Genomic DNA, 72,089 nt, shown 5'->3' on the forward strand with positions numbered 1-72,089 from the left:
TAATTGGTAATGTATTTTTTTATTTATACGTTGTCAAACATGATTATTTAAAACATATGTCTTTAACAGTAGTGTATATGAACGAATAACCACCTCGTAGCTCAGAGTAGTTCTATCTTAGCCGCTCGCTTATCATTAAAAATCAATTCCCTATGGAGAAACGAATGGATTTTTATTTCCAGACCATTGCACTCTATAACGATGTGTTTGGAACGTATGTAATTTTCTATTGTGTTATTTTTCTGTCAGTTTGTTAGTACTGTATATTTTACCCGTCCGCCTGCACCTTGTGTTGATGGATTCCGTGTTGCTAAAGTAAAGACATTTTCTTGAATAAATAATTCAGAGCTCATTGACTATGTAAATCTGCTCATGCGAAAAGAGACAAGAAACGAAGAGTACGATACAATCTGGTACAAATAACCTTAATGTGCATTTGCCTGCCTTTAATAAATGCACTCAACACTGTAAACTACCGGGGCGACCTCACCTGTCAGAGCAGACGGTATTCCCTGTTCAAAATGAGCAGTAACTTTAGGCAAAAGATGTTAATCAATTTATCAATTTGCTTTGGCAGCTGTGCCACCAGCTAACATGTCGTGCATCGTTGCGGCTGACATTTCTGTGCTGAAAAGATTATGTTCATAGTGGGAAGAATGCAGTGGGCTGAGATTGGTTTTAACATCCTCTGTTTTTCTCCAGAGGCAGACAGATTGCATACTTTATCAGGTGACTTTTCCTCTTGGTGGGAGCTTAGAGTGACATCTTTATCTGTTGTTTCCCAAGGTTAGAAACGAGCGATGAAAGGTTTCTTTTTCTACCCCAAGGCCTGGGCTTAGAGAGCTATGAGTCCAGATACAAATTTCTCAGACTGAGTTACGATTTTAAAAACAGAAACTTAAACAGGCTGGGGAAATTACAGCAACTTCATTCTTAACTTCCTTTAATTTAGGCCTGTTTAAAGGCAAACGATGCACGCTTGATCATACTTTTGAGCACGAGCACGCTGTTTCTCGGTGCACGTACAATCTGCACGTATATATTTTGACATATTGGTAGTTTACAATATTCATAATCCATGCATTATAGGTTACTCCAACGCAAAATGAAGATTGTGTCATTAATCACTTACCCCTATGTCGTTCCAAACCTATAAAAGCTTTTTTTGTTTGTCTTCAGAACATAATTTCAGATATTCTGGATGACAACAGGAAGGCTTTGACTGTCCCATAGACCGCCAAGTAATGAAGTAACAAACGCTGTTCTGTGTCAGCCGCAATGCAAGGATACATCTTCTGGTGTATTGAATGTGTGTTGATACGCTGTGATTTGACTGAAAACAGTACACGCTTTATGTTGCACAGTGATGTATTGTAACAGTGAAGGCATACAGTAAAAAGTTTCATGCTGAGTCTATTTTTTGCTCTAAACTTTAGAAGAAAAATGAAGACATAATTATCAATGCGTTTCTAAATGGCCAGTGATCATATCTAAAAGCTTGGTGGCAATTTCCTTAAAAACATAAATATACTATCTTCTGACAAGTAAAATTTTATTATTACTTATGCACATATGCACACTGATAATCTAAAAATGGTCAAATATTGGTTTATTAATCCTCCAGTCTTTTTTTTTCTTTTAACAGGCTTTTAGGAAGCACACATGCAGTACACACACAAACACACACACACACACACACACACACACACACACACACACACACACACACACACACAAATGCTTTGTTTTCAATAAATCTGACTGAATCAAGGAGATATAAACAGTGCACTCAACGAATAAAAGTTTGCTTTTGCTTCTTGTAAAATTGATTTAAGCAGTTTAATAATTGATGTTTTTATTAAAGGAATATTCAATTTAGTAACCCTTTTTTTTTCTCAAAGGAGCTCTGTTGTACATTCCTCTGATTCATTTTTTTTTCTCCCTCCACTAAAAAAACACAAAGTGAATGTGAATGTATTAGTGACTTGAGTGTAAACCCAGGGCAGCAAGACCCCATGTGGATAAATATTAATCTTTAACATGAAATAAGGTAGAACAGCCTGTGTTTACTGCCGACCAGATCCCAGCAGGAAAATAGACCTTGGCTCTAACTGAATGAACTGGAAAAGCAAAAGACTTCTTAGATTTCTCTTCGCCCACAACCAGAGCAAAGACTGCAGGATAAAAGAAAGCATTAAATTCCTGTGAGATCAGGATCGATTTATAGAACCGCTCTGTTTACAGTGTTTTTCTAAGAGCATTTATGATCACTGGATATAGATACCAGATTGTCTTTACAGTGTGCAATAAATAATAGACGGAATGACCTGTGATCTTCATTAGCCACATGAACATCACCGAGCTTTCTAGCGCACCTTTACTGAAACATAAAATGTCTCATGACGGAAATAGCTTAATGCTAAACCAATTTTATAGGTATTCATTGCCAGGAACCGATGCCTTAAATATGCAAGCAGCTTGTGAATCATAGCCAATCCTTCCTCTGTTGACCCTGAGGACAAGACAGACTACAGCTCAGCATGAGGTGGCTTTCATCTAATCTTCTGGCTGTTGATCTGAAGGCCTGTAGGGAGCAGTGTTGCAGTGAGACTCTGTCTCTCTGCCAGAGATCAAACTTCCCAAATCAGAATGTGCCTAAAAAAACGCCCATAGCCTATTCTGCCTTCAGGAATAACTCCCATTACCTATGTCTCCTGAGGCAGTGTAAAAAAATAAAGTTGGAAATCCTGCAACATTCCTCCCAATCAAGCAAGCATGGATAGTCATCAATATTTTTGGACTGCATTTCCCAGAAGAGAAAAGTTGTACATTTTAAATTACATTTTATGTATGTTAGTGTGGTATCAAAGCTGATATTCTGTACTTGAGGTAAAAGCCAAAAAAAAAAAAAACAGAAATTCTTCATGACAGGTTGAGTCTATTTTGCATCTCTTGAGTGTCTCACCCACCTGCATGGAAATTCCTCTCAAGAGAAGAGACTTTCAGCATTTAAATGTAGAAGCAGATAATGTCTGTTATTTCGAAGACAGTTTGCCCCTCCAGACCTACTGAAAGCAGCAGCAGAGCCAGTCAAGCTAGACGTTTAAGACAAGGTCTACAGGCCATTAATTAAACACTGAACTGAAAAAACTAGCCTGGTTTCACTTGATAGGCAGGGATGTCAATGCACTTTCATAAAAATAATTTTGGTGGCAGATAATTTTAATTTTTCAATTTAATGTCTGCATTCTTAAATAAATTAACATATACATTAATCGACTACATTAAAACACACTGAATGGGAATGGGAGAATGGGCAGTTACCCTAAACTAAAAGATACATTTATTATAAAGAACAAAGAATAAATGATTTTTGATGGTGTGTTATGATATTTTAGTCTTATAAAACCAAAGATTACTCTGGCTTTCAGCTTCAGACACTCAGAGTGGATGAGATGTGCAATCTACACTCATGCCTCATGAAAGCAGAAAGTGTTTTCCGTGATCTTTTATCTGTGCATTTGATGTCTTATCACATGCACACGCATTTTAATGTTGTTTGCTGTGAAAAGTGCAGCCCGTGTGATGGGGATCTATCATCCAAATCTGTTTTATGCATTGCTCAAAATTGATTTAAGCAAGAAGCACCATCCATGATTTTATACACTGCAGGTTCAGACCATGAAAAGTGGCCATAGAGGAGAGCCAATTTCTGCTTGTTATATGATATGTTTTTTGCAGTGAGCGAAGTTGCTTTGAATGTGTGGGCTGTATATGTCAGTCAATACTTAGAAATTTCTGAGCCATGTTACTGTATATATATATATATATATATATATATATATATATATATATATATATATAATATATATATAATTTTAATAGAGTAAATCTAGCTTCTCGTTCACACACTACCAGTCAACATTTGTTATAATACCTCAGAAATCAAAATTACAACGAAACAGTAATATTGTGAAATCATTAAAAATTCATATTTGCTGCTTAAGAAACATTTATTTATTAGTTCATCATTCACTAATTACTTATAAATGTAAATGACTTTGAAAATGAATGAACAAAACTTGTTAGCAAAATTGTTAGCATATCACTTATAAATAAATCGCTTATGGATTTTTGTAAATGTTTAGTTCATCATTAACTAATCGCTTATGAATGCCTTGCAGCTGAAACATTATTATAAAGTGTTACCCAGTATCATGTTCTTATGGAGCGACAGCATGGAATCAATACTGGAAGACAATTCCCATTCACGAGCTGAATTCAGCATTACCCAAAGACCTCCTCAGAGATGCATAGGTGAATGTGTACTGAGAATTGACTTTTTGCTCACCTCCCAAAATAATGCATTAAAATAGACCTGCATGACCTCCGTGACAGCCCTGGCTCCCACTAAACATTAAAGTGGCCAGCCAGCTCTCTGCCCTCTCTCATCATAGACTGCTTAAACACGCTAACATCTTCAGCCGCAGTCACCAGCCCGCACATACAGCTGCTCTCTTAAGTAAATAGGGCAAAGGCATATGCATGCACATACGCTCAGACTCTGAACTTGCTTGACCCAAAGGAAGCTACTTTGGAGCTGCAGGAACTTAAGATGCCCGTCACATTCTCTCTTTAGAGATAGATATGGCAGGACCTTAATGCAGTTAAATTAATATTTAAAACACTGGCTGAAATAGAAACAAAATTAATGTCGGGAATTAATCATAAGGACACTGGATTCTTTTAGAGGATTTCAAATATGATAATGTATGGAAAGAGTACGCTAAAGACTTTTGGCTAGTTGTAATTTGTTAGATTTAAAAAAAGGAAAAAACTGCTTGATTAATGGGTTCAAAGTACTTATGCTTGATATGGAAGTTTGGGCAGTGTTTATGAGTTCAAGTTATATTCCAACTTTTAATTTGTTGGCAGTGCAATAAGTATACAGACTTGCATGCCTCCTTGATGGGGAGAAAAAATGCTTAAATTTTAATTTGTGACCAAGGCAAGTACTGGACTTAGATCTTGGATGAAAGTATCCACATTTCTTTGAACCCACAGAGAGATTTACAGCTAGAGAGATCCTTCTGAAAGTTCAAATCTATTTTAAAAGGATGAAAATTAAACGGGACTTGATTTGAGAGGATCAACAAGCTTAATGCTGTGTAACCAGACTTCTTTGCCTTTTTTGACAACTAAGATCTTTCACCAAGGAAAAAAACGTACAAGCAGACAACTGCATGTCACCTCAAGAGACCTCAGTGTTGACTAAATTCCTATGCTCTTGTCCTTTAAGCATCTGGTCACATAGCGTGGACGGAACTTGCCGTCTTCAGCAGAGAGGACACCCAGTGTAGTCCTTCACATAGGCTGTCACTTCTTTTCTGTGTCTTGCGTTCCCAGGCCCACAGGGTAGCTGAGCACTTCTTAGACCTGTCTGTGGCTGTCACTAAACTTAGAGCCACCTGAGCATTATGGTCAGGAATATTTCATGAGCCCCTCCAACTTCACATCAATGATGCAGCATTGTGGCCATGACTTAATCTCAACAGTTTGAGACTTCACTAAGTCAGCCGTAAGCAAAAGACGGCAGAGTTAGCTTTCTTAAAGAGGTAGTTTACATAAAATTAATCTTATGTCATTATTTACTCCAACATCACGTCATTCCAAACCTGTGTGGACTTTTGAAGTGAAACACAAGATGAAGATATTTATAAGAATATTGGAAACCAAACTTTGTATGGATAAAATGGAGACCCTTTTGTTTTTCAAAATATATTCTATTATGTTTCACCAAAGAAACAAAATAAGTAATGCTTACAGGTTTGCAATGACATGAGTGCGAGTAAATTACAACTCCCTTTAAAACTGATACACATTTTGGGTGTTAAAAAGCATGAAAAAATATTACAAAATAACACTCAGTAGACAAAGACAAATAAATAATATATTAACCAACGGTGCAATATAAATGAGTTTTAAGCAATAATAATAAAAATTAGCGAAAGTGATGAAAATTCGCATGACTCAGCTTTGTATCTCTGATTTTTCACACATAAATTTGTCTCACTAATGATATCTTTCAAAGTAAAGCAAAAAAAAAAAAAAAAAACTGTCAAGCTCTATAAAGAAATCTTAAATGCACTGTATTTTTATCCATATATTTCCCTCACCTTACATCTCCACACATCAGTACTATATGAGAACTAATTTAAATTCACTAAGAACATCGTGGAGTAAAAGTTTTGAGAAGCCACATTCTGCCATACATCAAAGCAATTGGCATGAGTTTTTTCTCTTGTATGCATAAATACACATTTTTCTGTGTTTACAGTGTGCGCTTTCTGCTTTCCGCAACCCATCAACCTTAAATTCCACCCTTCTCTGAAACTATCTGCAACTTCATGAAGTTATCAAGCCGGGCACTGACGCTTGAGTTCAGCAGGCAGGGTCGTAAAGTGTTCACGGCTGTGACAAACCACCAGCGTGGTAAGATTCACAAACTTCTATCCTATATGATACCGCTGTGCTATTCAAGTTACTACATATTCCTCTCTGCTGAGTGAAACCCATTACCTTCCCATATACCCCAATAAAAGTTAAATAGAATTTCTTAAAACTATGAATTCATGAATATGAGCAAAAGTCTGGAGATTAGAGAGTCACTGCAGTTAAAATCCACTGCAACAGCCTGTGAAAAATTCAACACTGCATCAATAGAATAAACAATGATGCAGTACGGAAAAGGATTGATTGAAGTTGATTTCTGGTCCTGGCCCGCGGCTGAGGGTCTTTCATCAGGTTCAACCTTTGGGAAGGAGTGAATCGATGGTGCGGCGAGGCAGGGCAGAAGCCTGGCCCTATGGGAGAACTCCGACTAGATAAGGCCATTGCCAGCTGATGCAGTATTAAATGCAGCAGAGCTAAAAGCTGAATCAGCCACTTTGAGAAGTTTGCATCAAAACTTCTGTTTTCCCCTGTCAATCACATTACATCTTGCAGTCAAAGAGAGAGAGAGAGTCCTTTAGTCGCTAGTTTAAAAGGAAAGTGCTCCTAAAAATGTAAATTCTGCCATCATTTTCTAACTCTGATGTTGTTCCAAACCTGTATGACTTTCTTCAAAAAGAAGATATTCTGAAAAATGTCTTAGTGTTATTTTAGTCCAGCCCATTTTCATTGTCAGTCAAGTAGATGCTTCGGTTGTTCAAAAGACCTTCTTTTGTGTTCTGTATAAAAAGTCAAACAGGTTTGGATCAACATGAGGGGGAGGAAATGATGAGAATCAATTATAGCATTTGTTTTTTTTTGTTTTTTTTTCCAAAGTGAAAACAGGACATTCCGTAAGAATAATTTTTATGAAAGTAGGCAAAAGCTTTTTATCAATTTATCACAACAACATTAGTTTTTGTTTTTTGCTGTTATGACTACAATGCAGATAGAGCTTCATCTTTTGAACTGCCTTGAACCTCTGCTTCCCATAATAACGTAACTCTAATTTTGGACTGCTCCATGCAAAACCTGATTTTGCTGAGTTCGACTTGTTCCTGGATCAACATCTTTATTGACCCTGGAACAACATTGTGATTAACCAATCAGATTTGAAGAACCAGTTTATAGTTTTGTGAAGGTAAGGCTTACAATAAGTGTTTTGTGCTTGTACAGCAGTGTCATTCATCTATCATTCAGTCTGATTTTAGGCATTATTCATTGGTAAGGTTAGGTTTAGGTATAGATATATGACTATAAGACTAATTTTTTGGATTAAAATATTGTTCCAGGTTCAACAAAATATGTTTGAAACACATCCAACTCAGCAAAATCAGGACGTGCCTGCTCCCAGTGTCAGGTTAAAAGTTTAACTGTGAATTCCAATACTTGCTTCTACGGTGTTTTAAAGGGTTAATTAACCCAACAATTTAAACTAGCACGTGTTTTACTCACCCTTAAGCCATCCTATGTGTCTTAGCCTTTCTTCTTTGAGACAAATCCAATTAGAGTTATATTAAACATTTTCCTGGCACTTCTAATCTGAATCATTTGCAGTGGGTGGGTCCAAAGCATGTTAAATGAAGTGAGCACACATACGTAATAAAACCTACCTGGTCTTATTGTGTAGAATATACCTGGGTGCACCCTTTAGTGAGACACCAAATAAAATCATTAAGCACATATCACTGCAGTTTCCAAAAGAAATTAACACTAGTGATGTTCGAAAGCATCAGTTTTCATATATCTCAGCATATTAATATTAATTTGAAGTCATAATGTGAAGTAATCGTTCGAAAATTACACAAAACTTTTAATTAATCAAACTATTAATCGAAACTGTCTTTTACTACTTTTCACACAAATGTATAGAGTTTCGATTAATAAAGGGTAATTTTCTAACGATTACTTGAAGAATATCACATTATGACTTCAAATCAATATTGATATGTTAAGATTCTTTTGAACGTCAGCATCACACATGTTAAGCTTCATATCTATGGTTTTTCTTCTCTGTACATCTACGGAGATATACTTGAAAGCTCTGGTTCGAATCCTGTGTAACTACGGTTCAACAAGACAAGTTGAAATGGCACGGTTGCGTCAACAAATGCATTTTTATATCTGTTTTGTATTCATTAAAACTATCGGTAGGTTTAGGATTGGATTTGGTGTGGGGCATATTTCCAACAAGCATTAACCCTTTAAAATCACTGTCCCAACTACACAAATCAAACCAGCTTGCATAACCCCTGTCCTTCAGTAAATTGCCTTATTTTCTGTGGGTGATGAAGTGCCTTGAATTGAAGATAGTCCACCGTTGTCCTTGATTTGAACTTTCTACGATTCGTGATCTTGTTCTGAACTTCTGCCGTGCGTGGTCATGCATCTCTGATCATGTTTCTGTCCATTTGACAGCATATAAAACTTGAATTCAGAACTTGTAAAAAAAAAAAAAAAAAAATGCAAGTTCAGCAAAGTTCTGGGATGACAGATAATCATTTGATGTATTCAGAAAGATCTGTGGGGTTGGATTTGGACATCGGGATTGAGATATACAGAAAATACTAAATCACAAAGCATGTCATTACAAACATCACAGCTCTCCATTCGTTTAGTTCGGCTGCCAAGCTGAATTATAATCTTAACAGAGGGTGAATATACCGGAAAGGCATGACAGAAGGAGTGACTCACAATTGATTCATTTCTGCAGCTGTTCAGAGAAATTCGTCTCATCTTTTCCCCTTTATTCTGGACATCCATGTCTTGATGTTTTGAATGCCTCGCAACTGTGAAAAAGAGGAAAGTGGCAGCATTTATTAGCCTGAAGTTTTATTTATATTCTGCCTCTAGGACGACGTTCATGAGATCATTGGAGCAAGACATTAAAGGATTTCATTCTTTATTAATGCTAAGGCTGACAATTCAAAGCTTCCACCCAAAACTTCACCCTTTGGTACTTATGGAAATCTGCACTGTACCCAGAGAAAAATCCAGGTTACAGACAGTTTTTTTTTTCTTTCAAAATAACTTGTTTGTGGTAATGTATTTGTAAATGGAACAAACAGGCCTAATGGGAAGAACCTGAAAGCTTGCAAGCACAATTGTAGCGCTCAGTGATCTACTTTTTCAACTTAGCTGGAGAAATGAAATTGCTAGTAGTAGATAAATGGCCGGGCATTTCACTCCGAATTTTCTCATCTATGTGCACTGAAGAAAACTTTCATATGCAGTAACTTTTCACCAAAATAATAGAAAACGGTGAATAGTGCGGCATAAGCAAAAACGCTTGGATTAGACTAACATGAGGTCGGTCTTGTGAATAGACAGAACTTAAAAACAAACTAAGAAAAGAGCAAAGCAGGAGAAATACTGTCGGAGGTGGAAAAAAAAATATGTGTTGTAGTAAATTGAAAACAAAATATGTTAAAGCTCATTTAAAATCTCAATCAACTTTGGTCTCAGTTATGTGTACAGTAATGTGTTCTAATGCAGCACGATACAAATCAAAGTACTGTAAATGTCAGCACTGTATTTAATTGCTGTTTATTTGAAAGTCACATTTTAATACAATAAAAAACATGTTTAATATAATGTTTATGCTATTAAGCATAATTTCTAATAGCTGATTATTATCTTAACTATGAATATATATATTTATATATATATATATATATATATATATATATATATATTAAGATGATGTAAAAAAACCTCTCGATTGCCTTCGGGTCAGGCTGCAACCACAATTGGTCAATCAGCCTGTTATGGGCAATGAGCCAGGCTGTTTGTTATGTTATGCTCCTGCTGCTACCAAATATAAATAATTCATTCAAGCTTTTACAATTCCAATATTCCCCTAGGGAGGTATAATTCCAAGATAGAGTCATATTTTAATAACAACGGGAAAATGATTACGTTGCCTTTTATTTGTAGCGGCAGGCTTTGCACCTCTTTTAAAGGCCTGGAGTTTTCAGTCACATTCATGCTGTTGCTATTTGATCACAAAGTCCATGCTTTAATCATTAGTTAAAAAAAGATTATTAAAGTATGGTAAAAGTATAGCACAGGGTCCTCACAATTTTATAATAAATAATTTTCTTTGTATTTTTGTCTACTTTATAGTATAAATGCATCATGAAAACAAAATACAGTTATTTGAGAAGCAAAACGACGCAGGGACTTTGTTGCCTATTAAATCTAAAGAAATGAATAGCTTTTTGTTGTAAAGCAAGGAAAATGTTTATTTGAATTTTCTCTTACCATTCATGCTTTAGTCATTAACCTCATTATGGCCTTCTAGATCAGTTCATTTAGAGATATCAAAATATTTACTTAAAAACTAGACACATAAAAGTTAAGAACCTTATAATTATTATTGTTTTTGAAGTGCACAACATTTATCACAAAGCCACATGCAGACTGCAGGTAATCATCATGCTTTTATTCAACAGTTCCACAAACTAAAAGTGAATAATTATTAATTTCAGATACATTTTGGCCCAGTTTATTTATTTTTTCCTCAACCAACAAATAATTACCAGGATCAAAGGGTTCTTGTTGTCCAACACCATATTTTTAGGCCAATTAGAATAAGATATTACTGTTATTTATGACAAAACCGCTTGTTTTCAACTCTTTTTTAAAGGAAATGTTGACATGTTAAACTAATTAACCAAAATTTCTATTTGTGATTCTAGAAGTTTCAAGAACTGTATGTCTTCACTGAAAACAACAATTAATGAGGGAATAGAAAGAAACATGATTTCAGTCTTTTTTTATTTATTATTATTATTATTATTATTATTATTATTGTTTTCTTTATAGCAGCAAGTTTAGTTTTTTTTTATGGCAGTAAGCTTTAGGAGCTCATATTAGTAAATCTCTATGTATATATGTATAAAGCTCAATCTATGAAAAATCCATAAAGCTTATAAAAACAAGTCTCTGAGAACCCGACACGTTGCATTTGTGGAGACTCCAGGAAGGTTGCAATTCTGAAAAAAGGTTGGTGCTGGAGACTAAATGGTTGCTCATGCTTTCTCTCCTAATTCTTGACATGAATTCTTTCATAGTGTCTGTCTTCTCCATCTGTCTTTTTTTCTGACTCCGCTGATCCAACGAGCATTTCAATCTTTAACTTTGCTAATTCTGTTATTGCATTAGTATTGCATCCTTCTCATGGGCATTTAATATTTTTTAACTTTAAGCCTTTGAGTTCTCTCTTTCTTGGCTTATTTTCTTGGAGAAAGCAAACATGCCTAATAATTCAGAACACCTGAATATAAGGAGTTTTTGACTTTGAATTATATATGATTAAATACAATATTAATATTAGTTATTAAGATTGATGAGGTTTGGGATTGGTAAAATGTTCCTGGAAAAAAATATGATCAGAATTTCAACTTGCCTAATAATTCAGAATGCACTATGTAGATAATAATATATTAATTTAACATCTTTTTCATCCTCCTTCTCCCCTGTAAGTTTGCTGAGGCCCCTATTGGTTCTGGCCCTCTGGGACTGTATAATGAAATAAGGAAATGTAACAGAACATCTGCTTTCTCCTTCTGTTGAGTATAAATATCAAAATATGTCTTTCACTTCATTAGGAGAAACCACGTCTCATCAAAGCTTTCCTTTTTCTCATGCAGGCCACCACAAATGTGATTTAGGGTCAGGTTTCTCGACACTCGCGAATGAACATGTCAGTAAACATCAAGCATCTGCTTTTACTCTATGAGCTTCTCTTCAGCCCAAAGTCCTTCACTCTCAATGCATATTTCATGCTCTTGGATCCTTGGGCTGAAGGGTGAAGGAACCGAAGGACGAATTTGCTGAGGGAAGCTAAGAGCGAACCGTGAAGCAGTCAAGCACAACTGTGCAATAAAGCGCTTTCTGATTTTTAATTACGCCAAGAAATAGAAGATCATTATAGCCCTTTGTTAGCCTCGTGGGCTATAGACCACATTCATTATTTTAATGCAGGCCATTATTCCATCTGTTACACCTGCTTTTGCATTCCGCTAAAGTGAGGATAAACAAAAAGTTTGCCGCAACTCTCTGGAAATATCCGTTCAAAACATTATTACAATTAAAGCAATGTTTGTAATGGAGACATGAATTATTCAGACTGTGAATCGGTCTCAACTGTGTCCAGTAGGCACAATCAATAAGAGTTCGCCTGCCTTCTCCCTGGCAAAGTCTATTATGCCATCTAATGCGGCTAAGTGCTTTCTGAGCAGAGAAGCAATTTCCTGTTAATATCTCAAGGGAGAAAAGTCATGTGCAAGAATCAAAACACCCAGGCGCGTTTGTACGTAGACGCACACTGCCCAAAGGATCTCGGATGAAGTGACGGTCTGATACTCTAAACTAACTCATTTGTCATACGGAGAGCTTGAGTGAGCTTCGCTGAGACTTACAGCAGAATCAAACCCTTCATTAATACGCTGTTTGTCTGGCACGCTGGCTGTTTTGTCCCAGCTTTCCACTTCAGTGGGCACATTGACGACATTCTTTGAGTCACCCTCATCTGGAAGCTTTGAGCCTTGTTATACTACATTTTGTATGTTACTTTCTCCTGCTCTAAGGCTGAGACAAAAACAGACTCAAGCTCTTTACTTAAGCCATGCATTCAATGCTTTACACTTTGATCTTTAAATAATGCTTGTTAAACACCGCTGCTTTATTGCTCCCCCTGCAGCTACAAATCATTTCATAAGTGATTTTCAAACAAAGTGTAAAATAATAAAATCATCAACTGAGTTTAAAGAGATAGTTCAACCGAAGGAAAATTATTCACTCCGACATCATTCCAAACCTATATGATATGGAAACACAGTTCCGTGAATATTTCAGAATTGCAGTGTACACTCAGAATTGTGCAGAGGCGGATAGTTAATTTAGTATTAAATGATATTTGATATGAAACGTAGTGCAGTAAAAGTACAATGTTTTGCTTTGGAATGTTGTGAAGTTGTGAAGGAGTCTTTGTTACTTTTGAGACATATTCTCACAATTCAGAGGAGAAAAAGTCAGAATTGTAACATACAGACTTGCAATTATGAGAAAAAGTTATTATTATTCTTTTTATTATGGAAGCATCTGAAACACATTCTGGAAAAAATGAATTGTGAGATTAGACATAATTCAGAGAAAAGTCTACAAAATGAACAACAAAATGTATTTTTGTGAATTTTTGGGGAAATGTGAAAATGTACAATTATTTGTATTATTATTATTATACAAATTATACACTCAGAACTGTGAGATGTACAATCAGAATCTTATTTCCTATCCTATAATTTAAATATCTCATATTTCAGAGTTTATATTTTGCAGTTCTGTCTTTTATATATACTTTGCATATTGCAATTCTGTTTCACTTGAATTTTGAAAAAAAAAAAGTCTGAACCTTGGGATAAAAAGTTACAATTAATTATTTTATTCCGTTTCAATAGAATGACTTTGATTGTTCTGTGGAACACAAAAGGAAAAGTTATGAATAATCTTCACGCTGCTCCAAGAAGAGGCAAAAAGAACAGCAATCAGCATAATAGTAGTCCATATGACTTGTTATTTGAAACATGATGGTTTAAGAGCAATACACGGATAAGAGGAACATCAAAATCCTGCCTCATTCATTTTGTAGTCTACTGAATAAAGCAAATCATACTGATGGGTAAATGACGACAGAATTGTCATTTTTAGGTCTGCTAAGCCTTTAATAGAATAACTAATCCTGACCTTTCTGGCACATCTAACTAAACACTAAGTTGAGCCTTAATATGCCCAGAGCAAAGCAATTATTTCAAGTGTGATAAATTGATTCTTATAATCTGTTCTGTTTTACCTTATGTTGTGCCTTTGATAACACAGACTACATATATTAAATCCAGCTGACAAAACTCTACTTTTTTTTTTTTTACATGAATTACCCCCAAAAAATGTTCTATCCAATTTGTCTTTGTGGTAAATGAACAGTATTTTAAATTATGAGCGAGCTGAGTGACATTTAATAACTTTAGTCCAGCTTTAATTCTTATTATCTGTGGGATGTGATGAGGTTTAACAGCTTCTATTAGAGGCTGCATAGAGACCCTGAGTTATAGCTCAATTATAGCAGCATTTAAACCTGCTTCAAGAGAACTGCACAGCATTACCAGATCACAGTTGAGAAGCTCTCATCATAATGAGAGCAATCAATGAAAATTGATCACAAAGTTTAGTTTACTACCTGTTTAGCATTAAATAAGGATTCATGTGATACCTACCAATACGTACAGGTTTCTCAATAAAATCATTCTGATGAATATCTCCGTTTTATGTTGGCAAATGCACCATTTTAGCAATCAATTCTGAATATATTGGCCTAATATTAAATCTCATGCTCACATTGTCTGAAGTGTCCGAAACGACCTTATTTGTGTGTGCAATCATTTTCAGCACTGCTATTGCTCTACTTAGAATGAGGAAACACTAAATGAACTCTAAACAGTCTTTAATGGTACAATCACTGGAACACAGACACAAAGAAGAAACTTGAAAGCTGACCCAGGACACTAGAAACACGGTTTTAAGTAGGGCAAACAATGAGGACTTAACTAGATAATTAACAGACCTGGAACTCAATGAAACGCTAATGACAAAATGAGAACAGGAACAGGAAAACCAAATATGGGCGCACACGTGGGAGAGCAAAACACTGGGTAAGGGAACACAAGTCTGACACTTTACACTATGGATCAAAGGATACAGTCCCCGTTATATGTCATGTTAGAACTAGCAACAACATCCTGGGCCTGGGAGTTTTTGGAGCAACAGTGAGGCAGCTCATAGTGATGGAAGCTTTCAAAACATTTATGGATCTTTTGTTTTGAATCAGTGTTTCAGAGTTTGTTTCATACATTTTAGGGTTTGTCGATAATTGTAATTTTCATGCATGTATGATTCAAGAAAATAACAATGATATTCAATTGCTTGTGATTAACCCGTGCATCATAACACACAAACAAGTATTACACATTAATACAATTTTGCAGATTTTACTGGATCTTGATATTTAATGTTATTTTATTTTTGTAAATTACATTCAATTTTTATGCTTTTTGCAATTGATTTATAAAACATGCACTAATAACCAATTTAGCTCAACTGACTCTGGGTTCAAAAAACTGTATTGCCTGTTCATTTTCCTTGTCAATTAATACCCTTACAAAAATGATTCATGATTAATGATTTGTGGTTTCTCAGTAAATAATTCAACCGCTTGTTCATAATTCACTCTCAGTGAATCAGCATTTTAAAAGAAAAGAGAGTCACTGATGTAACACTAATCTGCTGAAAAAAACCCATCCACTAACACAGAGACTGACAGCCTTTCTGTTGCTCTTTCACTCACACATCACCCTTTCCATTTATATTTGAAATGAAATATTTAATACAAAACAGAGGTGCTTCACTACCTATCCAACTGTGTCTGCCTTTGTTCTCCAAAGCAATATGGAGAGCTACACAATGAGAATACCAGTGTCACCTCATGTGGGAGGTTAAAGTCACCTTTTAATACCACCCACTTCATTCCCCCAACAGCTTGAGGCTCTTCTTGTCAACCTATCAGCCCCATATGTGACCTGCCAGCCTTACCAGGCCCCCTGCTGCCCACCCCTGCTTCCTGCTCAGAGAACAGAGAACTCCTGCTGTGGAGTACCCTCATGATTTACACCAAAAGAGCTCTTATTTTCCTTCTCCTGCACATTATTTATAGAAATTTGGTTAATTATTGGGTGGGCCCAGAAAAATCTGACTACAAATGAGCATAAAATTTCTTCCAGCATGTATAATTAAGGGTAATCAGCTTTAAAAAAAATAATAATTGGCTGTGTAAATTAATTTGAATCCAAAAATCATCACCACATATCTAACGTCTGCCATTTTAGTCACAATTAAACCAAAGCTAATCTGAATCGTCCCTTCTTTTAAAATCCTTTTATTTACACCAACATATGCGATAATAAATAACATTTAAAATTGAACAGTATGTCCTGAACGCTGCTTAAATGTGTTTGAAGGACATTATGCATGAGGCCATCATTGGATATGATGACCACTTACTGTAAGTAATTTGTTTAAAAAGCACTCACGCAAACCTACCTTTGACACTTTTCTTTGACAGAAAGCTTGTACGTTATTAAGCATTACATAATGTCTTCATTTGAATTCCTACTGTCTAATGGACCCCGAAAAGGTTTATTTTTTCAGCTAATGAATCTCTGTAGTATCCATGAGCTCTTTATGACATGATTCGCATGATTTGATACCACTTAATAAAAGCAAAAATGAAAAATGTCTCAAGCCAGTGAAATAATTTTTTTACATTGCAGCAGGCAGTAATTACCTGATGACAGTCCAGAATTTAGTTTCATTTGATGGACTGCTTACTGCAAATTGCACTGGAGCCTTTTTGCATTTATGTGTACTTGAGAGCAAATTACATCATAATATTCTCATAATATGACTTGCATTTGTGAAATCTTTATTAGTGAAGTCATATCAAAAGTATGCAGGTCTATAAACAATTACATTATTTATATGTATTTGTGACTTTTTGAAGTATGAAGAAAAATACACATATAGAGAAGCGAAGTTATTTTTCTACAGTGGTAAAAAGTTAAAAACATGAAACATTTAAAAGTATGAAATATTAACAACATTTGAGCTATTTGTAATTTATGGTTTAGTTGTCTTTAACATCATTATTCATCTATGTGAACCAGCTTTATGTTAGCATTTATATTTATATGCTATTACAGCATTCAGTAATATTTTAATTTAATAACTTTTATATTTTTAGTTTTAATTTTAATAGTAGTTTAGGATTTAGTCATTTCATGTGATTTTGACAGTTTTATTAGTTTATTCTAGATCTTTATTTTTTCAGTTGTAATTTTAGCACTTTCTTTTAAACTTTCAAAGTATTTTTTTCTAGTGTCTAATATTTATATTTTATATATTTAAGTTTTTATATATAAATTTATATGAAACATATCAATATTTGTTGACCTCTGAGCTGTTCAATTATTTTAAGCTGCACCTGAGAGACTTTCTTAAACTTTCTTAAGTTTTCTCTTTTATTGTTATTGTTCTTATAACCTGATCATTTCTGTGCTTTCTCTCCCAAGCAGACAATGAGCAGGGCTTAGGCGTCATCATTGCACTCATTACATAGTCCCTGGGCTTGAAGCTTTCATTGCATGCTGAATTGTTGCTAAATGAGAGTGGAAATCAATATCAGGACCCAACAAACAAGCGAGACTGATGCAACAGTCTGATGATACTCCGGGAGAAACCAGTTTGAGCTGTCTTTCAATTGTACGTTAAGTGATCAGAAAGCAGCTTGACATATTGAGGTTGCTTTTTCAACGAAATCTGTAACTTTTGACCCCGAAGTCTCTCTGTTTTTAAGAGTATTGAACATCTTTCAGCTCGTAGGTTTAGTGTTTGGCAACTTAGATAACAGCAAAATCTAGTGAAAATGTCTCCTGTAATTCATTTAGCATGGGACACATCAGTAGATTTTCATATGTTGCGTGTTTTACTTCTTACAGACACAGGGCAAAAGGCAGTTAAACAGCAAATGGCTGGAAAGGCTGGAGCTGTCCATTCAGAACCACCACCGGTTCAGCCAAACAAATCAGCACCAAGGACAGCTCCACATCCGCTGCCAATCAACCTACTGAACCAGAAACACATGTGTCCCACACCACCGTATCCCTGTTATCACTGGTCACAGAAGGTTGGCCCTCCTTTAGAAAACTCAATTCTCAGTGGCACAATGCTGTTTTGAAAGAAAACTTTCCTTTTTTTCGTATGCACACTTCTTTCAGGTTATTCTCCTGGTATATCTCGCTTTGAAGTTTTTTCATATGCATTGACCCTTGTGTACACCTTGGTATCTGGCCTTTCATAGAGCCCATTACCTTCCACAGCTTGAGAGCAATTTCTAAGGAAACTATAGCTTTTAGCAAAACTGCCGATGTGTATATGACTATGACAGAGATGCACGCTGAGAGTTTGATTTCTTTCCTCTTTTTAATGTTTTCTCAGATATTCTACTAACGCTACAAGTTTCAAGCATTTCAGATTTTAAAATCCTAAAGAAAGACACAATAAAGGAGGGTACAGTAAAAGTTGGCATATACATACACATATACACACACACATATACATATATATATATATATATATATATATATATATATATATATATATATATATATATATATATATATAAACTGAAAATGTCTTCTATTTTGTACAATGTCTGAGCAGGGCATCCTCAGAACATTGTGTTTCTCCAGCCAGGTGAGACAGTGACCTTTCCTTTTCTTCTCTTTTTTCTCAGTTGATTTTAAGGGTCAATTGATTTTAAAGGTGAGATGGTATCTAACATCATATGCACTGTCATGTAGTCCATTTTTATGTATAGACAGGAAAGTGCAACCATGGCTAAAACAGTCTTTAAAGCACACTAATAACCTTGAACTAATGAAATGTGAATGGAGAGGCTTTCATATTGGTAATAATGTCACCATGGTGTGTATTTTCTCAGTTATGCCACATTTAATTTATTTCAAACTGAGATGGAAAGAGAGAGAGTGGTCAGAAAGTGTTTTTTTTTTTTTGGGGTGGGGTCTATTGCTTACTTTTCTTTGGTCTTTTGCATTACAGGGTTGATTTAGCATGGCCCCAGAGGATTAGCAAACCATTACACATGACTCTGAAACCAACCTCATAGCCTGAGGCTGATAATGGCTTGTTTTAACGCTGTATGTACCTGAATGATTCCTTCAGCTGTGCATAGCTACTGACCTGGGGGATTTCTTTTAGACAGACATGGCAGATGCATTTTAGCCCAATCATTTTTGAGTGCAGGATCAGTGTTGCCATAGGGGATAGAAACAAAAATCAATATTATGTGAATGAGACCGATGACAAGACAGAACAGATGGTAATGTCACTGATGTCCAAAACCCACAACAACTTTATACATACTGTGAACTATGCTGTGATTTTATAATGTTAATTATTCTGATGACAAAGCTACATTTTCAGCATCATTATCAGTCTTCAGTGTCACAGTCTTTCAGAAATCATTCTAATATGCTAATTTAATACATTAATTAATAATTTATTATTATTAATGTTAAGATTGTACTGTTTGAGTTTTATTATTCTAACTATAATTTAAATACATTTTTAAGGATTCTTTGATGAATAGAAACAAAAAATTGTTTAGTTATAACAGGCCCCAACAAAAATTAAGATCTTTCAAAAAACAGAAATCCAGCCAGGTAAAAGGGTGGTGCTGGGGCAGAGGTTTATGAAAAACAGATCGGCCCGCTGCTTTGGTCCGTCTGTTAGCCCAGGCCAAGGCCACCCTAGCTCTCATTCAGGTGCGTCGACACCAGATTAAAGCGTAGACAGTCAGGACCGCAGCTTTGGGTTCCTGTGTAGGAAACAAAGGAGGTTGATAACCTTCAGAACACTGAAATGGGGACATACCTGTGGCAGAGTCCAGAAGGGAATTGTGGGAATACTCTACCCATGACAGCTGATGGAACCAGGAGCTTGGATTGTGGGATGCCAGGCAGCAGAGAGTACATTCCAAATCCTGTTTTGCCTGCTCTGACTGCCTGTTGGTCTAGGGATGAAATCCTGATGAGGTCCGATCTGCTGACAGAACTCCCTCCAAAACCGGGAGGCAAACTGGGGACCCCTATCAGAGACCACGTCGAATAGAAGGCCATGAATCCGGAAACATGAAACTTAGCAAAGTGTCCTCCACATGTCCCAGGAGAGAGAATATCTCTTTGGGTAAATTGGTTTTAACTGATTGTTCCTCCTCTGGGACTTTGAACAGACTGGAGAAAGCGTCAGGCTTGATATTTTTAGTCCCTGGTCCCCCAAAGCCAGCCTGAATGCCAACAACTCCCGATTACCTATGTCATAATTCCATTCAAGGGGACTCAAGCAGGGAGAAGAAGTCATAGGGATGCACTTTCCCATCCTGGCGTGATCGCTGTGAGAGGGCCACACATACTCCGACCTCAAAGGCATCCACCCCAACAATGAATTGACCTTCAGAGTTTGGAATAGACAAGACAGGAGCAGAGATAAAATGTGACTTGAGCCTCCTGTGCGTCCACATTCGATTTGAATGGTACGTTTTGAGAAGCGAGTGCTGTTAAAGTTGCAGCAACCTGACTGAAGCTGACTTGGGTTCCTCAGAGGCATATGTGCGTGGCTGCAGGGCAAACACCACAGAACACTGGGACAAGATGGTTCAGCAAGAGTTGGGGTCAAGAGTGGTAAGCTCAGGTACTTGTTTGGCCAGAAACTCAACCTCTCTTGCAGTATGGGTCAATCTAGTTTCAAACTGGCCCAAAAGAACTCTTCTGGGTGACTGCGGTGTTGTGTCCATAATGGCCAGATCGTTCTGTCAGGGGCACAACACGAACACAGATGCAGGCTTTAGTAAAAAAATATATTTATTTATAACAGGCCAATGGCACCATAACAGCAGATCAGACAGAACTAGATGGAGCGGCTTAGAATTTGCGGACTGGCGAGAACAACGATCTGGCACAGGACGGCACACAAGAGGGGAATAAATAGAGTGAGAGATGACAAGATATTGAATTCAGGTGAGCGAAGAAAGTCAAACAATAATGAGCAGACGGGAGGTAACGAGAGGGGGGAGGCACACCACAGTGAAGCACATGGCGAACAATCAAAACAAACACCATGTGCTCTCCACGCACAGACAGATACAAAACACCACAAAAGAATGGCAGGGTAATCTAACCGAGGACATATCAGGAAGAAACATGAAGAAATACTCTATCCATACATAAAAATGTCCAGCTGAAAAGAACAAAGAGGGAACACATGCAAACTATTGATGTCTGAGAAGAGCTATTCAGTTACAATGGCAAGAGAATTTGCAGAAAGAATGGGGGGATCATTAGTCACAATTATGAAACGTTTATAAATGCTGCCATGCGAACTGATAAAGCACACAAGCTCTTAAATGAGCTGTAAGCCATATATCACACCCCACTCAACCTTTTTCGACATTCGAAAGTACCTAATGTACCATCCTGTGCATGCTTGACTTGCCTGCAAAGCAATGTTTATGTAAGTCTTACAAATGGCCGTAATCCCACCTTTTAAAGCAGTGAAAGGCCGGTATAATGAGTTAATGGAGGAACTGTATGGGGTTCATTTCAGGAGGAAGATTGCATTCATACCAGCGCTTCTGGCCGCTGTCACAGAGGTGGTCCCATTCCAGCGGGTCTAATAGAGGGCTTATCTGATCCCGGTGAGCCTCTGATCCACACTTTTCGACAGCACAAAGTGCAGCGTATCTCTAGAGGATTAAACGGCAACTGCAGAAATGCCCTCTCGCTCAAAACTCCCACCTAATGTGTGTGTAGATGTGCCTGTGTGTGTGTTTGAGAAGGCAGGAGGGAGATCAGAGCTTGCACACCTCCACCATGATGGGGGTGGATCAATGCGATCTTAAACAAAGTATCTCACACACACTCGCAGTTGTGCATGCCTAGCACCCATCACTGCTTTTATACCCCGCATGGCGCCTTTATACACCACAGAACTCATCTAAAATTTACGAAAGGTGTGTGCGTGCGTGCATGCAAAGAGTTTGAGATGTCACCTCACAGGGATCTTGCTCCACGGTAGGCAAGCTGTCTTTGTAGAGATGAGAATTAAAGAATTATAAATCCAGCTGAATTGCATCACAGTCAGAGAGGAATCGTGAAACATTTTTTTTGTGTCACAGCTTTGTGTGAATGTTGCGAAGCGACTCATGAAAGAAGCTACCAGGCTATCCTCAGGCCTGAGGAACGATAACTTTTTTAAATGTATTTATTTTTTGATATATATGTTTTAGAAAAATGTCAGAGCTACAATAGATAAGCAATTATAATCAATGACTTTTTAAATATATTTTGCATATCTGATGAAAAGTCACTTATGTGACACACAATGCAGTTTTTTATTGGTTTGCCAGTCATATGCTGTATCATTTATGTGCAAAATTTTACTTAGCATTTAGCACCGGTTTTTAAATTGTATGTTTGGATCCATAGTGCTTGTGCTTTAACACAGCTGTTATGCTGTGCTGAAAACCATACACCTAATTTGTTGTTCCCATTTAAAAATAACTTGCCTTTTAAAAACTGCTTGCAAACTGTCATTACGCTGTATTATAGACAATTCTTGGGCTCAAACTTCACTTTTTTGGCCTCATTGATGTGAGCTTATGCAGCTAATTTATTTTACATTTGCAGATGCTAATTAAAAAACTAGCATTTTTTGGGAACAGGTCAAAATGCCCTCATTAAACATAGTTAAGAGCATTAACAAAAAACAAGGATCTAAAAAAAAATATAACATGAACAGGAAAACACAAAAGGAAAAATGTTAAATGCTTAATAATTAGCATTACGGTAGATAGCAAGGAATCTATTCATAATGTTTTTTTTTTTCATGTTATCTTTATCTTAAATCAATATTTTCCACAGATAATAAATATGCATTTAATATCCAAATAGGGAGTATTGAAGCTGTTAAAACCAAGCTGTAATGTATTATTCTGCATGTTCCTTTCAGTCGGTCACTCCGAGTCACGTCGGATGACCGACGAATTGGATCTCGCTTCGAGACCAATCTACTTCGAGTGTATCTAAACAAGCCAATTGAAGATTGGCATGCGCTAATCGCATCCAGCTGCCGCTGATCACAGCGCGTGTATAAATAAGCAGCGGGTGCAGCGCATATTCAGCTTTTCGCTTCGAGCCGAGCGTGACTGTTCCGCTCAAAGACGATCTACGAGTGTTGGAGTACGGTGTTTCAGCGGAGGTCGTTTTCCTGCGTCGAGTGGATTGCCACAATCAGGCTGCACTACCCCCCTGTTTGTGCGCAAAACGGCTATCCCCTGTTGCCTCAGCACTAAAGAGCATTCGCGGGTGCGTCTTTTTAAAGACGACGTTACGTCTGGCAAACTCGACGCGTCTTGGAAGATAGCGTGGGTCTTGCTTCAGACTACGTACACCCGTGTGTTTCTGGATGCGGTTGTTACCTGGTGTTAGGTGATGGTCACAATCGTTGCCTCGTGTGCCTGGGCTTAGCACGCTGAGGTGGCGGTTGTGGATGAATCATTTCCTCGCGGGGAGATGGTCATCTCGGAGTGATGGGCGGGCTCTGTCGCCTTGAAAAAAGGAGGCGGAGCTTGTGTTTGCTCGACTTGGTTCTCATTCTGGCTGCAGACTGGTGGGCTCCATTTCGTTGTGACACAAAGCTTAAACTCTGCAACCAGTGGAGCTGCAAAGGGGCAGTCTGGACCCTCACGTGGGGTATCAGCTGTACCCTCTTGGGCTCCCCCTGATGATCAGAAGTCAATCGCTGCATCGGAAGGTGAGCCAGATATTTCTGGAAGTGAAGATCCGGTTGCTCTGCGTCTACCAGGCGTTGAATGTACTGGATACAGATCTAGAAATGGTGGCTATGCTTGCCCAGGCCGGTGAGGTGATCGATCAAGTGGAAACCTCCACTGCTTCCCGGCCCTCGAGGCTGGGCGATTGGTATTTAAGGGTGGCTCGCGCTGGTTCTCAGGGCCCCACCCTGGTACCTTTCTTCCCGGAAGTGCATGAGGAGCTTACTGGGATGTGGAAAGCACCTTTCACTGCCAGAAACTGCCCCAGTGGCTCCTCCTCCTTCACCACCCTTGACAGCGGCACAGCCAGGGAGTTACGGTGATCACCCCCCCAGTGGAGCGGTCAGTTGGGATGCAGCTGTGTCCCAATGCCGTTTCCGCTTAGTGCGGTGATCCTGTGCTCCCTCCGGCCTGCAGGTACTCGTCGGCTCTGAACGGCAGTGTCTTGTGCGACCTGTGGACATGCTGCGTCTGCAGTACACGCTGGCGTTGTTGCAGGTTCATCAGGCCAAGGCACTGAAGGATCTGCACAGGGGTGGTCATGACCCGGAAGTTCTGAAAGAACTCTGTATCGTGATGGATCTCGCGCCACGAGCGACGAAGGTCACAACGCGGTCTCTGGGTTGTGCGATGGCCACTACGGTGGTCCAGAAACGCCATCTGTGGCTGAGTCTGGTCGACATGCGCGAGGTAGACAAGACACGTTCCTTGAATGCCCCCATGTCCCAGACCGGCCACTTCGGCGACGCAGTGGAGAACTTTGCCCAGCAGTTCTCCGCTGCCCAGAAGCAACTGAGGTAAGAAACATCCTGCCTCGGCGTGCAGCTGCTGCCTTCACCCAGCCGCCGGCGGCCCACCTCAGCCAGCTCGTCGCCGAGGGTGCCCCTGCTGCCGCCACCGCTCCCGTGCAGCCAACGCAGCAGCCCCGTCTAGGCAGCACCGTGGAGCTGGCAGCAAGGCAGCCACCCAGCCTGTCCAGGCTCCTGCCAAACCTGGAGGAAAGCGCAGGTGCAAGAGGCCCTCAGATCCGGGCATGGAGGGAGCTGCTCTGCCGGGCAGAGAATGTTGCCGCTACCTAAAACCTCGACAAGGGCGGTTTCCTCTGTCTCTGGGTCCCCAGGGAGAGCGAGGAGTTGAGCGGGCCAGTTCCGCGCCACTCGCGCTCTCCTTGGGCTAATATGCAGCAGTGGGAAGACTGGGAGGACGAACCAATGGCCTACCCGCCTCACTTCTGCGGGGATGCAGGTAAGAGTTGCGCACACACTCAGACCCTGCTTCGGACCGGCCACGAGACGCCCGAGCCGGGTCCCTGCACTCCCCCTCGCTGCCCCATCGCCTGCACGTCGGTGGTTCCGCTCGAGCCGCTAGTTCGGTCTCTGGATGCCTGGTTGAATCTTCCCAGGCTATCCCGGTGGCTCCTGCGAACCCTTCGACTCGGCTATATGATTCAGTTCATCCGGCGTCCCCCCAAGTTCAGTGGGATCCGCTATCGTCCAGTGAACAATGCGCGTGCCCCTGTCTTGTGAGCGGAGATTGCTGTCCTTCTAGTGAAGGCACGATAAAGCCGCTTCCTCCAGCCGATATGAGGTCGGGGCTTACAGCCCGTACTTCATAGTGCCCAAGAAAGGCGGTGGGTTATGACCAATCTTGGATCTGTGAGTCCTGAATCGAGCACTCCCGTTCAGGATGTTGACACAGAAACGCCTATTCAGTGCGTCCGTCCCCAGGATTGGTTGCAGCGATCGACCTGAAGGACATGTACTTTCATGTGTAGATTCTTCCGTGCCACAGGCCATTCCTGAGGTTCGCGTTCGAAGGTCGAGCATATCAGTACAAGTCCTACCCTTCGGGCTCTCCCTGTCGCCACGCGTCTTCATGCAAGTCGCGGAAGCAGCCCTTGCTCCACTGAGAGTAAAGGCGTTCGCATGCTCAACCAACTGGATGACTGGCTCAGTTGTGCGAACACAGGGATCTGGTGCTACAGCACCTCAGCCAGTTGGGGTTCAGGTCAACCAGGAGAAGAGCAAACTCTGTCCAACGCAGAGGATCTCTTTTCTTGGGATGGAGCTGGATTTGATCGATCAGATGGCACACCTCACAGAAGAGCGTGCCAATTCGGTGTTGAACTGCTTCAATATGTTCAAGAGCAGGACGGCGGTCCCACTGAAATATTTTCAGAGGCTCCTGGGGCATATGGCAGCCGCGGCCACAGTGATGCCGCTGGGACTAATCCATATGAGACCGCTTCAACATTGGCTACGATCGAGTCCCGAGGTGGGCGTGGCAAAGTGGCACTCACCGGTTCAAATAACACCGGTCTGCCGCCAAACCTTCACCCGTGGTCAGACCTCTCGTTCCTTCGGGCGGAGTGCCCCTGGAGAAGGTCTCCAGGTATGCTGTGGTTTCACGGATGCCTCCACCACCGGCTGAGGGGCCACGTGCAACGGGCATGCAGTGTCAGGGGTTTGGACGGGCCTCAACTGCAATGGCACATCAACTGCCTAAAGTTGCTGGCAGTACATCTCGCCCTAGGTAGTCTCGAGAACTGCCTTCGAGGCCAGCATGTACTAGTCCGCACAGACAACATACTGACCGTTGCGTACAGCAACCAACAAGGTGGTCTACGCTCCCGTCGTATGTCGCAACTAGCCCACCACCTCCTCCTCCTCCTATGGAGTCGGAAGTTCTGAGGTCGCTTCTCGCCATTCACATTCCAGGAGTGTGCAACCAGGCAGCCGATGAGCTGTCGCGAGCTGCACTACCCGGAGAATGGAGACTCCATCCCCGGGCGGTTCAGCTGATTGGGAACGTTTCCGAGCCACTCAGGTAGACCTGTTTGCCTCTCCAGAGACTTCCCATTGCCCACTGGCACACAGCTGGCTGCGGGGCCTTTTGCAAGTGTATTTCCCCAGTGAGCCTTCTTGCACACACTGTGCAAGGTCAGGGAGGACAAGGAGCAGGTCTTGCTAGTAGCACCCTACTGGTGAAGACTTGGTTCCCAGAACTTGTGCTCCTCGCGACAGCCCCTCCTTGGCCGATCCCTCTGAGGAAGGATCTTCTGACTCAGAGACGGGGCACCCCTTGGCACCCGCGTCCAGACCTCTGGAAACTCCATGTCTGGCCCCTGGAGGCTCTAGGTGACCTACCTCAAGGGGTAGTCGACACCATTTCTTCGGCTAGAGTGCTGTCCACGAGACAGGCCTATGCCTTGAAGTAGAGCCTGTTCGTCGAGTGGTGTTCTTCTCAGGGTGAAGACTCCCGGAATTGCCCTATCAGTCGTGCTTATCTTCTTGCAGCAAGGGTTGGAGCGAAGGCTGTCTCCTCCACCCTTAAAGTCTACGTGGCTGCAATCGCTGCAAATCATGAGCCCATAGATGGGAGGTCTGTGGGTAAGCATGGCCAGATTATCAGGTTCCTGAGGGAAGCCAGGAGGTTGAATCCTCCACGGCTCCCAACAGTACCCTCTTGGGACCTGTCTGTAGTGCTGACAGCACTGCAGTAGGCTCCGTTGAACCCTTGCCAGCAGTTGTGCTAAAGTTCTTTTTATCTATGAAGACATTTGCTCCTGCTCGCATTGGCCTCCATCAAGAGGGTAGGGGACCTGCAGGCTTTTTCGGTCGACGATTCGTGCCTACAGTTTGGGCTCGCGGATTCCCAGGTACCACTGAGGCCACGGCCCGGCTACGTGTCCAAGGTTCCCACCCCTTCAGAGACCAGGTGGTGAACCTTCAGCGCTGCCCTGGAGGAGGCAGACCCAGCCCTGACGTTGCTTGTCCCGTCCGAGCACTAAGATGCTACGTTGACCGGACACAAAGCTTCAGGACCTCAGTCCAGCTCGTTTGTCACAGAGGCCGGCAGAGAGGGGAGTGCCGCCTCCAAGCAGAGGATGGCTCACTGGATAGTGGACGCCATTACCCTAGCCTACCAAGCACAGGGTATGCCCTGCCCCCCCCTCAGGTTGCGGGCACACTCAGCAAGTGTTGCATCGTCCTGGGCGGTGGCTCGTGGCACCTCGCTGACAGATTGTAGAGCTGCGGGCTGGGCGACCCCAACACGATTGCTAGATTCTATAGCCTACGTGTGGAACCGGTATCCTCCTGTGTTCTCACCTCAAACGGGTAGAAACACTGAGAGGCCCGGTTTCGGGTCGGCTTGTTAACCGCTCCAGAGCGTCCATACAGTAGACCCTGTCGAGCTCCTCCATTCCCCTCGGCAGCCAGATGTTGCGGAGCATCCGGCGCCAGGCCCTCTCGATGAATCCGTGAGAACCGGTGAGGGCTGGGAGCCATGTAAAGTACCCCAAGAGGACTTTATGTGTGTATTTCCACGGCATAGCCTTAGAGCCCGTGTTTCCCGGCAGACCTTCTGCCCGTCTAAGAAGGGTTCAATCACCTCCAATTTTCCATATGCAAACTGAAATACTGTCCATATGCGTATTCGTTCCGAGACCTCCTACGGGAAGGCTGGACTTCCGCACGTCCCTGTTCACTAGAACGTGGGACGTTTCCCAGTGTTCCAGTCTTACGAATGGGTAGTGTTACAAAAAAAGTAGCTGGCTTCTTGTGGTTGAGCCCCGCCCTACGCCAATAGACTGAGGGGGCTTGTGGGCTCCCACAGGACACTGGAAGAGGCAGCGTCCATGGCGTTTTGGTAGGGATCCCAATTGCGTCGGTCATCCGGCGTGACTGGAGTGACCGACTGAAAGGGAACGTCTCGGTTACGTATGTAACCCTCGTTCCCTGAAGAAGGGAACGGAGACGTCACGTCCCGTCGCCACGGTGCTGCACCTCTGCTGAAGGGGCGGGTCACTAGCTCGGCTCCTCAGCGAAAAACCTGAATATGCGCTGCACCCGCTGTTATTTATACACGCGCTGTGATCAGCGGCAGCTGGATGCGATTAGCGCATGCCAATCTTCAATTGGCTTGTTTAGATACACTTTCAGTAGATTGGTCTCTCGGGCGAGATCCCAATTGCTGTCGGTCATCCGACGTGGCGTCTCCGTTCCTTCTTCAGGGAACGAGGGTTATACGTAACCGAGACGTTTTTTTTTTTTTACTTTATCTTGTTTTTCTCCGGGATAAAAACCACAGAGCAGAATGGCTATATTTTCTCAGGTTCTAAGGCATTGTTTTATGAGAGCTGTTATCATTTTATCGTTGCTGAGGGCAGTTAACTTGACTTTCTCTAGTTAAAAATATATCCATTTAAATTATGCTGACATTTAGTATGCACGGCAACCTTAAATTCAAGCGATCAAACATTTAAGAGTGGATTAAATCTAAAAGAAATTAGCTATTTTAATGTGAAATGTGCTTATTATAAAATGCATATTAAATGTTCTTGAGAACTACTATATATTAATGAATCCACATGAACAGCATAATATAATGTTTTCTTGTGCTGTTGAGTGACTTTCCCTCATGCTACAAAATAGAGAAGCATAGCATTCGCAAACAGCAAATCTACACGATAACCTCCTTAATTAATATTCATAAGTAGGCTGAGGTCTCCACACTCTGCACAAAACATTCAACGACAACAACTACCGACACAAATTACCACAAATATTGTACAAAATGTATAAGGGAAGGGGGGGAACTGTGATTACTCAACAAGAAGCACTATTCAAACATGCTAGATGTTATGAAGAGCTTATGTGTTGCTACAGTCTATCAAGTATTAACCTTTTAATATTACCACAGTTTTCTAAAGTAGAAACTCACCTGACTTGTTCCATATTTGCCACCCATAGAAAATGTAAAACGGAAAGAGAAAGGGCACACACAAAGCGAGGGACGTTAATAAATTTTGCGGATACTAAAAATGTTAGCAGAGTAAAAAACATACTGGGCCTTTCATGCATAAGAGTGTGGTTTCTCATGAAAATGGCAGTGTCAGCGTTTTGCTCGGGCCCTGCGCTCAGAGTGCGCTCACTGTGAAACGAACATTATTTCATTATCAAATCAATCTGCTCTGACATTTATTGCATTTTTAATGAAAACTCAGAAATGTATCCACCACAAGCCTCTCCCTGCTTGCAACAGTTAATTCAGAATTTTCCTGATTTACAGCAAAAATGACTCTCGACAGTATTAGCAGTAAAATTAATGTTACTCGACCATTAATGTGTTTTGCACAGAGTCCACTCACACTCCCACGGTCACCAGTTCTGCACGGTAATAAAACCTTCTGATGTAAAAGCTAACGTGTATTTGAGGATTTTTTTATTCTCTTTATACAATCCAACGTCCTTTCCCTCTATCTTTTATTGCCTCACAGGTTAATGTGCTGATATTCTCTCCTCATGTTTCCCGGTCCATGCTGAATTCTGAGTAGGAGGGCTATCTATTTGCCTTCAGACCACACAAGAAGGCTTATTAATGACTGGAAACTGCGAGATTCCTTAACCGGAAGCTCAGAGATTATCGATTCCACAATTGATTTTCAACCAGAAGATGGAAGATATATGAAAGAAATGCATCTGATTGTCTGCTTGAGAAGTTCAGTGTTGTGTGTAGGTGATATCTCTCGGAGCATTGGAAGGATGCCCAAATATGCCTGCGATCTATACAGCAGTGCATGCAAGAGTTCAACTTTACGGTTTGCACATATTTTACCAGTTCGTGTGTAGAGTCAGCAGTTCATCATTTAGCATATCACTCAGAGACTCAGTTACACTAAACTGAGTTTAAGTGCCTTGGGCAGAAAGATGATGAGAGACTTCTACAATCAGTACAATCGGGCAAAACTTTATACATTAATCAGTCTTTTACCAAAAACGCATTTTAGACAATAGCTACTTTTGGTCTTTGAATTTGATTGAGCGTCCATGAATGCTGACGACAGGCCAAATGTCTTTGTGCATTCCTGATAGACTGTCTCTCCAAGGGTACACTTAGTTTTGATGCAAATGCACAGACTTTTAATGTATCCACCTTATTTTAACACGACAGTGGACTTATGTTGTTATATGTGGTCTTATACTTTGTGGTGTGGTTACTGTTCACTATTTCTCTCATATTAAGTGGCTATTTACATGTGCATTTGGCTTCATTTGAAACGTAAAATTTACAAAATATTAGGAAAATTTATTTTTAATACAACATTAAAACAAACTAAACAATGTATGCTTAACAGCAGCTCAACAGAACTAAGGAACAATATCACTTTCAGGCCTGTCAAAATGAATGTTAATGCATGCATTTAACTTTTTAATGTTTAAAAAGAATTCCTCTCCCCTGACTCACTTTTGATATGATTAACAGAGCCTAAAGGCCCGTCAAAGAGACAGATTTGATTTCTCTCTACACCTATTTCAGTGTTGTCTGTCAGGTAGAAGCGACATTTCATGTATGCTGTTGTAAAATGATCACTTACAGCAGCTTTAATTATCTTCAAAGCCGAACAAGTACAAAATATCACCCAAGAGCAAAACACTTTGTCATTTGCACAAACATGAACCAGAAATTCATCAGAGCACTGCAGCAACAAAATACTTCTTTGTTACACATGTAAAATTAATCACAAGGTAGGGGAGGAAAGTAATAATATTGAATTTTTCTACCAGTACAGCAAATAGAAATAAAATTGTTTAAAAACGTTTTTGAAAATCTTATCTTATGCAGATGGGATAACATGCATAGCTTTATTTTATTTGGAAATTTTAACAAAAACATTGTACATGTGCAAATAAGAATTTTATGCAAGATTATTAGTACAAACATATAAATTGTGGTTATTAGCTTTCAACAAAATACATTGATAATTATGTGGAAGTAGAGTTTAATATATATATATATATATATATATATATATATATATATATATATATATATACACATACATATATATATACACACATATACACACATATACATACACACATATACATACACACATATACATACACATATACATATACATATATATATATATATATATATATATATATATATATATATATATATATATATATATATATATATATAAATAAAGGATATGCAAGCCTCACAATTACAAAGCATGATTGGTTCAAAACAGAGACTATGACAAGTGCACAGTTTTGTACTATTGCAAGTCCCTATTTTCCGCTTTCAGACAGCCCCACCTCATTATGGTTTTCGTGATTCTGTACCCCTCAGCTGCCCCAATTCTTCTACCTTTTTAATATTTCCCCTTTCCTCTTGCTTTTTAACTGATCTTTCTCAGAGCAGAGGAGTTGAGCTGTAGCAAGAACTAATGAGCTGCCTCCTCTGCTGCCTTTTTCTCAACTAATACGACTGGCTTGGCTTTTAGTTTTGCCATTTGCCTTGCAAATGCTTTTTAAGATATCAAAAAGGACACACTCCCTGTCATTAGCTTTACATCTGCAACGAACATGCAACAGCATACGATCAAACAACATATGTGCGTTCTCATACGTCCAAATAAAAAGATGCGTGTTTTATTATTCATTATTTATTCTTTGGAGCTGACATTTTAAAGTACTTAAGGTACTTTCTCCATATGCGAAGACAGTTATAAGTAAACCATTTCTAAATGGATTCTTCCCAAAAGTAAACACAATTGACTACTGGCTCAAACAATGGAGGAAGTTTAGATTGGGATTTGTGGACTAATGGCAATCAGATGGAGTTGTCAGGAAAATAGTTTGAAGCATAATTACATTATTTTTGAAATTCTATTAGTGAATAAATGGCACACTTCACTTTAAAAAGTTTAGAATTAATGATTTTTACAGTTTGTTTCTGAAGTTCCTTGAGTGCAAGTCCTTTGACTGTTTGTTCACAGCTGAAGAGATTGAACTATTTGAATATATATTCCATGGCAGCAGATAGCATTCGGGTCCATTCCTATTCTCTTACTTTTGACAAGAATAGCCATTGTGTGCATAAGTTTTCATTAACAATGAAAAAAAAAATCTTTCATTAACTTGGTTTAATAACTTAGAACATTAGCATTTTAATAGCCATCCTTCATTTCACAGCACATACAAAGAAACTAAAGGGTTGCTCATCACACAGGGCTCATCTAACTTGTCTTTTCTATCCCCAAAGACATTCAAGTAGAGAATTTCTCTTACTTAGAGAGATTCAGGTGCTGACACTGAAGCAGTTTAATGTCAAAAGAAAGTAGTAGTTCTTTCTCAATTCTTCATGCTACATCAATGGGTTCTCATTAGTAAGGGAGACCGAAGATGGATGTACCACTCTGTAACTTTTTTACGATTAAGTCTGTGAACTTATCTTGCACTATGAGTTTCCCCACATATATCTGTTATAGTTGTTTTGAAACAAATTATTCCTAAATTCATTGAAAGTAGTGGTGTTACAATCTACCAAAAAAAAAATTAACAACATCCATTATTTAAATAATTTGAATAAAAAAAAAAATCAAGCTGGTTTTCATTATATTCCAAACAATAGACCACAACATTGTTTTAAACTAGTTGAAATATCTTTTAAGGTTGTTTTACATTCTAAAGGTGTTTTCTTTATATGTACATATATGTATATTTAATTAGATCAGCCTTATTTGCATATTTAAACATAATTTCAGAAAACTTAGAAAACTGAAAATGTATTTTATTTAATCAACTCAGAAAGTAGTTATATTATTATTATTATTATTATTATTATTTATACTATTGCTGTTGAATTTAATTTAGTTTTAAAAAGTATGTGAAAGTGTCAAAAGTAAAAACCTTTCTCGTCAGCAAAATTCTTTTAAAACACTTTTTAAATATATATATAAGCTTGTGAAGATGTTATATATCAAATTAAACAAGACATTCAGCTAAAGTCAGATGATACACATGCTGTCATTTATCATTCATTAACTAAGCATAAGAATAAAATATCTAAAATGGAGCCAAAGAAAGAAAAAAAGAAAGAACAGCCTCCAGTCAGTCCCAGATTTTGGCATGCACTCGGAGGCTTGCTCATGCAGGAGCCTGGGGACTGATTGACCGTTACATGGTGCAATCAGCCTACACCCATATTACAACCTGCAATCAGCCAAATCCTGCAGCAAGAGCCATGACCTCTCCCACTATTTAATCAAGACTCACCCCCTCATTTCTGCAATTAGCAGCAATTGTTCCTGGATGGTATCTAAATTCTTTTGTGATTAAGGAGCCTTGATTAGGCTTAATTAGGTTCGGACTGTTGTTATGTCACAAGAAAACAGAGCTTGTGAACGAAATTGCTGAACAAACGAAAAGCGCGATTTCTGTAGTTAGATTTGTCAGTGTTGAATATTTGGAGGCAGCACAGTCCGTACAGAAGGACCGACATACAATATTCTCAAAAACAACAACTCTTTCTGTTTTCGTCCATCTGTGAACATCTAAAAATGCGCCTGTTTTTTGTAAGACTTAGCTTCAATTTTTCACATCACCGCAGCTCTGAATAGAAGCAAACCATATGTTATGGGAAAATAAGAGTCGGTTTGTCCGCTTGCAGTCAGACAACTTTGAAACACTTTGCTTGCATTCACCTAGCAGGCCACTGACCTTTCAGCGAGAGAAGCAGAGCAACCTTAGCAGAAAAAGAATGCCTGTGACGGCAGAAAGGTTGGCACAGCTGGACTAGTAATTGCTTTGCTGTACCCAAAAGCACCCTTGATGCTACACAGCAAAATTGGCTATCGAATGCTTACTTCTCCAGTGACTCACAGTGTGTGGCTAGTTTGTCCACCTCTCTATTACCAGAACCCTGCGATGAGCAGCATCATTACAATTTAATGAAAAGCAACACATTATGAGTTTCATAAAGTGCTGATGACTTCTGTTTGTTCTCCTACAAGACACAAATGTCTCAAAATTACATCTGACACAGCATTTATTGTCTAGTGCAGGGACAAAACTGGGAACAAAATGTATAAAAGCGTTATTTTGGATGAATGTGCATGCTTCGCCTCCTGTTTCTTCCAATTTCTCGCAAAATGTGTGTTGTTTCTCACTTTTCACTTGAGATGACTCAGCACTATCAGATAAAAATAACGTGTTGACAAAAATGACTGTAATTTTGCACATCAAACACACACGCACACACAAACACATATTAAATGTATTATACATATTATATATATTTTTTTATGATGTTGCCTACTTAAAGGTCCTATAGCCGCATACCAAACTATAGCTTTTCTCTAGGCTATGATGATAACTTAATTATATATTTTATATAATTTCATTTTTTTTAAGAATTATATACATGCAAGGTATTAGTCTAGTTTTTGTTTTAAACTCTATTGTAAGAGCTTTTCTTCCACGTCTCATCCAACGCGCGTCTGTTGCTAATTCCAAAACGCCCTTTTAGATCTAGCAATGGAGGCTTGAGATGTTGATAGCAGACTAATGCAGTTAATAGTTGTGTATGTGTGAGAGAGAGAGAGAGAGAGAGATAGCATGTGAATTACCTCTGTGAGTCTGTGTGTCTCTAAGTGCTCAACTAATGTTACAAATAGTATAACTTCAATCTCATTTTCTTCAAGAACAGCACCGTTGTCACCTTGCCTTGTGAGAAATCAAGTTGTCTGTAAAGCTGCAGTCTGTAACTACTTTTGGTTTAAAATGATTTATTTATTTATACTTGGTTAGAATAAAAATTAAAAACCCTCCTTACTTTAGCCTGATACACAACAGTTAGCTTGTAATAGTGTTTTCTAATTTGAGTGGCATGGTTTGAGCATGAAACTGCTTCATTGTGTCACGCCTGTAAACATAAAGTAGTTGTTACGACCTGTGAGGATCCTACAGGTGGCACGTGGTTTAATTATAGCTTTTCTCACAGCAGCTGAAATAATTAAATGTCAAAAAAATCTTTTTACGGCAGATTGTAATCCAGAAATGATTATATGAAACACACCTGAATGGAATGAAATTGAATTACAGATAAAGACAACCAGTTCGGGGGCATAGTTTGATTACTGGGTTAAAAGAATTTCTTAATATTAAATTTGAATGGTGTGACAAGATTAGGCTGTACATGAATTGAAATGTACAGCCATTACACACGCTACACTCAGTCACGCAGTGCTGATGTTATTAACATTAAGAATTTGAGAATAATTTGCGAGGTTTGATGTGATATTATTTGATGTACAAATTCACACGAATTGGCAACTCGTAAAATATGTACGATTTTGCAAAAATCGTATAAATTTGTATGTGTGAGGTCAAACAAATTTGTAAGAATTAACCACCTCGTAAAATATGTAGGAATTGCCTCTGAGATCGGGCTGGTGATTATCAAGTATCCACACCGGTGCTGTGACTGACAGCTACACATACTCCTCAAAACATAGATTCATCCACACTGGAGTCACGCCGGAGGAAGTGCTAACAACATTGGCGCATATGTTAATGTGTGTGTGCGTCTCTGAGGGAGAAAGCGCGGGAGAGATATACAGTAGCTAACCTATGTGCCGTACATAATGAAATATAATTTTGTGGCAAAAACATGGAAATGATCTGTGAGTTTTATCATATTGATTACCGCATTTAATTGTTTAACCAGAGTCGGTGTGTGTTTTAGTTATTTTGCTGTTGTAAGGCAAAGTGATGTGGTCACCTAAAACTAAATTTAAAATAGCACAGCTATTAATCGAAATTAAACTAGAATAAAAAAAATAAATAAGTCAAAAACCATAACAATAAGCTATGTAAGTTATACTTAATACTGCAATTACAAGTTAATGTATAAGAATAACAATGTCCTTTAATTTAATTCCTCTATGGGTATACATGTGGGTATCCTCTTTTTTTAATTATTATTCTTTATAGCATTTTTATTTACTTTTTAGTAACTGCTTTTTGTATCAAAGCATAGTGTATTTATGGATTTGATATAAATATTTCCTTTGGTTGTTTGAAAATACTCTGTGATATGTTGTTGCTTTTACTGCTATTCACAATAATAATAATAATAATAATAATAATAATAATAATAATAATAATAATAATGATAAAATCCCACTACCATTTTGTCTACACTACATCACAATGTCTGGCATATACACTAATATTACTGTTGATTGTTAATAACAAATAAACTCCAATTTAAAATATTACAAAAATAGTCTGCTCACACAATCTCCATCTCCAGAAATGAATGAGTTTTCAGATTTTTCAGAGTATCAGCGGCATTAGAGGGTCGAACACAGCGCTGCAGGAGTCTGTATTAGTTACAGCAGAGGAGCTAAAGGTCAGAACTAATAGCTTGTAGTGGTTTGCTGTGGCATGTCTGCAGCGGAGTGCTCTTTCACAAAGCGAGCTTCGTGCACTCTTTAATAGACCTGTCAGTTGTCACGCTGTGCTCAAAACACAGAAAAATTCCCAGATACTACAGTTAAGTCAATTAAGAGCCCTGCCATTAACCCATTAGCCAGTGTGGCAGTAGATGAGATTGGAGTAAGTTCAGTCAGTGGGTGAGATGTTCACTGTTTTTATTATACCACCCTGTTGTGTCAATTATTTAAACACAGAAATAAAAAACTGGACCAATATTCCAGTAGGTTTAAAAGCAGAAAGGGTTTCATTGTATACTGGTTATCTCGCGTGTAAACTATTTCTAATTAAATGATGAAACACAGCTTGAAGACACAATTTTTGTTTTCCTCCTGTAACATGCAGTTTGATTTATTGGAGTGAAGGAAGTAGAACCAGTCAAAACTAGGACACCAAATTAGGAAACCAAAACATTGAAATATCCTCTCACTGATGAACATTTTAGATAAAAATAAGTAAAAAAAAGGCATTTATGCAGATGAATAAAGATAGAACAAAAAGATAAGCGTTCTGGTTAACGATAAACCCTTGACATCCGTGAGCTGACATTTCACAGTATGCATCACAAAAAATTACATTAACTATGAACCGAAACCCCAGGTTAACATAATTATTTGCATACATGCAGTGTCACTGTGTCATTGATTGGACAAACACAGCATATAGCCCAGCACATTATTGCACTGCATTCTGTACTTTTCCTATAATGGATTTTTCGGTGGTGTATAAAAGTAACAATAAAGTGGTCTCGTCTAAGTGCTAGTTGGTCAGACGAAAATGCAGTCTTAACATAGAGGCTAGGTTTATGTAATTGGCCCAGTTTCTTGCACAATCAATCCAGCAAACGATTCAAAGGCAAAAGGTGAGAGAACAGGTCAAAAGTAACTGCATTTTGCTGAGCTAACAAATTCAAATATCCATCCGAGAAACAAAAATCTAGCAAGAAAAAGTATGGTTATGGTAAACAAGGCGAGTGAGAGTAATGATTTACACCGGGGTGCTCATGTAGGGGTAATCATTGCTACATGAGCAATATCCAGAGAGGAATCTGTATTTATTTTATTTAGTCTCTCACATCTGCATGCCAAACTAGCTCTCGCATTAATCCTTCCTTCCAGTCACACAGCCCATTCTGTCATGAGCCGAATGGGAAGCCAAACACTATTTCTCATAAACCATAAACAGGTCAGCTCTGCATTGCTCATAATGCACGGTTTATCCTGTATTTGTTGGTTTTTTGCATATAAATACTTGATTTCAACAGTACTTAGCATTCCATAAACAAATACAGCGATGGTGTGTATCACCGCTATTGTACTGTATGTCATTAAGGGAAAACGTGCACTGTAAGTTATTACCATAGGACACATAAATCAAAGTAATTAACAAACATGACAGCATGTCATTATTACCTCTTTTTATGCTGTAGTAAACAGGGGGGATGTTGAAAAAAGAGTTTTTTTATTGTGTAATGGAAGTGGAGAAATGTGTAAACTTTATTTTATTTTCTGTTATTTCAATTTGTATAACCTTCTTGTTCTGTTCTGCTCTTTGAGAGGATTTTCCTTTCCCTGAAAATGACAGGCCTACAAAAAGTTAGGTGCATTTCTTGCTATGCTATATTTTTCTCTTCTCATCTCAAAAGTAATATCACTATTTGGTTACTAATAATTTAACTACAAGAATTAATAAGCAACAACTGTGGCGCACATATTGGTCACAAGTATAATAAATTGACAGTTTCGACTACTCACAATGCTACTTTAGTAATGTATTCATTAACCAGTAGAACAGAGTCCTATTGTGCTGTAAGCAACTTGACACTGAACAAAGTGAGATCCATATATAAATATATGGTATATCCATATAAACCGAGTCTTGTGTAGAACTTGTCAAAGCCAGACATGAATTCCACTGAACACCTTTAGGATGAACTGGAACAGACTGTGAGCCTCGTCCTCATTATATGTTATAGCAGCAAAAGGAGGAACCCGATGAACTGAATTTAAATGTATGGGTGTAGTGTTCAGAATTTGTACTTCTGGCAATGTATTGTAGTATGTAAAACAGTGGGAATGGATTTTATTATGTCGTGTTTTTTTTTGTTGTGTATTGGAAATATTGTTGCCTTGTGACCTCTGAGTAAGGTGAGCAGTGCACTCTAGGTAAAATGACCATATGTTCGATGTGTAATTACTTTCAGACATGAACTAATACACGATTAGATATATAATTACGATGAATCTTTGTCTCACAAGATATACGTATATTATATATTATGTCGATTTTCAAGGTCTTTCAACTTATTCGAGCGGTTCTTTAAAGCAGTACCATTTTGGATTTTAGATTTGGATTTTTGGATGCCCACCCAGCACCTCCCACCCCCCCAATACACACCCCAATGACTCACGTTGGAGACCACTGCTTTAAAGAATTCTACATGGAGAAAAAAGTTGAGGAACTTTGTTGAACTTAATAGGTTCTTCCTGACACGGCTATTACTGTTATACCTGAGCAAAAAAAAAAAAAAAAGTTTCACTATTGTAAAATCAAATGCTGCAGTGAAAATTGAAAGAACGTTGATTCTAAAAATAGCCTGAAAGCAGCTTGAGATCATTCACATAAATCAAAAGACTGTTGAGAAGTCTTTTCACCAAAGTACCTCATACAGCTAAAATGGTTGGCTTTGCACTGTATATATTAAAAATAAATGAATAAAATAACATCAATGCGGCAAGGGATTTGTGTAATGTGTGTCCTCAGTAATTCAGCCAGCTTGGATTTGTTTGTTGATTAAATGCTTTATCTTTCAGTCAATAAACTTGTCACTGCAGCTACAGATCTCTTACTCTATAATTTTTCAATTATCAACAAAGGAAACTTACTTTATCTTGCAGCTTTAAGTGGCTGATTGCTTCTTCAGAATGATTCGACCCAGAAAACATTCAAACAGATGAACAGATTCCTCCTCATACATTCAACAAACAATCGCCCATACATAAAGAAAAACATAACCACATAACAAGAAGCTATCGATAACAACAACAGCACAAAATAAATCCAACAACACAATTGTCCTATAGATATTTAATGGATTCAAGCATTTTCCAGGTTTCAACTTTCTGTGAGGGTAGTTGGACCATCATTTTGTCAATTGATTTCAATTGTCTCAGTACGCAAAAAGCTAATTTTGTTGATGCCATAACAAACAAATAGACAAGCTGGCTCAACTAGCAGTTTAGTAAATTGGCATAGAATTAACTTCAAAGCATAGCAATCACTTGGAGTTTTACTGTGAAGAAGTTCATTTGAATATACTTAAATTATAGGATGCTCAGATGTCTCCATTGAGTTCAACATATTTCTATTTGTACAAACATGTCAGGAAAACACAAAACTGTTTTGTGGTGGGAAAATCCAAATGGCAGCAGCTTGTTTTCATGCGTGTCAAGGGAGCAATTGCATCTGCTCCCCCAGGTCTTGTTCTTCCTGTAACTGAATGTGAATGTGATAACGGATACACATTATACACACAATGAAGTGAAGCTGATGACAAACAAACACTAGTGTAGTTGGTAAATGAGCATTACTTTTGGGGCAAATGCCCTGGAGCCCCCAGGTGCCCAAAAGAGTGAGAATCCCATCACCCACATCAACAGTTCATTGTTGTACTTGTGCTTGTTTTCACAGATTAGATAAATTGAACTAAGATAGCTTTCTCAGTAGAGTCGATCTTGAATTCTAGATATCAAATTTCAATACTAACACCAAAAGAAATTACAAATTGCCAAAAAAAATTGCCATTGTGCTAGTGCTGGGATTAGTCCTATTGAAGTCTTAATATAAATGATCAGCACTTGATGAAGAGCCATTCAGTTGAAACACTACTTCATAATCAGCTTGAGTGCGTTGAAAACTATGCAGCTTTGCACAGTTTGTTTTCACAAGAAGAAATGAATTCTCATTAAATGTATCACCGTGTCTTCCTGAGAGCTATTTCACCAGCAGTCTAGCTATTCTTCACAGCAGAATTTTAGCCATTAAACCCAAATAGGATTCTGAAGTCCAAAGTAAATAATCAAATAAGGTGCATAATTATGTGTAGAATTTGTTTTCATCTGATTGCTTATTGTCGTCTGTTAAAGTACGCTTGCAACAGACAAAGAAGAACAACAACAAGAAACAAAAACATAAAAAATATATCTTTCAAATATACAGTTTACTAATTGGATGTCTATTTCCAATGGCAGGACGCTCTGTTCCACAACTGATGTGATTATTCTTTAACGTCAGAATAAATCCAGAGCTTTGGACACAAACCACAACACTTACACTAACCATCTGAGCTGTTGATGATATTTTGGCCAGTTTAAGTGTCTGCTGAGAAAAAGAAGCCAGAAAATTCAAATCACACTGAGATCTTTTACAAAACATACACATTGTTCTACAAATCTCTCACTAGTGTCTCTCACATTACACGATGGCTGAAAAAAAATGGGAAAAGAGAGTATCTCTGAGAAGAACCTCACTTTGTATGCATTTTCATGGACTACAAGTACAAAATCATAAGCGTAGACATAGCACTTATCCAGAGAGATTTCTGAAATCTCTGGCATATTAAATGACAATTATACCTTCGTCTTTATTTACCCATGGAATACTGTTTCCACAATAGAATTAAAAAAGGTAATTGAAATTAGTATTTTTTTTGTCACATAATAATGCGAAAGAAAGAAAGAAAGAAAATAGAGTTTTTCTCACAATTATGAATTATGATAACTGGAAGAAAAGTCAATTAAAAAAATTCAAATAAAATTCAGTGACCTCTAAGGCTTGTACAAATAAACTCTTACAGACGCCTCTCAGGAATAAACTTTGAAGTAAAATGTCAAACTGACTGAATCTATGAGCTCATGTTTTGCCTCGCAGTCTTCAATGTTTTAGACATATATAATAATGTTTACGTTAGGCTCATTAACATTTTAAGAAAAAAGGTCAGTATGCAAATTAACATCTTATCTTCGGCATAAAACCCACTTAAATGCTTTCCCTAAGCCACCAAGTGTGTCGCTGACTTTATGCAAAATGCCATTTTCTGCCATAAACCACCAATCTTCGCTACAAACCTAAACTATAAATTTCAAAGCTCTGCAGCTTGCATCGAAGAAACGAACACATTTTTAACTAATTATGAGAGAGACAAGCTTTAAAGCAAAACATTGCAAAGGCATTGTTTTCTACTTTCGTTACAAAGTAATCTGTCTAACCTACTAAAATGCAAATAACCCTGCTTAAAGCAAACATGAAGGCTGAAACAGACAAAACTACAGCAAGAAAAGCTCTAGAATGCAAATTTTATTTACTAAATAAACAAAATGATCACCTTCCTTATAAAATTATACACATACAGTACGTGTTCAGTTCTGGCCTTTGTCATGCTCCATCATTTCCTCCAATTTCATGAACAATAAATGCACAGAAAAAAATAATGCATGCAAACATAAATCATGTCCAAAGGATGAATAACGTATTGGATTTGCAATTTGCAGCTATGATTTTGAAGATGGATATAATCCTTGAGGTCATGCCTGACTGACAGATATGATATATACAAGCACTCGTGTCAGCATTTCCATCATGCACTTTACTTCAAAAATGAATGTCAAACACACTGCCATACCATGAAGGACCAGCGGAACTCTGCCTTTATACATGACAGGAGAACTACAAGACGAGCCAGTGAGAGCAAGAAGGATTGGCAAGGTTTTTTTGTTTCATATACTTAGAATACATAATGCAGATATGAAGAAGAGAAATATTCATGCTGCCAAACTGTGATAATTATATTTTTTTCTAATCTGCATGCTACTATATCGCCACAAATCTGGTAGATGAACCTTTTACAGCAGTGTTTCAACAAACTTACCTAAATTGTTTTGCATAAGTGGGTACAGTTCTATGTTGTTGCTTTAGAACATATCCAATTAAAATGCACCATATGGTGCAGAGTGCGATCTTCACCTTACTCAATTTAAACCAACTGAGGCTCAATAAACACATTTGTATCCTGACTAATCCTCACAGTTGTTTATCTGATATTGATAGGCAGGATGGAGATGATGATTTACACTGCCTAGGTGAAACTTCACACAGACCGTGCCCCGAAAACCACCGTCAGACATTCAAAAGTAAGGTACTTAACAATATGGACGCTGTTCTAGACTTGAAAGTTTGTCCCATGGTAGTATTTTCCACAAAGCACCATTTTAAAAGAGATACTATTATGCTTTTCTTCTTTTTTTTTTTTTTAACAAAATCTTGACTTTGTTTTGAGTGTGTACTAACATGCATCCATGCTCTCGTTTTTTTGTTTTACATAATTTACATTATGCAGTGGTATGTATAATGGCTAAAATATTTTGTATAACCATTCAATACATTCTGTTGTTATTTTTTTCTTAAATGGGGAGGAGGTAGACATAATCTCAGAAAAATGTTTACAATAATGTAATTTTTCATGGTAGCTTCTTCAAATTTGAAGTATAAACAAAACACTACTTTAGTTCTGAAAACGCATACGCACTGCACTACCTTTTTCGGCGACTTTATAAAACTTTAGTGCACTACTGTTTTTTATATATTGCTAGGCAACCACCAGCTGTCAAACCACAAACAGCTGTCCTGTTAGTCTAATCACAGGATTATAGTGTGAGTGCTCTGAAATATTTGTTTCTTGCTGTTGGGTAAACTGTTATATTAGCAAAAACTTTACAGCTCCGGGTATCTTGTGACAGACAATACAAGTTTCTCATGCATCATTGCAGTCTCAGACTTTCTAAGCAATAGTAAAAGTTTGTCAGCACAACAGAAGGCAAAAAAAATCTTAAAAGGCATTCTCTGCATTCATTTGATTGGATAGTGGAAAAAATGTGAATGATGTTGAGTTGCTTTTCTGTTAAGAGTTGCTTTTTTTCAACTTCAGGTGCTCAACTTGGGAGATGCAGGCAGCAGAAACAAGCGTGCAGAATGCTCACTGCCAGTTGAAAAACAATTAAAAAAGGTGCCTCTTTGCAAAAAAAAACATGTTCTGTCTTTATCAGGCATACAACATTTTCTGAAGACTGTTGGTTTTCTTCAGAAATTCAGTGATATAAAAACACCCGCACGAGTTTCAATTTTGTGCATTTGAATTTCCATTAGAATAGCATTTTAATGGACCACTTTGTGACATCACAAACACAAGATATGCTGTAGTAAAAACAAGCCATTTGTTGTAGTTTTTGAAAAATTGAAATATCTCCCTTTAGAGTGGACTTTGAGATTTATAACTGTAGATCTTTTTTTTGCCCAAACATTCCCACTACACACTGACTAAATCTCTGCTGTTATTTCTGAGATTCCCGGGTGAAGGTGGAATATGGCACCTCCCAATATGGCACCCCATATGTGTGAACCATGAATAAAACTGGTGTTAAAGCACAGAGCAAGGTCCCTAAGCTTGGCTGATCTTGCACTCTCACCTTCTCTGGGTGAGCGTCTGTCTTGCTTTCCCTTCCTACTGTTAACTTCACCTTGAGATGCCCGTCCCTAGCAGCACAGAGATTTGTCACCCAGAATGCAGGGCCAAAGTGAAGGGCCAACCAAATGTAAGCCTGGGAGCTTGGCCAGTGATAATTTCAGGAATTTAAATCATTGTTTGACTAATGTGAGACAATATATATATAACTGTGATACATACACACACACACACACACACACCATAAATAACAGTTTAAACCTCTGTTACACATCGAGTATTGTTTAGCGTTTATTACTCTCCTAGAGATAGCTACTTTAGGAAAGCCTTTTCAAGTTTGTTCATAGTTCGTTCTGATCTCTGCCTGGTTTTTGGATTTACTATTTGCCTACCGTCTTGGAGATTGTTTGTACCCTGTTTTTATTATTGCTCGCTCCCCTGGATTATTCCTCTGTTTTACCCCTTTGGATTACGTTGACTTCTGCGCATTGGATCCGCATGTCTCTCGCCTCATCTGCCACGTTACAAAAATAGTACTTTTTTCAGTGCAACCCTTTGCTTTGTCTAAAGTATTACATTCAAAAGGCCATTTGAGGTACTCCTTTTAAACTTGTTCTGACATCCTACAAGGCACTAAGCCTCTGGATCCACACTAGCCCCGCAGAGGAACAGAACTGCACCTGGGGGGAAAACTACCACGTTCTGACTAAAAGAACTGACATCTAGTACATCGCTGCTCTCAGCTAATTACAGGGAGCAGAAGAAGTGGGAGGACAGGAAGTTGTGTGATGGTTTGAACAGTCACACAACTTCGTGTTTGAACAGTCGGTAGTGATGGTCCCTGTGTCTTGCCTGTCAAGACAACAGTTTACTTTGTTTGACAATATGCACATTACTCAGCTGGCTTTATTTCCTTTGTGCAACTCAATAGTTCCTGTTGTCCCCCAATTCTGCTGTCTGAAGAAGAGTGGTACACAGTGCCCCATGATGCCCACTCTCAGCTCGACTTTGATTATGCTGTAACCACTTGGAACACAAAGCTGTAACATTGATGCAATAGAGTGAAACACGCTGTGGATGTTTATTTGGTTTGGATCTGACAGCAGCACGAGGCCATCAATTTCATCTGTCAAGCAATAGCTTTTATTCCCAGCAACGGCTGCTGATAGTTGTTTGTTTTCTTATAAGAGATAAAACCTAATAAAATATTGCGAGAAAAAAAATAGACTTTTTTTATTTAATTGGTATTCTAGCCTCAGGTCTGCAGAAGAGAGTGCAGTAGAGTTTACCTGTTAACTGTCCTTGCATCAGATGAAACTGAGTGTTATAAGCTTGTCAGGGGAAAATCAATTTTTCTGAGAATGATGAGAGGAGCTTCAGCCATTTCTTCAGAGCTGCAAAAGGAGGTAAAGAGTAGAGCCACATGAAGCAGTATGGGGAAACAGATTAATCTCAAACATGAAACTGTCACTCAAAGAGCACCATGCACCCAGCAAAACAGACAGAAGCTTAAAATTCAACTGAAGAGACTGGGATCTTGTGGTATTTACTCATGAAGCAGATTGCATGCTTTGACCTCTGCCTTTAAACGGGATCAGCAATGCTGGGTTTGGTGTAAAAATGCAGAGTGTGACATTATTTTATGCAGACATATGGATGTGTTATTCAACCCACGAATACATTTGACCCAGTCTGTGAAGGTTTACCTGTGGGCCCATGATTTTGTTCCATGATCCTTATGTTTTCATTTTGGTGAAGGAAGAGTACCTTTCGTGATGTTCATTTAGGATGTCCACTGGGGATGTTAGGGGTCATTTTTGACCTTAGACATTAAAATGTGATACAATCTTAAAGACCTTGATTAGCTCAGGTGTGCTTGATTAGGTTGAAACTAAACTGTGCAGAGCCGAGCACCTACAGGATTTGAGTTTAAGACCAATGTTTAAGATATATGTAAACTGATAACTGCAATTTCATTATTATTTGTTTTTAATAAATGATTTATTTTATTATTAGTATTTATTTATTTTTGCACATTCCAATCAAACTGCAGGTGGGTTATTTTGATTAATTAACACTAACTTAAATACAGGTAATTTACAAAAGTTAATTGAAATTATATATTTTTTTACATATTAACTATGCAAAAAGTTAGTTTTATAGCAAAAGGAGATAATGTTTGAAATAATGTCTGACAAATGTTGTTGTTGTGATTATAGGCAATACACAGTGCTTTTCCCTCACCATTGTAATGGGTTGCTTTTGCAAGCCTCCTTGAAAATATTTCAGCTTTTACTGTCCTTTTACTGCCCGAGTAAGATATCACAGGTTCATCAAATTCGTCAAAATTATCCACCCTCAATCACTTTTAGTCAGGTTTGACAAACTCCTCTCAGCTAGCGAGTCTTTTGAAAGCAGCTTCCTCGTCTCATGGCATAAATATACCTGGGTGCACTTTTTAGCGAGAGACTAAATACGTACCAACAAGTACACATCACTGCAGTTTCCAAAAGAAACGAACACTAGAGGCAATAATGCTTAATGTTTGCATAATTACTTGAATAATATCATGTTATGACAGCATCCCAGAGCTCTGGAATCCCATGTAACTACAGTTACAAAACAGACAAAACTGTTCATATCGGTGTAAAAAGGAGTTGAAATGCGTACCTACTGTATATAACATACTAAAAATGTGCCGGGGGTTCATGTATTGAACCTGTGTTTTAGCCGCACTCAGTGGACATTTCTTTTTGCAATGCCTTGAAAGTGAACAATATCGACTTTTTTGTTAAATCGTGTTTGGGGTTTAGATTGTGCTATATGTAAGAGATTATCAAAGGCTAGCCATAAATGAACAGATTTGAAATGCACAACGTGGAGTCTAAGAACATGCCTACATGAAGCTGTTGATTAGCCGTTGATTATTCCACCTATTCCATGGTCATTTGCCAAGTTATAGACAAATAGCATTCTATCTATAATTCTATAATAGCATTCTGCCCGTTTCAAATCAGACACAGAAATGAAACAGTGCCATAAAATCACATTAATTTGAATGATTTATGGAAGGGTGATTAAACTGACTTGGAAGTACCTGTGCATTAAACTATTTTAATGCATACCTGCAAGCCAATCAGAATTGAGTATTCAGACACACCATGGAATAAGTGGAGAATAATGCATGGCAATCAGCTGTATCAGGTGTGGGTAAATTCGGTCCTGGAGGGCCACTGTCCTGCAGAGTTTAGTTCCAGCCCTATATATATATATATATAGTGCTAATAATTTATACTTGCATTTGAACCTTGTTTTTTGGAACTATTACCTGCACTTAACCAGTCAAAACCTTCCTACTTCAAGATCTCTATCCCATGATGGAGCATTTAACTTGTGACCTCTCATAACACTGAATGGGCTAAGAGGGAGCCGACAATGAAACAGGGAGGTCTCTGTGATGAGTAAGAGCTCCTCTCCCATGGGGGGATCCATTACTCTGACCAGGGGGCATGTGTCGCGGGAGCTTGACATGCAGCTTATTGGCAATCTGTTAACACAGCCTCTCGAGTACAGGAGTGCATGAAGGAGGCCGGGGACAGAAGAGTAAAAATTGGGGCCAGATCTTACCTGCTTTAAGATAGAAGAAGAGAGAGCATGGGGCGACTGATGATACTAAGAATACTTATGATGACTGTCGTAGTGGCAGGCAACTGAGGTTAAGAGGAAATTGAGAGGAGGCAACATCACTCCCATTGTTCTGGGAACACAGAAAGCTGGGAGGAACAGGAAAGAAAATAGAACAGAGCAGAAATTATTGCTTTATTTACAAAGCACAAATCTCAGCAGAATGCATAATTAAAACAATACCAAATGTTAGTGTGTAATTATTCAGACTGTAGTGGGAAAAATACATTCGGGAGTGTATATTGCTCTGATTACCGTAATTAATTGTGAATGAATTTAGTTTTTAAATGAAATAGAGGAGCATGCACACTAAAGGGTTTGCTTGCTTTTGAAAGGCTTTTAGTTAATTCTGAAAAGTGTAATTTTGAAATTAATGTATTGATAAAAGAATTTAATCTTTAGTAAGATAATTTCATGTTTAATGAATCATATAAATGTCTTTATAAAATAACATATTTGTTTCATAAGAACCAATATATTGTAAGTTACTATGAATATAAACACATCACAGTATTCCATCCAGACAGACCGTTAAATAATTAAATCTAAGACAATTTTGTAGAAATTGTTTTACCCACTGCTGTCGTATCATCCATCTTTATGATAATTATGCATCAGTGTGAAGTGCTAATTACTCCATAGTGAGATATGCACTGGTCAAAATCAACAAAACAACATGAGAATAATGTTGATGAAAGTTACTTAACTTTACTTTTTTTGTAAAACTATGAATGCATTATCATCATTGAAGCTGTAACACTGCCTTAAAGGGATAGTTCACTCAAAATGTAAATATTCATTTACATCATTTCAATCCTGCTTGAATTTTTTTCTTCTTTGAAACATGAAAGATATCTTGAGAAAGTCTTTATTTTTTCTTGTAGATTTAATTCAGTAAACACTCTTCACAAAATATTGTTTTCTGCAGAATGAACTCATACAGACTTGAAACAGCATGAGGGTAAGTCATGACCGGGGAAAGTACTCTTTTCTTTGTTCCTTAACATTACCATGAACCACAAAATTATGCAAAATTGTGAAAAACTGTCAATTTGTAAATGCATAAAAAAGTGTGATTCACCAGTCCAACACATGTAATAAATAAAGTACTAATATTAATAAGTGACAGATACATTAGTATCTATACAGGAAGCATGTTCTCCCTTACAAAAGTGGACATGCTTAATTGTGCTGTCCTAAATATACACAATTATACAGTTTATTATTTACAATTCTGCGGTCTATCAAGACAAATCCAACTTTTTGGGTCACGGCTCACCAGTTGTTGCACCTATGTAGGTTACTGGTAAAGGTTTTTGTCTTCCAGGCATTTCCATTCACCTCATGTTTCTTTTGACATTTGCAGATGCAGAGAGGTTGATTGAGTGTGACGGCTGGCATACCTCCCGTCTTGTGATACAGACCAATTTGGGATGCACCAATCAATTACACTGTGTTGTGGGAATACAGAAAAAAAATGTTTGGTTTGCTTCTAAGCTAATTTATCTGACATACAAAACTTGAAATGCTGTTCCAAACCCTTATCTTGAATCCATTCTGACAGTACGAATATCAGATTTATTCAGTTTTGTGTTATTGAATGCTGCTAGGTGCCAGTTTGAGGCAGGTACACTCACACACACTCTCTCACACACACACACACACACACACACACACACACACACACACTTCATAACTGCTAACTAACACAGACAGAGAAAATAAATAGTTTAACCCACATTTTTTTTATACATCCCTCCCAATAACCCATACAAAGACGTTTAATGGTTAATCATCTCATCACATGACCCACTTTCATATAATTCCCCAGAAAAAAGAAGTTATAAGATAAATATAGAGGATCATTTTTCTTGTAGCAAACGAGAGGGAAGCTTATTTCCATTCCAAATGGGGATGAAGCTTGAAGCAGGCGGTATTTTGTCACTGTCATAACCAGAAGGAGAATTAATTGTCATCATGGCTCCCCGCAAGCCACCTTGTGGGGTAGAAATGACATTTTTATAACCTCGGGCCCATCAAAAAGCAGCCTGTGGAGCACTACTCACTTCCCTCTTTAGAGTCAGGTAGAAATGAATTTTGGAGTCAAACCTTTACACTAATTATGTCAGCCCCCAATTTGAACCTCATATAGAACGTGTGAGTAAACTGGCTGTTTTGGATGAGCTTGAGAGATCCAGCCACTGTAGAAAGTCTTCTGAGTGCCTATTACTGACATTGTTAGCACTCTCTGTAATAATGAAACACTACAAGTCGGATAACAATATGTTAGTCATCACAGAAACAGCGTGTGCTCTCCTTCAATGTTTCAAGTTTGTATCGATCTCATTTCTGGCTAGCAGTATCCCATTCATTTGTCTTCAACATGTTTGCTAATGGTTGTTTATTTTTTTACCATTTTTCTTCTCAAGTTGATCTACCCTTACTGTACGTTTCTTCTTCTCGTCCTTTTATTCATTGTGGCCTTGTCCAACGACCTAAATAATTGATCTTCCTCACTTCATACTGTGATAAATTTATGGCCAGTCGTGGCTGTAGATTTCCTCTGACTGCTCTCCTCTGGAGATTTTTTTTTGGACTTATCTGCGTATCCACACCACAAGGTCAAAACAAGCTGATATATTTTAAAGAAGAATTGTTTCAGCAAAACAGCACCGTTCAGACCTCAGTAACCAACTCTGTCATATAACGCTGCAGTTCGACTGTAATATCCCCCAGATGCCCATTTCTCACAGAGTTTCTGTATTTTGCACTAAAATGTATGATAAGGATTTGCTTGGAGCGCTTTCTCCAGGCCCTAAAAACACAACATATACAATCAGCTCATAAGAAATGGTATGAATTTGTATCGAACATTACAAATTGAAGAGATTACACAACAACTTTTGGTAACTTGAAATGAACCTACTCAAAATATAAATCAAGGGGAGGCTAGAAGTGAACAGGTATTTTTTCCCCTTCTCGCAAGTAATAGAAAAAAATTGTTCAATGGTGTGGCACTAGAGGATAAAATCTGGCCATATTTTTCAATTAAACAGAAGCAAATTAAGTCATAAATGCCTTCTATTAATTTTATCTTAATTACGTTGTAGTGTCTGACTTGACCTTGCAGCCAAGGACATTAAAATATTATGCCACTTTTATTGGAAATTAATATCTAGTGCAAAGAAAATTAAAAGTTCAACAATTTACTTAGCCATTAAATGGGTGATTCAGCAGAGTTGGTTTATTGTGAGTGGTAATGCCCGTGAACCCATAACCTCAATCATGCCGAGTATTCAAGCAATCACTTGAACTTGCTCAATGGCTGGAGCCTGGGAGAGCACACATTTTAACACACGTCAAGTTTGTAACAACAAAAGGTTTACATTTCACTTAAAACATTTTTAGGACAAAAAAACTAATTAAATTCTGACCTGAGAGTCTTTATAAATAATTGAAGTCTGTGAGGTCATAAAAAATTATATTTATGACCAAGTAGTCATATTTATTGTAACGTGATTAGCAAATCATTTATTTGTATAAATTAGCTTTATAACATGAAACTGTCTGCAACAGTAGAAGTATTACCACACACACACATTCTATTTCACGCCTGAGGAAGATAAAGTTAACACTATTTTACAACACTAAAATTTAATTTGCTAATATTTGCTAAACAAACACCGTAGTAACCATGTTAGTTTCATGCGTCAAAATGTTTACGGCTTTTCCGGGTCTGTTACAACTGGGTAGAAAGAGGCATATACAAGATGAACGGTTCAAAGCTTCTTTATTTAAACAGAAATAAAGAGAAAGGCAGAAGAGCAAGTTCAAACTGAAATATTTTACAAGCTCATTAAACTGAGGAACTAACACTCTTTATCTTCTGCCATTTTAGGAAGAAGCTGAAGGCAGGAGTGGGACACAGAGCCAAGAGAATCCAGAAAGGTGCATAGAGCTCGAGGTGAAGTATGCAACCTTGAGAGCAGCCAGCATGACACTGAGGTGAGTGGACTGATATAATGCAGGTAAGTGGAATCAGGTGTCTGTAATTAGTAATCTGGTGACTGAATGGGTGAGGTGGCTGATGAGACTAGTGAATCAGTGACAGGTGTACTGATTGGGAACAGGGTGCAGGTGTGAACCAGACAGGCTGCTGGAAGATGTAGTTTTAGGCTGGTGACTGAGACCGTGACAGTCTTAATAGTGATTTCTTATTGTAATGGTTTCATAAATGTTATAAATTATCTCAAAGAAAGATTGAACCTTACCACAGAAATGTTGTCTCAAATATAACGAAGTGAAAGAACTCACATTTAAAAGGGGTTTCTCTGTTTTGTAATTTCTTTCAAACAGTAAACATTTTTATTTTATTTAGATTATGTAAATTCCAATTTTAAATTTGATTTGGCATACATGAATGTGTTTTATTACAAAGCATTTTTTTGTTTAATTTACAAAAGGTATTTTTTCCTTTTCTTTTTAGTGACCCACTTAAAAATAGGTAATTAAAAATGGTAATTTTGGAAACTAGTCTGATGTGAATGATGTGTAAAGGACCCTGGCCCAGGTATTGTTATATTAACTATTACAATAATTGTCATATATATATATATATATATATATATATATATATATATATATATATATATATATATATATATATATATATATATATATATGACAGAGAATTTAAGGATTTAAGACAGAGAACAACTATCTATATGCCTCTCTTTTCACTTCAGCTGATAATACTAGTTCAAGAGCGGCTCCTGGCTTGCGATTGAATGGAATACACATTACCCTATGTCACACTGCTAAATGAGATCGACATAATGTAGGCATGAGTTATGATTTTGTTACTGGAATACTTAGACCCAACGGAGCTCGGATGATTTGAGCAGGTTTGCCCATGCTTATTTATTATGATTACGATTAATTTCCTAGGCCCCATTTTGATTTAGCATGTTTTGTGTTGTGGTACTCCTGGTTAAAATCTGTATATTACAGGGAATAATAATAACAGTTTGTACAGATTCACATTTTTAACCACACACTAAATGTGAACAGCATAGCTACCTGAATGGGCATGCATGACTCACATAGGTCTACACTGGAGGTGTTTTGAGCTTTATGGAAGCCAGTGGTTGTTCTTGCAGTGACTTAAGGGTTTAAAATCGTTGGGCGTCTAATTCAATTTCTTCATCTCTCCACCTGAAAAACTGAGACTCCCCCAAAGCTACAAGTTTGTAGCACTGTATTACGTTGGTCCGCAATCATTCTGTTTGATCCTGAGAAACGTGTTCAAACGCGGCGATCCAGTCCACCACCTTATTTTGATAAACGCATAAAAGGCAATTCAATTATGTTGATGCGTGTTTCTGGAAAAACATACACTTGAAAGTGAGCAAATATTAAAGAAACAATAATGACTTGATTTTTTTTTGTTAGAGAGTTGCAATGTTATTTGTAATTTTTCCACTGAGGAACATGGATTTCAGGATTAGACAGCGCTAAAAAGAAATTAACAGGAGAGTGGAGATCTAATGTCACACAGCTAAGACACTGAAAGCCTCTCTCTTGAGTTATGATTATAGGATAAACTGATGTTTGAGCTAATCGGTGGATCTTGCTGATGTGTGCTTCTGCATGAGCGATGTATTGAGTGATCTCATGAATTTGATGACTGTTACAGTGGGGTCTGTTAATTATGCTTATGTTTTCTCAGTTTTGATAATATCAAGTGAAATGATTAAACAGCTAGCTAATGTAATTATTTAAGAGGAGCACTGTACACAACCTAGGTTCAGAGTTGCCATATTAGTTACCTAGAGGTTGTCCGTCTTCCAGTAAATGGTCACAAGTGTATTAACAATCAGCTTGATTTCCAAGTGTCGAAAAATCTCTGTAACGCAAAAAGAATAGCAGGAACATGTTTTTATAGTTTAAAATAAGGTAGGCAATTTTGGGGGGCTATGCAAGATCCCATCCTCTCTGCATAATCACTCTGCGAAGCTAAATCTCCTCCAAAATATGTGAACGCTCACAGGAAGACCACAGGCTAACCCACGACACAATGAGAGATGGCGATGGTGGAGGGTTGAATGCAGTTCTTTCAGATTACCTCATGTCTCATTCACAGGAGAGAAAACATTACAGTACAGAATACATAATATTACAATAAACGCCTTCTATTCTGTCTTGGTTTGCAGTAGCATAATGGATGGCGCTGATAATATATCATGCCTTTGTTAACAGGGTGCTCAGAGATAGGGCTGGGTGATATAACTCAAAAATGTATAGATGATAGAATGGTCCATATCGTTCGGTATCAATAATTATATATATTTTTTTAAAACAGTGAACAATAGATTTTTATTTATTTTTAACCACTTTATTTGTTACATTAATTGTAAATTAACCCAATTTATTTAGACAAACAACAACACAGATTGCCTTTAAAAACAGATGCAGTGAAAAGGAATAAACCTCCACAAATTTGTGACATTTTTTCTAAACGTTTAAACATTTTTAACTTTGCATGGATTTCTACACGTGTCTTGCGTGAGACGCGCAGTACACCGGTCATGTTTGTCCGTCTAAAAATTTGTCCTGAATAGCTTGGTTTTAATCTAATCAAGATCTTCTAAGCATATATTATAGTTCTCTGCTGATTTAATTAAATAAGTTTATTAAGTTTATAGTTAACGTTCTATGATGTAAACTGACATTTTTGGTTGTGAAATGGAAATCTTTTTACTTATGTTGCGGCTGCTAAAACTTCATATGCTCTTTTAAAGTTTGTAAAACAACTATAATAGAGTAAGTAACACATCTGATGTACATGTATTCTGTGTTACTCCTGGGCACACATCCATCAAACTAGAATGAAGCAGTAGTCCAATGTGCCTCTCTCTGCATGACCACTAACTGTGGGAAACCTGATTTGATAAGGAGAATTTTGGTGTGAGCCATCGGGCATCTATGAAAAAATAAAAACCCACAGATTTAATTTTTGAATGTCAAATAAAGTTAGGATTAAATATGTATTATACTTTTTAAATAATTCAATTCTCGGAGAGGTTTACTTTTAGTTTCATTTCAGATTTTTAAGAAAATGTTTTTTCCAATCAAATTCAATCAAACTCTTCCAGTCTGGCATCACTGCATAGGTTGTTTTATGAACAAGCATTGGTGTCAAATTATGCACCAGCTTAAGGGCAAATTAAGCTCATTATGCACATTTAAATTAAATTTACAGTTCATCTACAGTTCACCCCCCTGAAAGTGTCACAACATGCATGAAGCCAAGTCATTTCCTGGCACTTTCTTTCTCTTTATTCACATCAACCTCAAACAGAAAAGGAGAGCCAAAGGTCACTGTCACCTGAGCAGTAGGGCAGGTGTATTAAAGTGATTATTCTCCTGGGAGCCATGGATTGTTTAAACGGTTCATGAACTCATCTAATTTTAGTCAGGACAATGAGCAACTCATTACTGTTCCTGATAAGGAATATTTTAACAGATAGGAAGAAGTGAGCCTGAAAAATTTGGAATGACAAAACTGGATCCAAACTCATTTATGACTGCCATTTATCTTGATATGATGACATTAGTAAACATTAGTAGACATTATTGAACATTACAATAAAGTAGTTGTAATTGTCTGGCATGCCTATCATAAGATCTTTAAAGACGTATAAAATAGCACATAATTTATATGCCTGAAATGTGCTACTACTTTAATTATCTAAAATAATTTTTAGAAAGAGAAAAAAAGATTTCATCTGTGTTATAATCATGCCAATGAGACAATTTAAATATTACATTGTTTGGTTTAGTCCAGATTGCAAACGGTTTGACAGTTAGGTTACAACACATTATAATAAAAATGCATTCAATTCTCAGAAATGTTTTTAAGCAAACTTGTCAGTGATCTCAGCACTGGCAACAAATCAGTACTTACTGCCAACATGAATGCTTCCTTGGGAATGATTTGCTCAATATATTCTAGCTTTTGCAGAATTTTTGGGGCTGATTTCATAAATTGAAAGACTAAGGCCAGTATGCATTCTGCAATAAAATAAATAGAGACTGAGGAATAGTTTTTTATTTTTTTGGTCAAGCAAACATGGCAGCATTTAGCCTTCTAAATCATTTTATTTATTTATTTATTAACTGTAGTGGTGGTTACTGTGACTTTTATTATGCTCCTTATATCTGTAATCATGTTTATTGTATATAATCAATTAATTATGGTTTGCATATTGCTGCATTTTATTGGATGGCAGCACTTTTGTCAGGGTGTTTTATTATAGATCAGTAATTGTATTCACTGTTGAGTTTGGCCTTTTTAAGGGTTGGATTTCAGGAAGCACTTGTTTGAAGTACTGTAAAATGCTGAGGAGTTTAAGCGCTTAAAACATTTGTTGAGTGTTTAACAGCTATTATTACATCATCAGGAACAATTTTAATCTAGTAGCACTTTTTAAAGAAAGTGTTGAAGTGCAAAAGAGTGTAAGTGGGTATTTAAACACATTTTATTAATACATGGCGCAAAAGCGGAAAACGTGTTGCATTTAGTCTAAACCCATTATCTTTGTCAGAGTGATGTGTATGCATTTAACCAATAATCAAATATGGCTATTGCTGAGAAATATTTGAATTGTTCTATTCACACTTTTTCAGACTTAAGCCTGTATCAAGAAATGAAAAAAGTTAAAATAAACTAAAATAACACCTGTCACAGATCTGGCAGGTTCTGCCACCACCCAAATCACAGCGATCTCCCTTACCAGAGTTCTAACTGGTCACACCTGCACCTCATCAACCAATAATAATGACATAGCAGAGCACTACAAGAACACACACTAGAAAGATAAGATTGAAGTCACTGACTCTCTAAAGACTATATACTCACCTGTTTCCTCTGCAAATTACTTTCCATGCTCATCTGTGCAAACCTTGTTATCAATTTGTCTGCCTTCTTTACACATCCATAACAACCAGACCTTTGTGCAGTCTTATTTTTACTTGCCCCTTCTGATACATGTCATACACAGTACAATACAGATTGTATCAAAGCACTGAACAGTATCAAATAGGAATACAATGATAGGGATGTTATAATGATGAAATGGTCTATGAAATACAATCAACGATAATCGCTAGAAAGTAAGTGCCCCAACTCACGCAAGCCAGAGGCGACAGCTGCAAGGAACCAAAACCCCATCCATACAGAATGGAGAAAAAAACCTTGGGGAAACCAGGCTCAGTTGGAGCCAGTTCTCATCTGGCTGGCGCCCAGCACTTAATTTTCAGTTAAATTAAAAGCAGTTATGTCAGATTGTGTAAAGACCTAACAATCCTTTAACAGAGTGTGTCTGCTTCCTGAACAGTGTTAGGAGATGGTTCCAGAGTTTGGGATCTGCCGTCTGCAGTCAATTTTGATATTCTAGGTATTATCAAACCGCTAGAGTTCTGAGAATGCAGAGGACATGCAGGACTATAATGTGATAAGAGCTCTCTCAAATATTGAGGAGCTAAACTATTCAGGGCTTTAAGTAATTAACAAGATTTTAAAATGTATCCAATGTTTGATAAGGAGCCAATGCAGTGTTGACAGAACTAGGCTAATATGGACATACTTCCCAGTTATAGGAACCACTCTAGCTGCTGCATTTTGGACCAGATGAAGTTTGTTTATTAAGCATGCAGAACAACCACCCAACAAGGCATTACAATAATCTAATCAATTTGACATTGAGAGCATAGGTCGTAATTTGGATATTTGGATGGTAATCTGTACTTTTGAGATGGAACATAGCACTTAGCATCATAGCACAGACTTTGCGCTGTGACACTCTTGCAAACTGATATTGTGTACATCTTTCTGCCGTGTTTTACTTTAGATATTCTTCAGATGTGCTTTGTTACTTACTATGTTTGGAATGCAGTGCTATTAGTTGCATGAAACTTGCACTGACTTTCACGTGTAATTTGTTTGTTTGTCCTGAAACGGCTGATCGAGGCTGCGGATAAATGCACTTATGTTTATAAATGCTTTTATAAGAAACTGATGCACACACCTTCAGTTATGTTTTTAGAGCAGAGTAAAACATCTTGTATATTGAAAGAGATCTGTGCATTAGTTTGAATGCAGCCTGTTAAAGCTGCTATTGTCTATGATCTCATCAGTAATAATCAATTTTCAATAATGAAGAGGGGAAAAAATTATATTTTATAATAAAAAAAGAAGGTAAATTTTGAACCAAATAAATGTGATTTAAAATGTCTATGAAAACGTAGCCATGTGAGGTAATACTGAGAGCTGAGAATGTGATATTCTGTCTCAACTGAAATATCTTGCTCTGACATATCTTAAAATATGTCTGTGTATTTGTTCTCTGTCAAGATGCACAAATGTAATGTTTTCGTCCGAAGCATTTTTGTAAAAGTTGCTTAAATATGTTCATTTAACTAAGACCAAGTCCTGGTCTAAGCTAAGCCACGTATGTGAAACCGGGCCATTGAGTTGATAATGATAATAGTAATTAAATTGAATCGTGAAACCAAAAAGCATATAAACTCCAATTTTGTTTAAGATTTAAAGTTGTAAAGATGCATTTGCACAGAGGAAGGATTAATCGGGGGAAAATAGATCAAGAGGAGATTTGGAATCGGATCATGAAGTGTTTTTACATTTTGCATCTGCACCCAATTATTGTAATAGTATCGAATCCGGAGGTAGGTGTATCATCCCTTCCCTAATGCACACATACCTTTAATGCAGAGTTGATATAATAATACTAAAGCAAACACATGGCCCATAAAAACCTGTAAGCCTAGACCACCCAGATTCTTCTTGAACAAGCAGGAAAAGCACATTTTTGCATGCACCATTCAAACCCAGTCTAAGCACAGAATTGTTGCCACAACATGACTTTTATTGTGCAGTGCTGTTAATTGGATATGCAAGATCGTTGGCAAGCGTTGCCCCAGATGAGTCCTCAAATCTCAGCAGAACTGCTTAAACAGCATCTGGGAGTGTCTCACTTTTCCGATTTCCTCCCTTGGACTTTGTCATTAGGGGTGCACAGACTGCTGAAGCTGCTGATATGCTGCTTTTGAGCTGCAGTGATGCATAGGTACACTCTGACGCAGTCACAAATTACATCCAATAAGGGATTAAATTTGTATGTGTTGTGGATCGTTTCTCTTTCGAAAGATTTGAGTAGGGTTATATTGTATTCAATAAACTGGTGGTGTTTTATGTCTGATTTAGTTATCAATATCTTTGGATTGGGTACATATTACTGTACGTGTCTTATTACTGTTTTCTTCCATTTTTGGTTGGGGGACCTTGATAAAAATTGTACATAATGAAAACAACAGAATGAAATTAGAAAGAAATAAATGAAAAACAACTTTTAATGAAGCAGCTCAATAGTTTCTGCTGAAACATGATTGTGTGAACTCAATGAGACTTTGGGCCCTTTTAGCAACATTTAATTGTCTGCGGCCTGTAAATTTGCCCAAAATGCAATCCACTCTTCTCCTCTTTCTCTTCATTGCAATTCTTCTTTCAGAACATCAGCTATGGCCTAAGCCAGAGTCCGATGAATTATTGAACACTTCAGTGGGAAAAAAGCCTGCCTTTGATTGATTGAAAAGTCTATGGGCAAAACAGAAGGAGAGCCCGCCCTAGAAATATTGCCTTTCCTGCACATAAAGAGGAATCAAAAATGACACACAGCCTTGAAGCGTGAAACAGCGGGAATTTTAGAAGTTGTAGACAGAGTTGAGCATAGTGCATTTATATAGAAGGGCAACAAAATGAAACCATTTACCATTGCCTGTCAAAATTATTTGACACCATGAAGCCTGAAGACACAACCTCGATGGAGGAGGGAAATGAAGTCAAATGAATATGCAGGAGCAGGAAAAGTGTGTGAAGTATAAATAAGTAATGTCATTATAATTGTCATGGCAGCTTCAATGAAGATTAAACTAGATGATAAAATAAGAAACGTGAACCTATTCTTTGCTGAATTTCTATCTATTTAGAAAGAATAATTTGACATATTACAATTACTGTAAACATATTACCAAGATAAAGTTTGATGTTGACTTGAGAGAGACTGCTAAATTCCCAAGAGCTTGTTAGAGTTCATGCATGTGTGTATTTTATATTGGTTTTAGAACATAGTGTTTAGTTTCTGAATTAGTGCGTGTTTTAAATGAATCGTGTGAACCAATGATAAATAAATACATATTATAATAATTGTAAGGGTAAATATATCATCAAGTTGAAGTTCGGAATCTTTGAAACAGTTTTAAAATTGGATTTACACCAGAGTTCATTGTCCTTTGTTTGGCTGAATTTCAAGTGGAATCCTTTGTTCCTTTTCCAAAACTTAATTTACTTTGGAGTTTGTTTGTGTGCTTTCTGATTGGCAACTTGCATTGTTTTTCTCAGTGCTGATCTTATAATAATAATAATAATAATAATAATAATATTACTACAACAACAACAACAACAACAACAACAGTCTATATATTTGGTTGACCCAGAAACAACATTTCAATACAAAAATTTTGTCTTGACCAAATCGCTATACCTAAACCTAACCTAACCCATTAATAATTCCTAAAATCAGAAGGTGATGACTGACACTGCTGTACAAGCACTACACACTGATTGTAAGAATAAAATTCACTAAAAAAATAAAATGTTTCTTCAAATCTGATTGGTTAATCACAATGTTGTTCCAGGGTCACAAACACTCAGCAAAATCAGGTTCTGCAATAACAGGGTCTGTTATATAAACATTTTTTCCTTAAAAAAAAAAAAATATCTTATATATATATATATAAATGACATATTAATCTAATATAAAGTAAGACTAATTATCCCTTAGATGCTGCTGGTGACAGCCTTAACATTATGACTTTGTTTATGCAACTGAAATGTTTTTGTTTAGACAAAATCTTGGAAGAACACTAGGAAAAATAGAGAACATATTAAGGCGGAAAAGATGGATATTACATATGCCTGAAACTATGTTCTCTTGAAATTTATGCTGCTTGTTCAGTGATGAACATCTTGTTCTCATTGTGAAGCATCTCAATTCTTCACATATTTCCTTTACAAGAATACAGGCAGAATAGTGATTTGCAGGAAAGCCACAGTATAGCACTTACGGATACCTCCTCCACAGCGCAGTCGATAAGACACATGTCACTGGATAGGAAAGTGTGTGAATTTAGTTGAGGTCTTCCTAATGTCTGTGCTAATAAGATCAATGGAATGCCTCATACACCTTTAATGGCTAACAGATCTAATGAAGTGGAAAGTTTTGTGAGGCAGCAATGTTTTCTGGGTAAGATGGGAGAGAGCAAGCAGTAGAGAGACTTAGACTGTAAAGCAGCAAGCGGTGAGCTTGAGATGTAATATGGATTTAAAGCGTTTGCTTAAGGCTCAAACCTGGTTAAGCAACTAATTCCTCATCTGAACTCCTATAGCCAGGGATAATAATTCCCGCTCACACGTCTTTCTCTGTTGGAAATCCTTTACAGAAAAGGGTATGAAAGATGAAAGAGGCAGATATGTAGGCAATTATGTATGCTATTTTGATGTAGAAATGCTTCCTCAGAGTTCAGTATACTGGAAAAAAAAGAGAGCTGAGATAACTAATGTGCAATAAATGTAACATTGATGGTAACCAAATGCACTTGTCAGGTACAGTATGCATGCATATACAAAATATTTCTGACAATTTCATTTGGTGTCACCACCCTTTGTCTTCAAAACAGCAGCAATTCTTCTAGGTACACTTCCACATCGTATTTGAAGAAACTCTGCTGGTAGGTTGTTCCAAACATCTTGGAAAACTGCCCACAGATGTTCTGAGGATAGATTCTTTCTCCTAATGGTATTGCATGATGGATAATCTGTCTGTATTTCTCAGCGTTCAATCCTGACCAAATCTCCTACTCCATTTGCAGAAATGCAGCTCCAAACATTCAAAGAACCTCCACCATGCTTCACTGTTGCCTGCAGACACTCACAATTTTCTGCATCCCAGTTCCTATGTTTTCATACATACTTGGGTCGCTTGGCCTTGTTCCCACATCGGAGGTATGGATTTTTGGATGCAACTCTTCCGAGAAGACCACTTCAGACAGAAAATGGTTTTACCTGGGTCCCACTGGCTTCTGCCAGTTCTGAGCTGATGGCACTGCTGGACATCTTCCCATTTTAAAGAGTAATAAGCTTGATGTGTCTTCTTGGCCGACCACTGCACATTTCGAACAGCACATTTTGGAACCCATAGTCTGCTTTGAAATATTTTTTTTCTGGGAGAGTCCTTGTTGATAACTACCTTGTGTCTTGTTGCTGTGCTTAAACTTGCCATGACATCTATCACAACCTCACCTTGGAAGCAGAGTTTGGCTGTTCCTCAACCAGTTTTAAGCCTCCTACACAGCGGTTTCTTTTTCAGTTCATGGATTTTAACCTACGTGTGACATTGATGATCATTAGCACTTGTTTGGTATAATTGGTTGATCATACACCTAACTATAATCCTACAAAATCCCTGAATTTGTGCAAGTGTACCTATAACAACTGATGCTGGTTTGAAGGCAAAAGGTAGTAACACCAAATATTGATTTTAGATTTTTCTTTTGTTCGATCAATTTGCATCTTGTAAATTGACAACAATCATTATTTATATTTCTGAAAGCATTTTTTGTTTACAGCAAGAAAATATCCCCCACACCATTACACTACCAGCCTGAACCGTTGATACAAGGCAGGATGGATCCATGCTTTCATCTTGTTGATGCCAAATTCTGACCCTACCATCCGAATGTAGCATCAGAAATCAAGGCCAGTAAATGTTTTACCAGTGAAAATTGTAGCTTCAGTTTCCTGTTCTTAGCTGACAGGAGTGGCACCCAGTGTGGTCGTCTGCTGCTGTAGCCCATCTGCCCATCAGACCAGCCCATCTGGCACCAACAATCATGCCATCTTCAAAGCCACTTAAATCACCTTTCTTCCCCATTCTGATGCTTGTTTTAAACTGCAGCAGATCATCTTGACCATGTCTACATGCCTAAATGCATTGAGTTGCTACCATGTGATTGGCTAATTAGAAATTTGCGTTAACAAGCAGTTGAACAGGTGTACCTAATAAAGTGGCCGGTGGGTGTATATACATACATACATACAGGTACTGGTCATATAATTAGAATATCATCAAAAGGTTGATTTATTTCATTTATTCTATTCAAAAAGTGAAACTTGTATAATATATTCATTCATTAAACACAGACTGATATATTTCAAATGTTTTTTCTTTTAATTTTGATGATCATAACTGATTTGACTTATTTGCCTGAATTACTGCAGCAATGTGGCGTGGCATGGAGTCGATCAGTCAGTGGCACTGCTCATGTGTTATGAGCCCAGGTTGCACTAAAAGTGGCCATCCGCTCCTTTGAATTGTTGGGTCTGGCATATCACATCTTCCTCTTTACAATACCCCATAGATTTTCAGGGGAGTTTGCTGGCCATTTAAGAACAGGGATACCATGGTCCTTAAATCAGTTACTGGTAGCTCTGGCACTGGTATATAAACTTCCTGGTATATGGCTGCATTGACCTTGGACCTCAGAAAACACAGTGGACAAACACCATCACTGACTGGAAACTTTACACTGGACCTCAAGCAATGTGGGTTCTGGGTTTCTCCTCTCTTCCTCCAGACTCTGGGACCCTGATTTGTCTGATTTTGTCTTTCAGACGTCTGTGCGTAGTGGTTCTTGAAGCACTGACTCCAGCTGCAATCTCCCCCACATTTTTGAATGGGTTTTGTTTCACAATCATCTCCAGGGTGCAGTTTTCCACCATATCTTTTCCCTCCCTTCACCTCTCTAATGCGCTTGGACACAGAACTCTCTTTTGCAATGACCTTTTGTGTCTTGCCCTCCTTGGTCGTCTTTTGGACAACTGTCAAGTCAGCAGTCTTCCCCATGATTGTGTAGCCTACAGAACTAGACTGAGAGACCATTTAAAGGCTTTTGCAGGTGTTTTGAGTTAATTAGCTGATTAGAGGTGTGTCTCCAGGTCTCTTCAATATTGAACCTTTTCACAATATTCAAATTTTCTGAGATACTGAATTTGGGGTTTTCATTAGTTGTCAGTAATCTTCAAAATAAAAAAGAAATAAATGTTTGAAATATATCAGTCTGTGTGTAGCGAATGAATATAATACACAAGTTTTACTTTTTAATGGAATTAGTGAAAGAAATTAACTTTTTGAGGATGATATTCTAATTATATGACCAGCACCTGTGTACACACACACACACACACACACACACACACACACACACACACACACACACAGACAATTTCAGTGTCAGCCTATGCTGTTTTCAGTAGATAAGTAATTTTTTTGCAAAATGCCACCCAACAATCACAAGTCTGCTTTCAAATTCTGTTTAATCACAAAATTCAAACAACACATTTTGTTTTACCACTTCAGTTTAAGCAACAACACAGAGCACACATGAACTGATAATGTTGCTTTGACTGTTGACTGTTTGTTTGCAGATTTTTAAAATTCAGTCTCTGTGTGTAGTACATCATATTTGTGCTTTATCAGTTATGTACCTCAATGCTTAATTTCTTGTATTCAACATCAGTGTCGTTGTTAAACAATGAGCGTGTGTTGTGAACTCTTGCTTAGACGTGTGCTTTCTGTATGCATTATCTATGATACTATTGTACTTGAGCAATATATTGTGCCTCAGTCTTCTGGCGAAAGAACAGCTTAAACCCTACTGAAACCCTTATATATATATATATATATATATATATATATATATATATATATATATATATATATATATATATATATATATATATGTAAGTGGTCTACATTAAAGATGCATTTTGTTCAAAATTATCCCTTGCTCAGACTATTTTGCATGATTAACCGGGACAATACTGCTTGTTTACATGCAAGAGAATCTCAGTTACATATTATTATACATTTTTTCTCTGTGCAGATCTTATTTGCTTGCACACTGTTCCTTGGCAAAACTTGTGCAGTCCACTCTTTGAAAAAGACCAAATAATGTTAATCCTAGGAACATCTGACTATAGACAAAATCAACAATTTCGTAATCTGTTTGTAGCACACAGCTTTAAGTAAGCTTCTCTCAGCCAGCCTTTGAGTAGCATTTCACTCGTTCATTAAAGGATGCCTTTCATTAACAGATGTGTGATGTTCTGGGCAGGCAGGCTGCAGATATCTCTTGGGTTCAATCCTTGACTCAGTCTGGCACGACACCAAGTCACTTTAATATGATTTACTCGCAAATATCCATACACCTAGCAGTGCTCCAATTTCACGTAATAGAAGTTTGGACTTGGCACAGGTGAAAAACAAAGCTCATTCAGTTTAATTTCAGTGGTTTTGTTTGCGGTAGCATAAATCAACTATTGTTTGTTCATTCATAATTACAGAAATGTAGCCTCAAATAAGAGACAACACATAACATATGTCACTGTATTCATTAACTAGTCAACAGAAAAGAAGGACAGAATGAAGAAAATCATGCGGGAAAAATAAGCAGCCCCTTACTGCTTCTAAAGACATTAAGAAGGTAATTAGCAGCTAGGTTCTGAAATTAAACGCACATAATTAGTAGATGACAAGCCATGGAACCTCCTTAAATAACTGCAACTTTTTGTGATCTGCAGTTTAGGTATGTGTTGCTGTAACACCTTACTAAGGTTTAAATTTACACTGCAAGAAAAAACAGATATTATAAGCTCAAAACACAACACTACACAAGTACACTACAGTACAGTGCAAAAGTGTGTTTATAAAATAATTTTTTTTTCATTAGGTTAGACATTGATATTAATCACTCCTTTTTCTCTACTAGTCTTTCTGTCTCACATATTCTGCCATGTTTGTATTTTTCTTATGAAACCCTTGTTTTATGTGCAGTGCACCATCAATAGGTATGCAACTTTGCTGAGCTATATTAATAATATATATATATATATATATATATATATATATATATATATATATATATATATATATATATATATATATATATACACATTGCATACAGCTATATCTGTATTGGTACAGACAGTAAAATACAGAAATACTAATTTAGAAAATATTGACTGTGATGATTATTTTATCATAATTAAGCAATATTTTACCTCTGAATAAAGATGTTAAATTTGAGTGGCAAATATTGGTATTTGGTTTGGTATGTTTTGCATGTTTTGCATTCATGGGACTTGAACAGCTTGAACCTCTTTTAAAGTATTCTACAGACAAATGTGAGACCATCTGTGACCACTACAGCTCAGCTAAAATTGGGTAGTATAACATAACACTGATTCCAATCGAACTTTGAATTGCTGAAAAAGGAAAAGAATTAACGTGTTGCAATGGATGAATCACAGTTTGGAGCTCTGTCTCATTATAATGCTGTGGAGGTGCCTTAACACAGTTTACACTCCAAGCTGTTAACAGTATGATGCAACCTGCCAGAGAACTAATTCTCTCTTTATTAATTAATGTACTTAAAGGTGAAGAATGCAATTTGAACACTAGTGTCACCTAGCAGAATTGGAACAATAAAGCATATTTTCAAAGAACTATTAGCTTACCTGTTGAGAAATTCAGGCCTCACTGGCCTGCAAGTACTCACCAGGCCTACTGTAACTAGCAGTGCTTATAGAGCTTGCGGGGTGGTGGCTTCCAACCCTAATGCCATGAGCTGTCTCGAGCGTCACTTCCAGGAGAGTGGAGATTCTATCCCCAGACAGTCCAACTGATCTGGAGACGATTTGGAGCTGTTCAGGTAGACCTGCTTGCAAATATGCGTTTCCCCAGTGAGCCTTTTAGCACAGACACTGAGGAGCAGGTCTTGATACTGGCCCAAGAGGACCTGGTTCCCCGGAACTCAAGCTTAAGCCCAACAGGGCCTGGTTCTTGGAACTCAAGGTAGGATCTGCTTTCTCAGAGGCAGGTCATCCTTTGGCAGCCGCGTCCAGACCTGTGTAAACTCCACGTGTGGTCCCTGGATCAGACACAGAGGTTCTAGATGACCTACCTCAGGAGGTAGCACTCACTATTGCTTCAGCATTAGCACTGTCCACTAGATGGGCAAATGCATTGAAGTGAAACCTGTTCATTGATTAGTGTCCATTTCATAGCAAGGACTCGTGGAGGTGTCTGATCAGAGCTGTGCTCTGCTTCCTGCAACAAAGGTTGGAGTGTAGGCTGTCCCCTCTCAACCTTAAGGTTTATGTGGCTGTTATTTGTACCTACCATGATCCCACACAGGGAAGGTCTATCAGGAAGCACTGACAGGTTCCTTAGGGGGGCCAGGACCCCACATAGGCTTCCCTCCCTACCCTTTCGGGACTTGGCATTGGTGCTTTGAACTCTGCAAACTGCTCCTTTTATCCTTTGCAGTCAGTCGAGTTTCAGCTTCTTTTCATGAAAATCCTACTCCTTGGCCTTTATCAAGAGGATCATTTTTGGTCAACGAATCATGCATTGGGTTGGCAGACTCCAGTGCAACACTGGGTGCTTCAGTAGAGCTGTGGGCTGGGAGACTCTAAACACGTTTGCTATGTTCTATAGCTTGCGCATCAAAATGGTCTTCTCACATGTTCTCACCTCAAACATGTAGTGGCACTGAGGCCCGGCTCAGAGTCAGTTTACGGCATCCTTATGCCAGTTCTCCAGAGAGTTCCATGTCCGGGCAAACCCTGTTGAACACTTCGGCATCCACATGCGGTGCATTTAGCTTGGAGATGTTAGGGCATGCTTCCCAGTGTTATCCAAGTCCTACTGTTGGGTTGCTCAAGGAATAGCAGTAGTTTACCTTCTCTGTGTAGGGCTCTGTCCTATTCTCTGCCCTATAGGGAAGGGCCAAGAGGCCTACACATAAGAGGGCAGCTCCTGTTATGCTGTGGTAGAGATTTCAATTAACTCATAGCAACTTACTAAAGAGAACATCTTGGTTATGGTACAGCGCTGTACCACAGCTGAGCTGCCAGGTCACCGGCTCGAATCCTAAGCAAAAACATGAATTAATGTGGTGCACCTGCAGCCTTTATACCCTTGCTGTGGGGTATGGCAGACAGATGCGAGATACCGTATGCCAATGTCCAGTATATTCAGTCACTGACTTGGCGTCTCCGTTCTCTAACTTCAGGGAACAAGGGTTTTATGCAATTATTCAATTTTCACAAAATTTATGTTAAATATGCAACCTTGAATAAATATATAAAACATAGCTAGTGTTTTGATAGTCCCTGGAAGGCTCAATGTTTGCTCTTTTAGGGGTGATACAACCATAAATGAACAATTAACGTGGTTAAAAGAATGCATTTTACATAGTAAATCTTTAGAGTTCAGATAAAAAAATAAAATAATAGTAATAATAAATATACATTATAAACACGTTGGGCATATTCTCCCATAAATTATAATTAAAAATCCTGTTTTATTAAATATAATTGGCAAGAACAAACAAATAAATAATGATCAAATAAAAATGGTATATGCACTTTTTGTCTTTTAGATGACTAATGATGTCTATATGTAATTACATTTGTAATTAATTTCCCTACTTTACACCTTAACCCACCCTTAAACCTATCCATACTAACCTGTCACTGACCTTACCTGTATCCACCTTAACAGCAGCAAATGTTTTGTAATACAACATGAACACAATACAATTCAAGTACTTTGTACTTGTTTTATGCATAACATATTAGCCACTAATATAAAAGTGTGACCAAATTGCAAATAAACTTTTTGCATGTATTTTTATAAAATTAATTTGTACCATTTAAAATTAAATTATGAAGGCAAAATGTAATTTAAAATTGTGAAATAATAAAACTGTGACTAGTTATCATGCCAAAGACAGACATGCTATGTGTTGACTACTATTTTGCGTTGTTTGAAATGAGGGCAGATTGGTCTGTGTGGTTGGAGTACTCTGGTGGTAATACACCTGGACCCAGGACAAGAATCTGGGCTCAACACATAATGGTTACAAATCTTCCAAATGCATTAGGCTACCAGCTTTCGTTGCTACAGTAACTATTGTTCTGCCAAAGCATTTGTCACACCTGTCCTCCTCTAACCCCCGACCCTTGGGTCATGTAGCTACACATTTTGTCCAATACAAATTTGTTGATGTGACATCCTGTCGTAAGTTTTATTTTTCAGTACAGGGACATTCTGTTTATTTTTTCAGAATGGAAAAGGTTTCGGTGTAACCCATCTAGTTTATTCAGACATATCAAATTCAAGGACTGTGATTCTGTGAGACTATTTCAAGTGGCGTTGTGTATTTTCAAGGCTCATATATTTTTACTGAGTATTGGTTTGCTTATAAGAAAATCCAGTACTTTTTACAACAAGTACAAGTTGTGCACAGGTATTCAGTAATTTTACACAACTAAAAGATCTGTTTATATATATATATATATATATATATATATATATATATATATATATATATATAATTATAAATTATATATATATATAAACAAGAACCATACAGAAACATGAACAATATTTGTGTACAAAAACTTTTGATAGGGCATATGAAAAAATGTACAAAACATAATAGATAGACATGTGAAACTTGACCGCAGAATCCTCCTCTAGTGAAACCAATATTTAGTACAAAACGTTTGCAGTTTAGCAGTGTATATCTCTCTTAGTCTTACCCTTAAAGCTGTACTATATGTGGATAGCAGATATCATGCAGTGCTCTAGAGAGCTGACTGTTCTTTACATACTTTTGACCTTGTGTTGCATGAGCGAGCACTCGTGAAAAATTTCTGAAGTACACATGGTTTTGCAGGGCTGAATCACCTATACTGCATAATGCTTGGCAGTATTACATATAGATTATTTGCAGTGGACATCACACACATCAGCCTTAGTTCAATCAATACTGCAATATATTGACATTTTCTATATTAAAGTTGCATTTACTTGGCAGTTGTAGCTGCAACTATGTAGGAATGATGTGATAAAGGCCCACAACATCGATCCAAATGCAGATGCTGTTTTACTACTTCTAATCTGACAAACCAGAGTTGTTTCCTTTGTATTATTAAACTAAACATTTTTGTTTGGATTGACACTGGTGCTGTTTTCAATCATACCGATGTTTTCAGTATTCAGAATTAAAGCAGGATGCCACAGTCAACATCATGCCAGTGAATTGCAGAGGTTGTGAAAAAATGAAAATTTAAATGAAGCACAGGTTTTTATAACAAATTTATATTTTTTAAATTATGACTCAAATCAGTGACTTCCAGCTGCAGTGTTCGTGGGAGAATTAAGCATATGAAGTAAGCTACATTCGTAACGTAAGCTAAAAGAAAATAGATGAATGAGGATAGAGCAACACTCAACACCGGTAACAAATTAAAGTAAAAAATAATTAAAGGATTTCCCTATAAGAACGAATGCTCTGATTGATTTTGTCTGAAAGTAGAAAGTCAAATACTCCTAGGATGGTGTTATGAACTCCTATTTGTTCACCACAAGATGTCATTTTTCACCACACCACACTGACATGACCCTGGACTTTTGTTTCCAATATTCTATTGCACAGATTGGTTTCACCTTCATTTAATTATACACTCACCTTATTACACAGCTACATCCAGTCAAACACATGCTATATAAAACCTTGGACTTTCTCTCATTCACCACAGGGTATTGTATAGCACTTATCACTGTTCTGTGTATATCTACTCTTCAAAACCAAGTCCCTACTTCCTAAATTTAATCCTAGTCTAGTTTTTTTTAGTTTGCCTTTTAGTTTATCGTGTTCTGACCCAGCTTGTGTACTTGGGATTTACCCCATCAGATACCCCTCTTTAGCCCCATTGGACTACATTTGCTGTTGACTTACCTCGCTTGTTTCCTGACTATTCTTGTGTTTTTTGCCCATGCCATTGCTGTTGCTCGACCTCTGACTGTACTTCTGACCATGTCCATGTCTTAAATAAAGCACAGCATATTTATTTTGTTTGTGTAAGGAAAGTGCATAGCACATACATGTTGATATCATGTACATACATATTCTAAATGTCACTCTCTTCACTTCTAAGCAAGAATTAAGAACATCAGTGCAGATTCCAAATAAAAACGGACACTAGAGGCAGTAAAAGTCTGACACCTTTTATTTTTTTTACACAAATTTGAAGAGGTTTAATTAATAATGCAGAATTTTCGCACAATTACTAGAAATATATCATATTATGACTTAAAATATTAAAATGCTGGGAGATTTGAAAGCTGCCTAAAAGCATTAACTTTTAGCGACAGTCCCCTGGATATTTGAATTCTGAACTGATATGTAACTGAAGCAACATAATAATAAAAACACAGCAATACTTACTTATGTCAGTGTAATAAAATGTGTGTTGTGTATTAAACCATTTATTAAACCTGTGTTTTAGTGCCACTTACTAGACATTTCTCTTTGAAAC

Source organism: Puntigrus tetrazona, chromosome 5 (genome assembly GCF_018831695.1).
Source record: "Puntigrus tetrazona isolate hp1 chromosome 5, ASM1883169v1, whole genome shotgun sequence".
Classification (NCBI taxonomy): Eukaryota; Metazoa; Chordata; class Actinopteri; order Cypriniformes; family Cyprinidae; genus Puntigrus; species Puntigrus tetrazona.